The sequence below is a fragment of the Apus apus genome, chromosome 1 (assembly GCF_020740795.1).
Source record: "Apus apus isolate bApuApu2 chromosome 1, bApuApu2.pri.cur, whole genome shotgun sequence".
NCBI classification, from domain to species: Eukaryota; Metazoa; Chordata; class Aves; order Apodiformes; family Apodidae; genus Apus; species Apus apus.
Window position 1 is genome coordinate 95,549,426 of NC_067282.1, and position 64,379 is coordinate 95,613,804.

At 45.5% G+C, this 64,379-nt stretch overlaps 3 protein-coding genes across 7 annotated transcripts; all 3 read left to right on the forward strand.

Annotated features, from left to right (window-relative positions):
• Window positions 1-38,715: 38,715 nt before the first annotated feature.
• Window positions 38,716-39,845, forward strand: KCNE2 (potassium voltage-gated channel subfamily E regulatory subunit 2). Its single transcript, XM_051628478.1, has 2 exons — window positions 38,716-39,114; window positions 39,274-39,845. Exon 2 carries the CDS (start codon window positions 39,292-39,294, stop codon window positions 39,667-39,669), a length of 378 nt encoding a protein of 125 aa, XP_051484438.1. The 5' UTR covers window positions 38,716-39,114; window positions 39,274-39,291; the 3' UTR covers window positions 39,670-39,845.
• A 7,798-nt stretch (window positions 39,846-47,643) lies between these two features.
• Window positions 47,644-60,663, forward strand: SMIM11 (small integral membrane protein 11). 5 transcript variants are annotated; one of them, XR_007890442.1, is made up of 4 exons: window positions 47,644-47,892; window positions 49,437-49,616; window positions 60,268-60,361; window positions 60,487-60,663. XR_007890442.1 is itself a non-coding variant. In XM_051628498.1 (3 exons), exons 1-2 carry the CDS (start codon window positions 47,872-47,874, stop codon window positions 49,602-49,604), a joined length of 189 nt encoding a protein of 62 aa, XP_051484458.1. In that variant the 5' UTR covers window positions 47,644-47,871; the 3' UTR covers window positions 49,605-49,616; window positions 60,268-60,663. The 5 variants fall into 5 exon arrangements, 4 of the variants coding, with proteins under 4 accessions (XP_051484458.1, XP_051484466.1, XP_051484449.1 ...); XM_051628498.1 differs by having other exon boundaries at window positions 60,268-60,663; XM_051628506.1 differs by having other exon boundaries at window positions 60,273-60,663.
• Window positions 51,668-60,259, forward strand: C1H21orf140 (chromosome 1 C21orf140 homolog). Its single transcript, XM_051628466.1, has one exon. It carries the CDS (start codon window positions 55,828-55,830, stop codon window positions 56,587-56,589), a length of 762 nt encoding a protein of 253 aa, XP_051484426.1. The 5' UTR covers window positions 51,668-55,827; the 3' UTR covers window positions 56,590-60,259.
• Window positions 60,664-64,379: the final 3,716 nt, after the last annotated feature.

The following is a 64,379-nucleotide window of genomic DNA, read 5'->3' on the forward strand; positions in this document are numbered from 1 at the left end:
GACACATAAGCCAAAGATTAAAAAAAACATATTGATGCCAAAAATAAGGGTCCTAAATCTATACTTAGACAAATAAACAAACACCTGATTTTCAAGCTGCTGAGCACCCAGTGGCTTGGCCTCAGGTTTGAATACTTTGGCTTACGTGACTTGTCCAAAGCCACACAGGAAATCTGCTGCAATTCCAGGAATAGAGCAAAGATCCTGTGCTTTAACCACAAGCTGGCTATGTTTTATTTGTCAGCAGTCATTCCCACAAGGAAGCTAAACCAGGGATCTCACTGCATTTAAAGTCAGCAGGGTTACCTACTGGCAATGAAGCTAAAAGATGTTCCTTGTTCTCTGAGCAAATGAGTTATGTATGAGACCCCAGAGCAGCAGCTGGATGCTTTGAAGAGCCCCTCTCCTTAGAACACACAGGATCAGACATCAGAGCTAAATGACAGTCTGCCCACTTCTGTGCCTTCTGCATTTCAGGTAGCTACACCGATTGAAACTGTGCAGATTGGAAGAGCTGTTGTAGGTGCAGAGAGGAGAGGTGGGGCATGCCTGTTAGTTTCTTCATTGAGCTGCTTCTGGGGTACCCAGCAGGACAGAAGCTCCTCTGCCCACAGCTGATCTTTCTTCCACTGCCAGCTGTTAATGCGTTGCTTCTCAGCCACATGAGGTGGTCAACTTGTGCCAGACCTTGGAGACATCACTCCTGGTGCCTTCCTGCCACTGGCCACAAGGCTGTGCAGCCAGCATCAGCTTCTGTGTCACATTCTGGCTCTGAACCTGAAGTCTAGGCTTGTGCCCCCCTTCCCCACCCAGTTTGCATGCATGACCCAGATGACCGGTGGCCAGGAGGACTTTGGAGCCTCTAAAGCAGGGGAGTCTGAAGTTCAGTGGCCAGAGCTGGTGCTCAAGTTCTTCTGTTAGTGGGCTACATGCAGGAAGGGCAGATGAAGCCAGGTGTCCAATGGGCAGCCCAAGCAGGGTTCCTCCAAGGAGGACATGGATGTGTAGCCCATGTGGTGTGGATGAGAAGTGTGCTTCTCAGCTTCAATGCCCACCTTACTTTGCAGTGTAGGGTTGATCTTAGGCTGCTTTTAGGAGATGTCCACATAGACACAACTGTCCTCATGCTACCGGGCTGCATGTGCTGGATGACATTGAACATATTCTGACCAGTTGAATCTGAAGATGAGGCCTAAACAGATATAACTGTTCTTGATGCTATATTGCTTTATGCTATCAGGGAATTGAACTTTTATGAAAGAATTTGTTGCTGTCTCTCTAATTTCATTTAACTACACTTCCCATAAATACATGAAATATTTTATTTCACATTGGGGTTTATGCCTGTGAGCTTCAACTGTTTTATACAGAACTGTTGTGCAGGTAAGGAGGTGTCGAGGGAAAATAGGACTGAGCCACAGTTTTTGTAAGGAAAATGTTGAAACTCTCTTCAGGGTATATGCATTTGATGTTGTATGATGCCAGACAGTGGTTTCCAAATGACATCTTATGTAACTCTTAGTCAAATAAGATAACAAAAAGGTCTGTGTTTCAGCCAAATAACCATAACTAAAAACTCTCTGAACATTATACTTATATACTTATTGCTAAACCAGTAAGGACAATTACAAATTATGAAGTAGAGAATGTTTGAACATTCATTACCATATTTCTTCAATCAAGACAAACCGCACATTCCTCTGAGACACATGCCAAATGTGAGGCTTTAAAGAAAATGTTTTGCAAGTTATCCAAGTATAAGGAACATCTGAGTGATTTTCTTAATTGTTCAGTGCTAATCTGAACAGATTTTATTCTCACTTAATAGGAAATACATTGAACTTTGGACTAAGACCAAACAGAAAATTTCAGGCTATGCAGTAATATGAAAGGAGGTGCGGGAACTGTAAGTGACAAGTGGGTTATACTGGAAGTCCCATCTCGGTTTCAACAATAGGAATGGTATCTTGATACTTGATTTTAAAAATGTGGATTTCTACATACTAACCATCTTTCATGAATTACTGCAGATCTGACAAATTTGAGTTATTGTGCTCCTCCTGGGAGATTTTTAAAGCCAATTGTAACAACAGATTATATGAAACAGCTGGTCAAACAGAATGAGGAACCAGTTTATTGGCATTTGATGAATTAATAAAAACAGGCACAATACAAATTTCAGCAATAGCTAATGATTCTCCAAGAGAATAGGAATGAAAAAGAAAAGAACAGGAATCAAATTGCGGCAGCTGTTTGGCCAACAGGTAGGGTGTCACTATTTCTTCATGGCTAAGGCTTGGAAAACTCTTAAGAGATTCCCTGGAAAAATTGTGGTCCTTGCAACTTGTGCAGATGATAACAGAAGTACAGTGCTTAAATAAATTCGTCACTGTGTTTTGTTGAGGAAAAGGCAGTGAAAGAGAGACAGGTTGCACATCAATTTGTCTTCTAATGCAGGGAGAGAGAAAAGCAGGCTTGGGTGTCTTGCGGGGAACGTGTGGCTGCAGGGACAGCAATCCTTTTGCTGTTGTCTTTACAGTTCCAGTGACAAGAGGAGGGCTATAAGAACCAATCTGATAACATGAGGAGAGGTGCTTCACAACAGCTATAGCACCGAACTTTATAGTGATAGTGTTTTCTATAGCGGATCATGAAGAAGTTCCCATTTAGGAGACTATCTTTACCTGAGGAACTGTATGAAGGTGAAACATCAGATGAAGGAGCTGAAAAAATAGCTGATGAAATAATTAGTAATGAATTATCAGGACTAGATGGCTTAGACCCCAGAGTACAAAGGGAAACCAAGGGGATAAAGTTGAAGTGATGCTTATGGTGTGCTCCCTGTCAGCTACATCAGCCACCACTCCTGGTGGAATAGAGAGGCACGTGTGAAACAGTGATTTCTGAAAAGCTTTTGACAAGGCCACTCAGCAGAAGCTGCTAAATAAACAGATTAGGCATCGGATAAAATAGAAAAAGGGAAAAGTGGAGGGAATTCATCAGTGGGACCCCAATGGGATGTCTGAGGGGACCTGTGCTGCTCACCACACTTAGCAGTGACCGCTAGTGAAATTCCACAGCTATTCCTACACAATTAGTACAAAAATAATGTATGGCTTTACACAGTCTAAAGTAAACTGCAAAGAGTTTCAGAAGGCACTGAGACTACTGCATGACCAAGTGATAAAATGGCATATGAAGTACAACATACATACATGCAAGATAACACATAGAGGGAAAAACCCCCACCCTAGCGATGAACAGAGTGGGGATCTAACTACGCTGTTGCTATTAGAAAATTGGTCTGGGAGTCACTAGATAATTCCCTAAAAAGCCATCTCAGTGTTCACTGATGGTCCAAAAGAGAGGAAGACAGGTAGCAATGATTAGAAAAGAATCACAGAATCACAGAATCACAGAATCTTAGGAGTTGGAAGGGACCTCAAAAGATCATCTAGTCCAACCCTCCTGCCAGAGCAGGATCACCCAGAGCACATCACACAGGAACGTGGTCATCCTCCTGTCCACCAGGACCCCCAGGTCCCTTTCACCTACACTGCTCTCCAGCAGGTCAGCCTCCAGCCTGTACATGGGGTTGTTCTTCCCCAGATGCAAGACTCTGCACTTGCCCTTGTTGTATTTAATTAAGTTTCTCCCCACACAAGTCTCCAGCCTGTCCAGGTCTCACTGAATGGCAGCACAGCCTTCTGGTGTGTCAGCCACTCCTCCCAGTTTAGTGTCATCAGCAAACTTGCTGAGGGCACACTCTGTTCTCTTATCCAGGTCGTTCATGAAAATATTTAATAGTACTGGTCCCAGTACTGACCCCTGAGGGACTCCACTAGTCACAGATCAAGCTACAGATCTCCAACTAGATTCTGTCCCTCTGACCACAACTTTCTGACTTTCAACCAGTTCATGATCCACCTCACTATCCGATCATCTAGACCACCTAGGAACTAAAACAAAAAAACTAAATAGATTATGCCTCTGTCCAAATACATTATATGCTGTTCTGGTTACCACAACTAGAGGAAGATAGAAGAGAGGGAAATAAAGCTGATGAGAAATATAGTACGGTTTCTATAAGAGAAGAGACAAATAGATTGGAAAAGAGATGAATGGTAATATAGGTCCATAAAATCATGAAGAGTGAGGAACAGGGAAGGATTAGTCATAATTTCTGGTAATAAAAGAAGGAGAAGCTAATAAAAGTATCAGGCACAGGTTTTAAAACAAACCAAAGAAAGGCATTTTTAATTTAATGTGTAATCAAGTAATGAAACTCTTAATCACAACATACTGTGGAGGCCAAAGGTTTAAATCAGTTAGATGGCAGATTAGACAAATTAATGTAGGATAGCTTTGTTTCTAGTTAATAAACACTGGCTACAGCCTCCAGCCCAAATGGTACATCACTGACTGCCAGAAATGCAGAAGGTGTGTCAGGGGAAGAACTGTGTTATATGCTTTGTTTCTTATACTCTTTCATAGATGAACCTCTGACACCACTGGAGGTATGCAGCTGCTCAGATCCAGCAAAACATATATTGTGTTTGAATTCAACTCAGTGTAAAGAAGAGAAGTACTCAGAGGAAGGGAGTTTTAGGGGGTGATGTTTTTCTACTCCAGTTCTTGCAGACCTCTATGTGACCTTTTACATAAATTAGTTTGAGTATATGTGCAATTGAAGCAAGAAATCAATGATTGTTTCAGAAACTGCAAGTAGACCAGAACCTATTCTGGGTTATCGCTTGCTCCGTGCCACATCCCACCTTTTGGAAAGGGGACTATGAATAACGTGTGTTTTACAAAAAGTAATGAGCAAACACTTTCACCTTATTGGGAAGGGATACTTTCCCATGGCTATCTTCAGGCAGTGGATATCTTCTGGGGAGACGGATCTTGTGCCCTAGCTTCGGCAAACTGTGACATGGAAGCTTTGTAAGAGGGAGCAGGGTCTGCATTTGTAATGTAGGAGTTTGAAAGGAAGATTCAGGTCAATCCCTGAGGCAAACCTGTGATTCTTGATGACTTCACCATTATTTGAGCAGTTGGATATGTGCCTGCAGGTTTCTTGGGTTCCATTTTAGATCAGCTTTGAACAGGTAAACCTATATCCATAACCTCTGTCCTCAGCTGTGTAGCAGGGAAGCTCAGTGCTCCACTCTGTGGCTTGTGTGAGTGACCTGGAGCAATAATCACAATCTTTTACCAGTTCTGGTACTGGACAAGTTGAACATTAATTAGCGGTTTATCTACTTACTTCACAGGAAATACATCTGGAAGTCTTGCAAATGGAGAAGGGATTGTAACTCCTCTGTTAGGGGTAGCCCTCATGACAATGAAACTGGCATTAAGACCTCAACAGAGGTTTAACTGCAGTGTGTATCTTTATTACATACAAGATTTTCTGCCAACGCCTGCTCAAGCTGTCCTTTTTCTTTGCATGAAAGAAATGACTGTGTCCACAGGAACTCTGCATCAGCCTGGGGTAACTCAGATTATTAGCTGCTAGATGCTAGATTCCTTAAGAAAGCACAATAATGAGGCTGAATGATGACCGAAGCCTTAGAATTTCTTTCTTTGTCTATCTTCTACAGCACTGGGGAGATCTTACCCTAACTCTAGATGTACCCTCATTCTCTAGCAGTGGCTTTTTTTGCCATTACACTGAATGCTGTTACTATAATCTCCCAGGTTTAAGTGCATAAAGACTATGGAGAAACACCTTGGAATATCTGGTAATTTGTTAATTGGCATTTAAAGGTAAGAAGATGTGTTTCGCTGATAATATTGGAGACTTTTTTCAAACAAGCATGTTTTTGCAATGGCAATGCAGGCTTCTCCACAGCCCTTCAGTTTGTCAGCTCTGACCCAAAGCAATGCAGAGTAATGCATTGCCCATGACTTTGAAGCATGAGACTCTACCAGAAGAAATCATTAAAGACTCCAGTCGGGCTGCTGCAATAGGACACATTATCATTATTGCCTAGATGGTAACAGCATGTGAAGGAGTATGGAGAACTGTCTAGGAGCTGAAGCAATTAAACTTCCAACTCTTTTGAATTCAGTCCTTCAGGTTTTCTAGTCAAGAGTAATTTTCAGGAGTGACCTGGCATGGTTTTATTTGGTATCTCAGTGGAATCTCCCACCAGCAAACACTCTGAATAATTTAGATGTTCTGCACCCACACAACGAAGATTTTCAAGCCAAGTTTTCAATGGATCTTGTGCATATTACTTTTTTTGGGAAAATGTGCTTTTCTAAATTTTTCTCTAGATGTAATAGAGTCACATTTTTTTAACTCAAGACTTCCTTAGACAAATCTTTCCTCACCAAATGTAAATGTCCTATTGTGATCTATTTGAGGAGACTCCGTTGTCCAGTTCTCACTGTGGATTTATTTAGGATAGAAAACATTAGTTGTCCCTAGAGTCTGAACTTGGTTAACAATAAACGCTCCATTGAAATAGCCACAAGAATTTTTTTCAACAGAAAAAAGCCAAATAAATTCTCAGCTTCTCACAATGTGTAAGAATGTGTAAGAAAATGCTACATAAAGGTATTGGTTGAAACCCCAACTATTCAGATATCATGCAGAATGTCAAGCAAGGATTTTCCATGGGGGACTCTGCTAGGCTGTTTGGATGGTTTACTGAAAAGCAGTAAAATATTTCAGACCATGAGCCTTTTCTAAAGTTATTTTAACAGATTAAATCAGAATAAGGGAAGCTATTAATTTTTCAATCCTATGATCTTATGTTTACTCTTGTAATCAAGTCATATTCCCACCCCCTCCATTTTACTGGAGAAATGTGAATCTCATACTATGCCTACAGTTGAAAAAAAAATAAAATTACAGTGAGTTTACTTTATATGGACTTGCTTAATCAGAATGCGGAGTTCCACTAATCATATTTAAATATAGTCACTGTTAAGCCAAACACTGACCTTAGATTAAAAGATTTTTATGGCTTGCTTAATGGAGACCCATTTATAGAGCACCATAAAGAATTTTAAATCATGTAGATGGAGGGCAAAATGAGACAATTAGAAATGTGGCAATGAACTACCACAACCATTGTCATGCCTTGGAAATAGCATTTTGTTTTTAATGTGCCAGTTGTGAGCCACTATATGTATAATAAACATGGTGGGACAGAAAAAGGAAAGCAGTGACTTTGGGCTCCATAGAATGGTTAAGGTTGGAAGGGACTTTAAAGATCATCAGGATCCAATCTCCCTGCTATAAGCAGGAACACCTCCCACTAGACCAGCTTGTACAAAACCTTAAGGTCTTAAGGCCTTAAGGCCTTAAACACCTCCAGGGAAGGGGTATCCACAGCTTCCCTGGGCAACCTATTCCAGTGACTTACTACCCTCATGGTGACTAATTTCTTCCTTGATGTCTAACCTAAATCTGCCTTCTTTCAATTTAAAACCATTAACCCTTATTCTATCACTGCCCTCTCTGGTGAGAATTTTCTCCACAGCTTTCCTGTGGGCCCCTTCAGGTACTGTGTGGTCTCCCTGAAGCCTTCTCTTCTCCAGGCTGAACAGCCCCAAGGACAGTAGAGACTTCCAGAAGGTAAACATTCGGTGCATTCCATGCATACCTCAGACCTCTATATTTCCAACACGCTCTTCCAGCCATCAACACAAGGTAGATACATGAAGATAAAGATGCATGTGCAAAGCTGTCTGCCTGTCTTTATCTTCTTAATTTTTATTCTTGTGGTAGTAGCAGTGTTAGTGGTGATTCTCCAGTGCACACTCAGTGTTTTGCTGTGTAGCTATCAAAAAACTGAGGGGGAACTGAATGTTTCCCTGACAGTCATGGCACTGAAAAATCTCCCCAGAAGGTGCTCACATATAATGGCTACCATGATTTTACCTGCCTTTGCTCTTGGTAGGTGTAGTGTCAGTATAATTTTAACTCTGTGGTAGTGATAGTTGGTAATCACAAAGCTGTAGTAAAGAAGCATTCAGGTGAGATTCTGATCAGCACCTACAGTGTCTCTGGATATGATTGCAAGTGAGCAAACTTGAACTAGGTGGACCCAGTACTCTCACATGGTGGGTTTCTCGCAATGGCCCTGTTTCCACTGCTGTTCCTTATGATTACCTGTGCAAATATTTCCCTGGACTTCAACAACATGCAATTGGCACCATGAGTCACTAGCAGGGCCTACATTTTTTTCCTTATCTACAAGAAGGATACTTATTCTAATCCTGAAGCTCACACATTACCACATGTTGTAGTTTTTACAATAACTGTAGACACAAATAAAAAATCAAGCTGTTCTTGCCTTGTAGTCTCTTTGCAACAACAGACTCCTTTCCCTGCCCTGCTCTGTTTTCATTTTGCTCTCAGTTTAATGCTCTCTGAGTCTTGTTTAGCTAACATTTCTGAGAACTGGAGGCAGAGGTGGGTTGGCATTTTCCTGGGCTCAGAAATGGCTGAGCTAACCAGTGAGTGAACGTGGGCAGGATAGCCTCAGAAGAACTTTAGTGCTGACGGGCCAAAGTTGATGTGCTGCATCCCAGCAGTCCCCTGCAGCTGGGCTCACAGGAAACTAGCATTTAAATTCTCATCTGGGTTCAGTCAAATCATTAAAAGCCGTGTTAGTTCTTCACCGTTTTATCTTTCAGTGCAGTAGCCAACAACTCTTCTAGGTTCAGACAAGCTCCTTGGGGAAGCTCATGTTGCAGCACTGAAACTAAGCCGAAACCCTCTATCTGTCTGTCTGTCTTTCCAGTCCTAAACCAGGCAGAATTTGGCCTTGACCAACAAACTGTGAAGCTGAATCAGCCCTTTTTCCTTCCGGTCCTTCACAACTCTGTCCATGGGATGGCTTCTGCTGTTCTGCTCCTCATCCAGCCAGCATGGCTTTCCTGAGGCCTTGGGTTGTTATCCACTCATGGAAACAAGGGGACAGGTTCTGTGAGGGGCTTAGGGAATGCAAATGTGCAGTTGGCAGCTGGTCAGGACACTGAAGCTTATGTCCAAAAGAAGGAAAAGGTGAGAGACAAGCTATATATATAGCATCTGATCCTGGTTTCCCTTCTGTATCTCCTTGGCCTTTGCAAAGGAAAAGACACATCTTAAACCCAGGTGAAGACCAGAGCAGAAAACATCAGCTGCTCCTTGCCAGTATTACCCCCCTGCTGTGCCCTGGGAAGCAGGAGCAAAGGTCTTTCTGAAATGGCAGGCACCCTGTAGGAAGGAAGCAACAGCAACCTTGAAAGAAAATGCAGTGACTGTGGATGGGAAAGGTCATCCTGAACTAGACTTTGGTAAGTGAGAGCTATCTGTGCAGAGGAGTATGAATAGCCCAGAAAATGTCAGGGTGTGTACTTATGGGGTAAATATGTCAAAAAGGGAGCAGCCTAGAGACAGGGTCCTGTGTTCCCAGGAAATTAAAGAAGGAGTGAATGGAAATGGGCAATTGTAAATGCAGATGCTCAACTGACCCTTTTCCTGTGCCCTATGTCCCATCCTTCTGCTACAGTGGGACTCAGGCCAGCAGTGACCTGTGCCATCTTTGCACAGTGGAGTCCTTCTTGTACAGGTCACAAGAAAATCAGGTGTGCCAGGAAGAGAGGGCAGGACAGAATTAGTGAGAAGACAGAGACATGAAGAGATCTCCCAAGCTTCTTGCAGACTTCCACACCTCTCCTGGTTTCCCCAAACCTCATTGACCCCATCCCTAGGGTGGTGACACTCAGTTTGAACTGCTGCACTGATGTACACCCACCTCAAGGGGCTGCAACATGAGCTGAAAGCTTGAGAGTGTTGAACAGGAGAGATGACTGTGTTAGCAGATCTCTCACCACAGAAAGATGTGAAAATCAAAGGCAGAAGGGCAGCTGAAGAAGGGAACAGGACACATAAGGGTCTGTAATGACCTAGAAATAAACAGCTGTGACATTCATGTGAGAAAAAGGTACATTTTCATCCTTTATTGTCCAGGATCCTCAGATTATGGAGAGAGACTTCCTCTCTCACCCAGTTCTTTAGCAATGGGGGGCTCCTTAATTCTTGAGGACAGAGAGAAACAAGATTTGGTGGATGTACAGCACCTGTAAGCCTGATGCCCAGACCTGTGAGGGTGTAAAGAAACTGCCTGCCAGGGTGTGAAAGGAAGCATGGCCTTCCCTTCTGTCAGGGAAGGCAACGGGAGTGAAGCATTGTATAGGACAGAGGGACCTGCTGTAGAATCATAGAATCATAGGGGTTGGAAGGGACCTCGAAAGATCATCTAGTCCAACCCCCCTGCCAGAGCAGGGTCACCTAGAGTACATCACATAGGAACGCATCCAGGTGGGTTTTGAATGTCTCCAGTGAAGGAGACTCCACAACCTCCCTGGGCAGCCTGTTCCAGTGCTCTGTCACTCTTATAGTAAAATTTTTTTTTCTGATATTCACCTTAAACCTCCTATGCTCCAATTTACACCCATTACCCCTTGTCCTATCACTGGTCATCACTGAGAAGAGCCTAACTCCATCTCCCTGACACTCACCCCTTACATATTTGTAAATACTGATGAGGTCACCTCTCAGCCTCCTCTTCTCCAAGCTAAAGAGACCCAGCTCCCTCAACCTTTCCTCATAAGGGAGATGTTCCACTCCCTTAATCATCTTAGTAGCTCTGCGCTGGACTCTTTCCAGCAGTTGCCTGTCCTTCTTGAACTGAGGGGCCCAGAACTGGACACAATACTCCAGATGCGGCCTCACCAATGCAGAATAGAGGGGCAGGAGAACCTCTCTTGACCTACTAACCACACCCTTTCTCATGCACCCCAGGATGCCATTGGCCTTCTTGGCCACAAGGGCACATTGCTGGCTCATGGTCATCCTCCTGTCTACCAGGACCCCCAGGTCTCTTTCACCTACACTACTCTCCAGCAGGTCAGCCCCCAACCTATACTGGGACATCGTGTTGTTCTTCCCCAAATGCAAAACTCTACACTTCCCCTTGTTGAATTTCATCATGTTTCTCCCCGCCCAACTCTCCAGCCTGTCTAAGTCTCTCTGAATGGCAGCACAGCCTTCTGGTGTGTCAGCCACTCCTCCCAGCTTGGTGTCATCAGCAAACTTGCTGAGGGTACATTCTATACCCTCATCCAGGTCGTTGATGAAGATGTTGAACAACACCGGTCCCAGTACCGACCCCTGAGGGACTCCACTAGTCACACACCTCCAACCAGATTCTGCCCCATTGACTACAACTCTCTGACTCCTTCCCATCAACCAGTTCCTAATCCACCTCACTACCTGATCACCAAACCCATACCTGATCAACTTATCTACAAGGATGCTGTGGGAGACGGTGTCAAATGCCTTACTGAAATCAAGATAAACCACATCTACCGCTCTACCATCATCTATCCACCTAGTAATTTCCTCATAGAAGGCTATGAGGTTAGTCAAACATGATTTACCCTTGATAAAACCATGCTGACTGCTCTTGATGAGCCCCATGTCCTTGATATGCCTAGAGATAGAGACAAGAATAAGTTGTTCCATCACCTTTCCAGGGATGGAGGTGAGGCTGACCGGTCTATAGTTACCCGGGTCCTCCTTCTTGCCCTTCTTGTAGACTGGAGTGACATTTGCTATTCTCCAGTCCTCAGGCACCTCTCCTGTTACCCATGACTTACTGAAGATGATGGAGAGTGGACTAGCAATGACCTCCGCCAGCTCCCTCAGCACCCTTGGATGCATTCCATCTGGACCCATCGATTTATGGATGTCCAGATTACTCAACTGATCCCTAACCCAATCCTCATCTACTATGTCCTCACCTATCTTGACTACTTCTGGGGCTATATGAATCTGGGGCTCATGGGGAAAGCCTGCAGGAGTAAATCTGATGGCTTTTGGGATCCATGAAGTACAGAGGAAAATCGCAGAACCAGATAAAATAGGAAGAAAGACCTGTAAGGAACAGGGTGAAAAGGAGAGAAGACCGTCTGGATCTCAGCACAAACTGGAACATAGGAAATTCCATTTAAATAGGAGGAAAAAACTTCCTTACAGTGAGGGTGACAGAGCACTGGGACAGGCTGCCCAGGGAGGTTGTGGAGTCTCCTTCTCTGAAGATATTCAAGACCCACCTGGATGCAGGCCTGAGTAATGTGCTCTAGGGGATCCTGCTTTAGCAGGGCAGTTGGAGTAGGTGATCTCTAGAGGTCCCTTCCAACTCTGACAGTTCTGTGATTCCATGACATCCCCTGTGTTTGATAAAGACAGTGAGGACCAGTAGCAAATGGGGAGCCCTCCGATCTCTGATGACCTTGCTACATTTTAGTAGCATGTTTTCCTTATACATGCTGCGAGGTTACTCCTAGAAATAATAGATGTTTCAGGCCAGAGAAGGCCTGGGCAGAGATAGTCCTTTCATGTTTCTCTGTGGTTTTCTGTCTAATTCCTGCCTTTATTGATTTATTTGCTCCCATATATCTCTTCCTTCCTCCTCTCTTTTTCCTTTGTGGGCTTGGATTTTCCTGTCTTGCTCAAGGGTCAGAGCCCAGGTCCTGACAGCAGTGATTGCAATCATTTTAACAGGTTATGTTGATACTGGTCTTGCTGAAGAAATCATCAAGAAGCTATGATTTTTAAATGCCCGACAGTTTTATTTAGAAACCAGCAGATGTTACCCAGCCTTCCTTTGCTTCTAAGTTTTTCCATCATTTGAACAAGTCAGTAATGGTAACACACTGGTTGGTAACATTGACAATCAGGACATTGTTAGATGCAGTCAGTGTCCTGACTTCCACCAGAAAGCAGCACTAGGATCCATCTGGTCACATGCAGATATTGACAACACAGGCACTTCTGGCAGGACTAGTCACCTTGTGCACCTTTCATAGTCAATGAAGACAAATAAACAATTGCAGAGCACACTTCGTCTTATCCTAAATCAACCATTGAGTTTAGGCCAGATGAGTCACACCCTAAAAACTTATCTTGTTCTTGCCTGGTGTGAACAGTTTAATGCAGGTATCCATCCTGTGATTCCTAAAGCTGACAGGATCCATTTCCCCATGCCACAGTCTCAAGTACAAGCCTAGAGTGGTTGGCTCCAAGTATCTCTTTGACTACTGATCTGTGAAGTAAAAAATATTGCAAAATTGGAAAGGACAACTAACAGCAGAGTCAGGAGTGCTTAGCCCAAGGGAAGAAAAATTGTTCAGTTCAGCTGTGCAACTAAAAGGGATCTGTGATTTGACATAGCATTTTAGCCATTGTTTATGGATCTCTGCAGTCCTTCTCTATCCTTTCTCTCCCCTTCAGTGAAGGAGTGTGCAGGGAAGGGCAAATGAATAAATTGCAGAGAGCATGGTTTAAAAGAAAAGCCATCAAACGTACAGCTAACAAGAAGAAAGAGTTTGCTAGGAAGGTGGAACGGGGAGCACTGCTCCTCAACCCACACCTTTCTCTGGAAGTGCCATCTCCACGACTCTCATCAGGGACCTTGGCTCAGGGGTGCAGAAACCTTGCTTTTAAACTTTTCAGCTCTGCCTCAGATAGAAGGGTAATTTTATCTTAACATTGGCACTCTACAGAGTTCCCTATGGAGTATCTTGAAGCTACACAAACAAAAATCCTAGAGAAACAATATTTAGTTTTCGAAGACAATTGAAATATTTTTAAGACCAACCACTGTTTTGGCCCAGGATATGCACTTTCTGCATGGCAATCTCCAATTTGTACCAGATGCAAAGGCAAAGATATTTACTACACATACCCCAAACTGCACAAATTCCTTTGTGTTCACTTAACCTCAACTTCCATGCCACATAACTTACTTCACCTCAACTATGTTTCTTGGAATAACATTGAATTTTGGTCAGTTCATTATTGGCTTTGTTTGTCTTCGGTGCACTGTGCGTTACAGGGTTGGCTTGAAACATGAAACACTGTGGAGAAGGAATCCAATATGGTAATACAATCATTTGCCCACTATTGCAGGAATAGTTTCCATTATGGCCCCTATTTTTCACACTCTCCTAACTTTCCAAAACATTCACCTTTGGAGATGGAGTTTTCCATGGTTGGTGTTTGCCTGGAGGTTAAATTTGCCTGTGTGAGTGGAAGTTTTAGCAAAGATGTCTAGTCACTTCTAGATTATGGGAGAGTGGAAAAAAAAACATTTTTTCCGGCTTGGGAAGAAAAATGTCTAACCACATTTCTAAGAAGGGCGACAGCAAATCTGCTGAGAGTTGAAATTTGACAGGCACAATCAGTGGAGAGCACAGTCATATGTTACAGACCCTGCTTTTTGAACTCATCTTTGTGTCTTCTAGTGTCTAGAGGGGGCTATTTGAGTTCAACAGCCTGCAGGATGAGAGCACAACCAGCCAGTCACCCCAGCTGCCAGCCACTAACCCCATTCCCTTTTCTCCCACGTAAGCACAAAATTCGAAGCTGTATTAACAGCTCTGTCCCCAAGGGTCTGGAAGTGCTAAAGTTAAATTCTAATTGTGTTAACTCAGTCTCTCAGAACGTGTATAATAGGTTTGTGTGTAAAGGAGCTGTTCATCCAGTTAAACAAGGAGAACTGAGTGGTATTAAAAGAGTTGGTATCTTTCTTCTTGCCGTTACTTTTCTTTTTCCTGATTAAAACATCTACCTGATCTCTGTGAAGGGTTTGGAACTGGCCTGTAGTAGTTTATGAGTCCTACATGAAGTCTGGATATAGAGATAATTACTGTGTGACTACATCTAGTTATTGGACTATTACCTGCCTGAAGAAGTTGTCTTAGTTAAAGACAACCAGTGAAGCTAGTTGTCTTAGCTAAGCCATGAAGAAAAAAAAAAGGAGTAAAGAAATACCACAGTTCCACAAGAGCACTTCTTAGCTGACATATCAGGAACTCCTAAGAAATAATACCTGAGCTACAAGTTGTCAAGAGGCCACAACCACACAGTGTGAAAATCGAAAAAGATGAAGATCATTGTTGAAAGTGATGGCTGCAGTTTCAGAGATCTCACTGGCAGGCACCACACAGGATGCAGAGAAAGAAAGGCTTCCTCAGGACTAAGAGTGATTATAAGTTGTAGGTGAGATAAAGGTGCATCTTTTTACATGTTTTTGTGGAGGCAGATATGCATGGAGAATGTTTGAAACTTTAAAATAGAGTATCATGCTCCTACTGCTGTGAGACACTCTTAGGTGGCCTGCATTAATTAACAGTCATAAGCACTTAGTCAGAAATTAGTAGCTTCCAGCAGCAGCGGAAGTGCTAAGAAGTTGTGGCTAGGAGCTCTGATGGGAGGCTGGCACTAGGCAAGTGCTTGGTGAGATTGGAGAGGGGAATGGTCCTGCAGCCATGAAGCCACATGCTTTCAGTAAGGGCTAGTCATCCCAGCAGTAATTCCAGAGCAAGAACTGGAATGAACAAATGTAGGTATCCCTGGCTGTATCTGCATTGCTCTTTGAGGTACTTTGGTGAAGGTCTAGAGCACCCTATCTGTCCCCCTTTATGAGAATTCATAATGTATGGTAATTCTCCCAAAATTCCTACAGCACTTCATTCAAATTCCCCTTAATACTTATCCTTAGTCCTGACTGATCTGCCCCATGTGCACCCTTTTAGCTGACCATGCTTGATTAAAAGATTAGACAAGATGATGTCCTGAGGTCACCTCCAACTTGAATGATCCTGTGATCCCATGACCACTTTGCAGAACAAGCCTTCTGTCTGATTTTGCCATGCAGCTTGGTAAGGAGAGTGATGCTGCCATATCCATGTGGCTCAGCAGGTCCCTGCAGTGTGGCCAGTGTCACTGTGGAGGTCAGCACGGCCATACACTGGACATATTACTCTTCTGTTCCTGCTGTCCAGGATATGGCAAAGCATTTCCCCCTTTTTGAGCTCATAGGCCAGACATGTCTTGCCTAATAGTGTCCCCCAAATATAGCAATCACAAAAGGTTTTGTTGCACCCCAGCCTCCCTTGATCACCACATGTGGCCCTTGTGCACCCCAATCAGAAGTGCTGACTCTGTGTGCTGTGCCTGTGCTTCCTGGAAGACCTCTGCCCACCACCCGTGCCAGGTGTTGACTCTTTCAACTGTTGACACGAGGTATCAGTCTCCATTATGTGATTTTCTCCACTTTCATCTTTATCAGTGCTGTGTGACCCCCCACAGCCTCCACTCAAATGACCATGGGAAATTCATTCACATCCTGAGCTCCTGCCAGATGTGTCTTCAGGTGCCTGAGAGCTGCCTGGGACACCAGCTGAGCACAAGACCTGGGGCAGCTTCCTCCCCAGCCTGCCCCAGGGGTGAGCAGCTGGTCTCAATCAACCAGAGACAGGGACGGGGTGTGATGGAGATGCTTCGTCCATGGGGAGAGGCATCAAGGGACAGAGGTAAGGACCCTCCTATAGGTCAATGAGTCTAGAGGTAGGCATGGGTTGTAAAAATACTTTCTGGTTGACAAGTGTAAAGCCTTTTCCTGTGGTTAAGAGCCGGCAATCTGCATTGGCCTCACACAGAGAAGCTTCTGGTGAGAAGTCATCCCTGAAAGACAGCTCACATTATATTGCATGCCTGGGACCACTGGCTCCACAGAGGGAGCACAACCCCAGGGAAAAGGTGCAGCCCTCTCCCTCTTACACCTTCCCTTACACTGAGGACCAGCTTATAGCAGTGAGGAACTCTGCTGCAAGTACAATAGTCCAGGCTTGGTATGGGGAGGGAAAAGATGCAGAGAGGATGGATAGCAACCACAGGCTTGCTATAGAGATCTCCCCTGCCCCCCCCCCACCCCCACCATGCAGCCTTGTTTAACCAGAAGAGAAGGGAACAAGGCAGCTCACATGAGGCACCACACAGAAAAAAAATAAATAAATCTTCTCATTGATCACGGGGGCAATGTGCAATCCTGGAGGTCATTCATAGTCACTGTACCCAGAAAAGATGGGTCACAATGCTGGGAGAAAGGCTGGGAGCATTATCACAAGCCACATGCTGGCCTGGCCTTTTTATTTAAACAAGCTGTAAGTCAGACCTCAGATCCATCTGTCAGCTATTCATGGCAGAGACTCTGGACTAAGGGCTGTTTGCTCTTCAGCTTGCCAAAGTCTGTGGTTTCAGAGCCTGTAAAAGAAGATGCACGAGGCATCTCTCCCTAAAGATGATAAAAGTCAAGAGGACTGAGAAAAAATAGAGCTGAAACAGAGGCCCAGGGGCCTCAGTTACCCTGCCAGTCCCATTTCGAGGAGTTCCCTAACCTTGATGGCATGATTGCCTCTGGTTTAAGGGCTCAACCTTGGTGTTGAGGACATAGGGTTGAGCTTTCTACTGCTTTGCCTGGCTGACTTCCTGGAGTCATGGGCATGGGTGCTCAAGGACCAAGCTGTTGGACTGACCTGTTCAAAGCAGGAATAGGCTGATCTACAGGGGAGTGGGGTGACCTGAAAAAAATATCCCATTAGATTTGGTAGCTAGAGCCCACTCCTTGTCTTCTACCGGGAGGACTCAATCATGGAATCACAGAATTGTCATGGTTGGAAAGGATGTCTAAGATCACTGAGTCCAACCATCAACACAAAAAACCCCCCACAACCTTGGTCACTAGAGCATGTCCTGAAGTACCAAATCTACATTGCTCCTGAATACCTCCAGGGGTGGGTACTAAAACATTTCCTTGGGCAGGTTGTTCCAGTGCCTGACCACTCTTTCAGTATAGACATTCTTCCTAACATCCAATCTAAACCTCCCCTGGCACAGCTTCAGGCCATTTCCTCTGGCCTTATTGTTACTTACTTGGGAGAAGAGGCCAACATCCACCTCACTACAACCTCCTTTCAGGTAGTTGTAGAGGGTGATGAGGTCTCCCCTCAGCCTCCTTTTCTTCAGACTAAACAACCCCAGTTCCTTCAGACTAAACAACCCCAGTTCCTTCAGCTGCTCCTCAAATAACTTGTTCTCTAGATCCTTCACCAGTTTGGTTGCCCTTCTTTGTACACCTTCCAGCACCTCGATGTCCTTCTTATAGCGAGGGGCCCAGAACTGAACACAGTACTCAAGTGCTGAGTACAGGACAATCACTTCCTTATTCCTGATGGCCACACTATTCCAGGATGCTGTTGGCCTTCTTGGCCACCTGGGCACACTGCTGGCTCATATTCAGCTGGCTGTCAGCACCCCCAGGTCCTTTTCTGCTAGGCACCTCTCCAGCCACTCCTCACACAGCCTGTAGCATTGCATAGGGCTGTTATGACTCAAAATGCAGGACCCAGCACTTGGCCTTGTTGAACCTCATACAATTGGCCATGGCTCATCAATCCAACCTGTCCAGGTCCTTCTGTAGTGCCTTTCTACCCTCGAGCAGATCAACACTCACTCCTGCCCAATTTGGTGTCATCTGCAAACTTACTGAGGGTGCGCTTAAGATAACTGAGGGTGCACTCACACTTACTGAGGATGCACTCAATGCTGCTATTCAACTTCTGGCAGGCATTTTATGTGATATCTGTTCTCTGTCTCTATATGGTCATTGCTGCTGCATGAGGTGTAGTATCACTTGACCTCAGGACTGCTCGCTCCCCCTAATTTAGTCCATGGCTTCCTTAACACAGTTGTAGAGCTTCTGGCAGTCAGATTTTCACCTGTTGGTCTGCTGCAGGGGTAGAATGGAGGGTTCCTCCACAATTCAGGCCTGGATGAACATGTACTGCCCACAGTGCACAGACTGCACCATCGGTGGTAAAACTGTGTGAGGTAACTTACCTGCACTGGATGAGGGAGACTAGGGCAGCTATGATTTTCCTGAGTAAGATAAACTTTTCCACTAGGTTGCCATGTGCAAGGCAAAAGTCTATGTATTCCTGTGTCTTTAAGCCTGTGTGATAAAGGACGGAGTGAACATTTGTGTTTGGATCTGACCCCAGTAGCTTATCCTCTGGCTTTCCACTTGTGCAGCTAGGGCTGCAGGGCTCTGTCCCATGGCTCTCTCTTGGGCTCCTCCACCATGATCCATCAGCATAAAATTATGTAGCTCAAAACCAGGCTCGCTGGTTCCCTTCTTTTTGCCACACAGGGCATAGTTTTGGGGGTCATTCTGGGAAACAGAAGATGTCTCAGCAAGTTAGTCTGGAGCAACAAACATGGTAGTGTCACCATTAGGACACACACCCATCTGGTGACGCCTTAGCACAAGAGTCCTTGATGCTAAATGAACTAACTGGTGGAAGAGCTGGTGGTGTGATCTTCGGTTGGTTGGAGGCATGGCATGAGTGTCTAGATGAGCTAGGGCTGGTGTTCTGGCCCTAGGGGCAGACAGCTTGCTGCCAGGAACCAATGGTCCTAGCCAAAGAATGACTATCACTGCCAGGCTGGTGATGCAAGATGAGGCCCACTGTCACACAAATGTGCTGACATGCCACTGCCATCCTCTCTAATGAAAGCCATGAGTTTTCCTTCAAATTTGCTACAACCTGCTGGTGGGTGAGGAATTATCTTTCTCTTATCCAAGGGCTTTCCTGTCTGTGGACTTCCTGTAAGTCTTCATACTCAACACAGAAGTAGCTTTCCCCACCTCAGATGGTTGCTCCTGCTCTTGGTCTTGAAGGCAACCTTTAACTTCTTCCCATTTGCCCAGCACTGCCTTCCAATTTGCATTTCCCCCAGTGGCTGGCCAGGCCAGGGAACGCTGTGTATCCCATGGCCGCCGCAGCTCTGCTCTCTGAAACACCTCCTTTCTATTTAGCGAGGACTCTGTGGGCCTCATCTGGACCCAGAGCCCCACCCTTGGGTGTCAGGCGTTTGGTGCACCTGGACGAGGAGATATAGATGAGAGGACCACGTGTACTCCTCGCAGTGTCCAGCTTTTGAACAGGTATGCTGTGTTTGAAGGGACAAGGGAAAGGGGGAAGGTGTCATGGTCCACACCACTCTGCCCTTCCAGATATCTGCTGGCAAGCTCTGGTGATCCAGAAGTTCTGTTGCCTCTTGCACGATGGGTCACACGCATACGGATGTGTCCTGAAGGTTGCTGTCGTGGGCCGGGTGCTTCTGAAATGCTGACTTCTGTACATGCTGGGGTGGTCTCAGGTGTGTGCATGTGGGGAGGTCAGGGATGCTGCTCACTCCCAGGGCACAATGGCCACAGCTCAGTGGCTGGTTCACCTCCATCCCTCAGCCAGGGGGCTCACCCCTCCATCCCAGCTTAAGGGCAGAGGGAAACAAAACTCCGTCTTGTCACCTTATCACATGAATTTGGGAGTGTGGTCCAGCCGGGTGAGCCTAGACAGACGGGAATCTCATGGCCTTCAGGTCTGCTACGTGACCCTGCATGGGCCTGGCAATCGGCTTCCGTGCCTCCCTGTGAAACGGAGCTAGCGGCGCTTACCTTTGCTTTCGGGACGCTGCAGGACCCAGCACGAAATGTATTCTGCACACAAGGAAGGGTTTTGGTGTTATTTCTTAGTCGTGAGCAGCAGACCTTGAATTTTGACCTTTACCTGTTGCTGGGGGTTTTTTTGGTTTTGTTGTTTGGGGGGGGGAGGGTTGTTGTTAGTCTTTTAATGACTCCCCGTACTCGCCTCACCGGGCCTGAACCGAGTGGACTGGTGGCAATTGAAGGTCAGAATAATTTTCCTGCCAGCTCTAACCGCGCGAGTAGGGGTTAGAGAAGCGCTGGAGGGGGCTACGTTTGTAGGCATGCAGACGAGCTACCACCAGGGCACGTTTTCTGCCGGTAGGCGGAGGAGGGATGGAAGCGCAGCTCTGTGGGGACACGCTGCGGTCGCTCCCGCGAACGGCACCCGGCGTGGACCAGCCGAGCCTCTGGCTCGCCCGCTCCTTAGCTGGGTGTAGCCAGAGGGCAAGAGCGAAGACCCAGCTGCCTGTCACTGCGGGCGAGCAAATAAAAGCACCGGCTCGTAGGGTTATCTGGCCCTCAGGCTTTTGGGTGACCGGACTCCGACACTGACCAGCTTGTGAAGAGGAAAAATGTTGATGCGGTTTTCTGCACTTTGAAACCTGGTAATTCTGCCCTCAGTCTGCTCAGGCAGATTCAGAGGAGCAGCTAATAGTGTCTCAGGCAGCAAAAATCCTGCTTCCTTCTGCCTGGCTCCATTTGTACATGGCACCAGCCTCGGCTCAGTGTAACTCCACATGTGTAAGCATCTCTCCGTGAGTATTAACCTAGCTGGGAGAGTCATTCCCACACAAGCTGCTCCCTTCACACACCTCAGGGTTCCCAGCAGGCTTGTAGAGCTGCAGCTGCCCTTACAAGAGAACTTTTTTGACAGTCCATTGGACTCTCCTAGATTCAGGCCCCATCTTCAACAGATAACTCATACATAGATTATACATGCATCAGACCAGAAGTTGGACAACTGATTCCTTGTTCCCTATGGTTTATCATCTAGCTGCAGCGAGGCTTATGTGTTAATGGGTCAGCAAATAATTCTTCATTAACTCAACTGGGCCAAGTTCAGATGCAGCTATTCTGCTGCAGCTACTGCTATCCTGATTTCTGAATCAGAGCAAACCCTCAGGAGGGAAAAGGTTTTGATGTCCAAGGGCTAATTTCTGGATTACTCTGTCTCTGAAATTGTTTATTTGCAGTTTCAGAAGCTCCTGTTAAACCTCTTGCAGCAGCCAGTGGTAGGGACAGAGGGAGACTGCCATGCTGGAGCGTGCAGTGCTCTCCAGAATACAACAGCAGTACTTCATTAGCACCCTCTCTGTGAACAGGATCCATTGCCATGACAGCTGGCTGAAGAAGCAGTGACAAAACAAGGAGTTTTAGGTTTGGACAAGGTTTTGTCAGACCACTCTCACACCTCCTCAGTGGCCCAGGCACTGTGCAGACTGCACCTGGGCTTCCTCCTCCCCCTCTCCACACACCTGCCTGAGATTCCATTCTCTTTTCAAGAGGAAGATGAGATGTTTTAATTTTAGTCTGGGTGGAAGGCAGCTAGATTGCATAAGGGAATTATTGTTTTCTGCTTAGTTCTCATTGTGATGCTGGGCAGTCTGTGAATCTCAATATCTGTCTTACTCATGTGTTTCAGGTTGTTTCCCTCGTTAGAGCTGAATATACCATAAAGTTTGCTACTAACATTGTTCTGGGGTTCTGCTTAACCTAGGAAGAGCTGAGATACACAGTTATATGAATCAGGATCAGGTTTGATTGCAAAGATGGCTCTGAGCTCCTGAATTCCTCCTGTTAAAAGGGATAGTTGGTTTCAATCTATTATTAATGACTCCTGACACAGCATTTGATCTCCAGTTCCACAAAGTCCAGGACTGTTCAGTTGAGCCTTTGGTCTTTACTGATGTCATCACATGAGCTTCAGCCATTTATGATGTGATATTAATGACCAATTAGAAATACCACTAATCTATGAATTAATAATAGGGATCCTTGGGAAAAAGAGCAAATGCAATTCTAGGACAGTGTCAGATTTGTGGGAGCTCTCAAGCAGACTTTTATCATGGATGTTAGGTGTAAGGTAGGGCTTTGTATAAGAATGAGAATTCTGATGCAAGTTCTGTAGAGGACAGGGTTCATAAATCAGTCTCTACATCAAAGGTATCAAGGTCACAGAGACAGTCACAGGTGAGAAGACTGAGGTTCAGCCTCTTGTTCCATTACAGGGTCATTCAGTGACCAGACAAACCACACAGCTTCTTAAAGCTATTTTGGTTCCTAGCTCCCACTGATTTTAATTGAGAGTCATTGAATCAATGTTTTCATTGGAACTGCTCAAGTCCATGGTGGCCCTGTTACTAGAAAAAGGCCCACAGGTACTAGGACAGAGCACTGCATGCAGTCCTGCAAACACAGATCTATCCTGGGATGGCACATGTAGAGGTGGCTCTGTGCCACCAGCCAGGCTCTATCTCTGGATGTTATGTCTGTGTCCTTCAGAAACAATGTTCTTACCCTTCCTTAGACTCATATCAGCTGCAGGATGCTGCAGGATACGGCTCATGCTGTTCCAGCCTGGTGAGATAAAACTCCCTTCAAAGTTCCAACTTGTTAAAGAAAATCTCACACCACATGCAGTGCGTCTGGAAGCTTCCAGATTGTTTAAAGTTACATGAGCAAAACTATATCTGTATTTTCAGCAAATATCTTCTGAAAACGTTTAAGCTTTTAAATACATTGAGGTTGCCAAAAGACGCCAGCAGAAAGAGTGGTCATTGTAAGACTGAGCTGGTGTTGTGATTAAAGCACCTTTGAGACTTCCAGACAGAAGTTTATCTATTAGTACAAGATAAATAAGCAAAATGCCTGTAGCTTATCAGGTTAGAGCATCACTTCTTCCTGTTTGGCCATTTCTTCATGGCCTGCCTGTTTTTTTTCATAGTTTTCATTGGCATACATAAAAAAAAAATAAAAAAAAAATAGGAGGAACCCATTTTGGGTCATCATAGGGTACTGATCCAGACTTTGGTTACTGGACTGAGATCTGAAGGGAAATGTAAACATTTAACTCCTCTAATAAGACCTCAGTTGGCCCTTCAAATAGGAAATGGTATTTCAAACCACTATGCCCACTGGAGTTAGTGGGACCTGTACCCTCTTTGGTGTCCCATGTGCTCCAAGAGAAAATCCAGAGACGTCCCATTGTCCTGATTTATGTCTCTGGAAGAGATTAAATCTGCTTTTGCTTCCCTGGCAAAAGTGACCCAGATATTTTTATATCTAATTGGGTTCTTTTAATTTATCATGATGTTTAGCCAGAGTTGTAGGTCAAACAAACAGCTTTGTGCTGTGTGCCAAATGCAGACTGATAGGGAGCCTTTGAAGTAAGAAATGTGAAGTAAGAAATCTTCTCCCCACAGATTTGGTCCTCCAGATAAGTGGGTACACAACTGACACATCACTCTTCAACCCATTCTTGAGCACTCCACTGGTTTATTAGCTTTATGGTAATTCTCAGCAATAAGGGGAATACCTATCAAAAGTAAAATCTAAAAAATAGAGAAAGCAGAAAAAAAAAAAAAGATCACTTTGGAGAAGGTCCGTCTTTGCTGAGAGGTTCAAGACTTCCCTTCTGAGAAGATGTAGGTGAGCCCTGAACTATGGAAACTGTGTTTTTATTTTAATTACACACAAAATGATCATTCTGAGTGCAGGCTGGCAAAATCAAATCCCAGAGACTGGGATCCCTCAGTTCAAGCCTCTTTTTCTTCAGCCAGCACATCCACATTGTTACGTTTGGATTTTGAGTGTTTGAGGTCCTTCTAAAAAAGGATCAGCTTGCTGTAAAGAATCTCTGTTTTTCACTGCAGGCTAGAATCAGAGGTGCAGCACTGAGGCTGTAGATCAAATGTGAATGTATTAGCATGGAGAAATATGCACAGTTGAAGTTCAGCTTCTTATACAGGTATAGAGATGTATGAATGGTCTGCAGCATTTGAATCCAGGTCTGGATTCATACTCTGAACCCTGCCTGAGTTGAGGGAATGGAGGTCAGAAAGGTCAACTCTGTCAAGCAAGGCTCCTGAATTATGCCACTGGAGTAAATTTTTAATGAAGGAACACAGGAAACTTACTCAACATAGTGCCTTTTTGAGCTCACTGACCACTTCCTGGATAACATAGAGCACAGTATTTTTCACCTTCCCTTCAGATTGAAAAGCAAGGAAATTTTTAACCATTCAGTGTATCCATCGGGTGAAATTTCTTGTTTCTTCAACTTGTCTTGAAAGCTTGCAGGATACATTGCTCTAATCCATGTTTCTGAGCAGAAGGAAATCTCTGCTGAAAACCAAGACCTTCACAGACAAAGGAGAGACACACAGCCTTTGTAGCCTAAAGATAAGAAGCATCTCCTGCTGTCACTGAAGAAACACTTGTGGTACTCTGGAGGCAGTGAAAGGTCTCATATTGACTTTAGTGAGAGAAGGCTGAAAGCCTGGTCCTTTTCTAAACTTAAGAAACCTTTTTCTTCCATCAAAGCAAATACCTGCTTGTGAAACTTCTTAGCTAGGGGCTGGTGTAACACAGTGCCATGGGGGATTTGGTATAAAAAATCGATAAATATCACACTTAGGATTTGGATTAAGGCCGCAAAGATGCCTCTTAAGCATCTCTAACAGTCTTTGAGGTGGTTGTTTAAGCTGCTTTCACTGTAGACTTTCTCAGTAAAGCACTAGAATTGGTGTCCACCAGCAGATGGTGCTTCTGCCTGAGAATTGTTTTCTTTCATGACCATTGAAAGATACAGCCTCTCCCATCTTTACTGAAAAATACACTTCACAAGGCAAAACACTGTGCATTACATTGTATCGTTTCCATATTTTGTATAGGTCTATGTATGCCTTTCTGTCTTCTGCTCTTGCCTTGCTCCCAATGCTGCTCTTCTTTAAAGGGCCTTGGAGTAAATGGACAGATTCCTTCCACTTCAACAGTTTCCTGCCAGCTGAAGTTCATCAGCACTGAAAGCATCTGGAGCAGATGAGAAGACCAAGAGGCAAATAAACACCCACCTAATTCCAGACTGTTATCTTTAATGTTTGTGGGACCAAACTGCTAACTTTTAGCTGAAACCTGGTTGTGTCTATTGTAAGTCATTTGCATTAGGAAACTTGTACTGTTTTTTCTGCCGTTGTAATAGGATTAAGTCCTTTAAAATGAAGATCCAAAATCACCCCCAGTGAGTTAGATAATACCTAGACACACTGCACCCAAGTGTCTTAAGACTCCTCTCCTTCAATATATAGATTCCTTGATGGTTGATACATCTAGTCCTTTAGTTCACAGACCACTCTGTTGGCCTGGCACATTGGCTGAATATACCAGGGTCCATGCTCAGGTGCAGTGCTGCTTTGGGGCTGGATGGTTGCATTTCACACTGGGATTGTAGCCAGCTCTGGTGATGAAGAAGGAGTGGTGGTAAAGATAAATCTCTGCATTCCAAGTGCAAGAAGTATGTCAATCCCTGCAGAAGAGCACAAAACAGGAGTTTGATTCAACATGTTAGACTGGAATATGAAGCTACCCCTTATCTTAAAGAGCTGCTGGTATTGAGCCCAGACCTGCCCTCAGCAGGCTTCAGACTGACTGCTGCATTCTGGTGCCTTCCACGCTGCTCTGGGCAGCTTCATCCCCATCCAGGAGACATCAGCATGGAGCCTGTGGTTACCACACGGAGACAATGAGACCTCTGAATGATCTGAGCCAATGCAAAAGCAGGGTCAGGTATGAACATGAGATGGAAATGTTGTGAACATATTCTTACATGAACCACAACAATCACATACTTATACCCACAAAAAGGTGTGTGGGTACTCCAGTCATGTAGGTCTGCGGACATTGTTGGGCAACATGAAAAATGTTACTTATTTTTAAAGTTGCTGAATTTTTATGAAAAATGCTAATTTCTCCTCTTCCTTCCATCTCAGAAATGGTCAGTGACAGGTAGCAGAAGAAATGCTCAACTCAGCCTTCTCAAAGAAGGTGCTTTGAGGAACCACACATTATATAGTCCTGGAACAAAAATGAAAGAGGACCAAAATGCACTTCCATGGCTTTGGTGGAAAAAATGTACATGTCATGACACAATTGCTTGCAGCATATGTTCCTGGCCACCACATTCACAGTATTTTTTAAATCTAAGGTGAATCAACAGTCCATGGCTCTTTACTGTAGCTTTTACTGGAGCCTTCAATGGAGGTGCAAGAATGTGGTTTCTATAATGCTGGATGTTAGCAGATCCAGGAAGGTAACTAATGAGATGGAATCCAATTAAAAGATTACTCTTGCGTTCTCCAGATAGGGTGCTATATAGATGCACAAAATTATCTGTTGAAATCCCTCAGGCAGATTACCGAGAATAACCTTCTTTTGGATCCACTCCATCTCCCGGCAGAGGCTCTAGTTTGGGAAATCATCTTTATTCAGAACAGCACTTAAGCATTTGCTTAAAGTTAGGCATGTAATTAAGAGTCACTTCCAACAAGGCTGTACTTAATTGCACCCTAGCTGTCTTCCTAAATTGAGATTAATGTCAACAGGAAGGTTCCAGCTGACTTTGGAAAGCTGGGAGGAGGCCACTGACATCTCCACGAAGTCACTGCATGTCTTGACCATGGAAATACTCACAGAGTTGTGTAGTGCATAGTATATCTAAAATCACACATTCTTTTTTATTTTTTTGGAGTGGGGGTGTGAAGGTGTGTGTCCCAACAGATCAGCACAAGGAGCTTGCCTTGGCTCCCAGCACCTTCTGCATGGAGGTGGTGCTGGATGCAGGATGTCAGGGAGCCAGCCCTGCTCAGAGGGGGTCAGCACCAGGTCCAGAGGAGGGTAGTGCCAGCAGTACCAGGTGTCCCTTCTGGGCACCAGCCCTGAAGCCAGGTCTGAGGGAAGGCAAAGGAAAGACACTGCCACAGGGAAAGTGCCCACACCTGAGTGGCCTCTGTCTGCTGCTCCAGACAGAGGAGGCTTTCTGCTGGAAGTGGGAGCTCAATGCAGGCAGATCTCAAAGCTAGTTTGTGCAACTGGATTATGGCCATTTAAACAAATGGGTCCAAGGTCAAGAAAGGCTGAGGAAAAAAGAAATATGCTGCGCTCACACAACATATGTCAGGTTGAATAAGCAATTATTTCTTAACTCATGCACTGACACACTTGCTTTCCTTCCTTGTCAGTAGGCTTGAAATGGTCAATTGTCTCTACTTTTTAGAGCTCTAAGGGTGATGCAGGGCCTTGGGCCTCTGTTTTGGCCTCAATGATCTCTACAGATTGTTGTGTCTAAAGCAGATTTTTTCTGCCAAAATAAATATCAGTGTAATATAATTTCTCTGACAGTGGAGTTGGTCTCAGAAGATGTCATTGCATGAGGCTGTGAAGGGTGCTTGCTCTGGTTTTCTATTTCAAGAAAATGTCCTGACCTCGCCTTTGCTTCCCCTTTCATTATCACCATGTGAGCAGTATCAACCAGTTCCACAATCACAAGACTCCATTAGAGTCCCAAGTAGGAGCAATGAGCATCTCTACTAGGCTGTATCCAGGTCAATAGGTTGGGAAAAACAAGCAGCACTTTTTTTAAAAAAAGTGCAACAATGAAGTGCATTGAATCCAAAATACATAGCAGCTCCAGACTTAACCTGACATTTCTGCAAAATGCTGAGCTCATCAGCAGGTTGCATGCAGCCACAGTGACCATGTGCTCACACCAGCTAACACTGGTATTACAGCCGGTGCTGGGCGCTCTCCTCCTCTTGCCACCTGCGCAGCGTAGCATGACACAGGCGCTCTGCACAGGCTGCCGGTGCCTGGACCCCACCAGTAACAAAGCTTCTCAAGTGCCATGGAACAAGAAGAGCAGCTCTCTGATCTCTTCTTTCCCAACACGGGGAGCAGAGCCACGTGGGATTGTGTGGCTGAGGGGTGCTGCAGCGCTCAAGCAATCTGTTTGCTCACTAGCAGCAAGGTGTTGAACATGGAGCCCTACCAGACAGCACACTGCTGACTAGCAGCCTTCCTCCAGTGTGAGACCCAGGGCTAGTGGCAGCTCCAGCAGACTGGCAGCATTTGCCCACCAGGTAGCTGGGGTGGGCCTTCGTGCACCCCTGGAAGAAGTGCAGTGAAAGCTGAGCTTGCACTGAGGGCTGTGCCTGCACAGGCACAGATGAAGCAGTGAGTTAAGCTCTGTTCTGCTCCTGTGTTAAATATCATAGATTTGCACCCTGACTTGCTCTTTTATCAGACTTCCCAGCTTAAGCCCGCAGGCCTCAGGCACTACTTTGGGGCCTCCAGTCCTTCTCACCTCCCTGACTCCTTAGTAAAGCATTCATAAAGCCTTTACAATTATAAGACATTAAAATATATAAATGTGCATGCTTGTATGCTGGCACATATTCACATGTAGGCATTTGGACAAAGGTGGAGTTTTAAACACGAAGTTGCTTAACGTGAGGCTGCTGTTAGCGGGCACTTTCATTTGGCTCCTGTGCAAAAGGGACTGGTTTGCACTGGGCTCTGGATAGGGGCAGGCAGGAATGCTATTTGGCAAGCACTTTAATTCTGCCAGTCACCGACTCCCGAGGGTACCTGCTGGGAAGGCATGCTGCTCTCAAAGTGTTTCCTCTCAGGGCCCCCGAGAAATGGGACAGTGGTACCTAGCTACCTGCCAGACTTTCAAAGGGTGCCTGGCCTGAGCAGAAGCATCTTGTGGCCATGCAGAAGGCAGGTCTTGATCACTGGCTAAATGAGTCTGGTAGGGGAGAGATTGAGTGTGAGGTAATGCGGAGTCTTTTACATGTGGCTGCAAGTGGTTTGATAGCACGGCCTGTTGTTCTGGAGTAGGAGAAATTGTCTGTATACATCTATCTATTGGACAAGTAAGAGATCTGCTGTCAGGACCTGCAGTGCTAGGTAATATGAGGAAATGCTCCCAACACAAGTTGGAAGGCCCAGAGCATCTTGTAATTCTGCAGAGACCAGAGGGAATAGAATTTAATCCCCGTCTTCAGTCTTTCGTCTTCTAAACAGCATTGCTTTAAAATGTGTCTTGAAATGTATCCTTGCTAAGGAGTCGCAGCAATCCTCCTGGAGAAACGGCTGACCTCTCCTGCCTTTGTGAATCAGACCATTTGTTTTGCTGACGAGTTACAAAAACAGATGATTCACTTATACGTGTCACTTTTCAGCAACAAGTCCCTAAGTCTGCAGACACGAGCTAATAACATCAAACCCTGCAAAAGTGGGTATTGGCAGTAACTCCAGCTCCAGTCTAGGCTCTTGTTGCTCTGTTCCATCCAAATTCCTCACTGGCTTTTGTGGGCTTCACTTGAGCCAGAAGCATGGAAATAGCTCGTTTACAATCTGGGCCATGCCAGAGGGGACTCCATAGGAGGGCTGGTACCAAAGCTGGCCTAAGTGCCCCTGCACCTCTGTCCTGATCCACCTCTAAGCTATGACTCTACACTAGTGTCTTCAAACTGAGGCTGCAGTCCACTCGGATGCACCAGAGGGCTACAACAACATAAGGATGGCTATGCTGGGTGAGCCACGAGTCTAGCCTTCTGTGGCAAGAGGGACACCCTGGCACACAAGCACCCAGAGGGTGGCAGGTTGTGATCTCTCTTCTGACCTCTGCAGAGCCTCCAAGCACGGCCGGGCTGCTCCTCTGCCCTTTTCCATTTTTTTACCTTGTTCCCTCTGAAGCTCCATCAAGTCATGGCATCCTTGCGCCCAGAAGGGGAGGTTTGATGGGAGTATCCTGGGAGCCTTTATATCCTTCCCTTTGTATCCTCTGCTGTCCACTGGACAGGTTGATTCCTACATGCTTTTTTTCTTTTCCCACCATTCTCTTTCTTGCCTCTCCCTCCCCTCTATCAGACAGGGTGGGGAGGTTTTGCTAAGGGAATAAATCAATCACAGAAAGGAACAACCTGGAAGCCTAAGAAGGAACCTAAAAGTGGGGCAAGCATGTGGTCACGTTTCCCCAGACAGGGTGTGATTTCTTTTTACTCAAATAGTCTTGATGAATTTTTCTTCTCTGAATCAATCTAGTAGCTTTTAAATGCTTGCCAGCTACTAGTATCTAAAGTGTCCTGCAGCAAAAAGGTCCACAGCTTAGCAGTGCAGTGTGTGAAGAAAAAAGTGGAGAAGATCCTTTTGTAAAGACTCCAAGACTCAGTCAGAATTTGGATCCAGCTTACAGGCCACCCTCTGCGGTTAGGACATGAAAACAGAAGGAACAAGACTTGACGTCAGGCATCATAACTGTGGACACTCAGCCCATCAGAAGCTGTGAGCTGCCCCTGACCAGAGGAGCTGTTGCAATCAGTGACCTTTGTCAACAATCAGTGCAACAATCATCAGTGCAACAATCACCTGCCAAACCCATGCGTGGCCTGTTGCTGTAACTACTACTCTCCCTTCCCTCTGCTTTATGAGGATGGGACTTCACAATAAAATGTGATTTCAGCAAGGGTGCCTCTCCCAGTTTCCATTCCCCAGAAAACTCCTTGACACTAGCAGCTCACTCCTAAGAAGACCTCAGGGTCAAGTGAGCTTGGTTGTGAAAAATGGCTTTTTGCCATAGAGCAGGTACAGCATTATGCCTGCTACCATTGCACCTCTGTGCTACAGTTTCTATGAACTGCTACCTGGTGCTACCCCAAAAACCCACTCAGATCAGCTTGGAACAAAAGCACATACCTTTGGCCCTCTCACACTCTCTAGGGTCTGCCTTGCCTCTCTCTGGATGCCTTGCAGGGAAGTGGAGAGAACATGTAAAGAGCTGTTTCATTTCCCCAGCCCAGGCACCTAGGGAGTCAATGCATGTAGAAGTAAGGAACTTCAATCTGTCATCATGTTCAGCTGTGGACAAAGTCAAATGGAGGTGCAGGTATAGATGATATCTGAGACTTGGGCTGAGCTGGCTCTGCACAGGGCAAGCATTTCTATGTGAAAACAGCACTCACTACCCTGAATGTCCCAGAGCATCTTACTCTGTCTGTTCATTGAAGTGCAAAGCACACAATTTTTTAGTCAGTCTTTATCTACACAGACAGTGTTTATCAGAGCAAATGCCAGGACAAAAAAACCCACACTATTTGAAGCTGATGGATCATGATGCAATTTTATCTCCAGGACCAGGAATGCAGCTGCCATATATGTGAGCGTCAGAGCATATAGAGGCTACCAGGGCAGAGGGTTCAGACCCCAGCCCCTGGGGGCTTGAAGGACAGTGGTAGGTTCATGCTACTATTACTGCTAGTTCAAACCACTGATGGCAAATGACGTGGTTTTCAGAGATACCCCATGAAAGAAGAGGATAGATGGGCACAGCTCACTGTCTCTCTATGTATGCTGCCCTTGGTGACACTAATACTCCCCATCCAACTCTTTACTGCCACCTCTCCAACTTTGTAACAGCTTTGACTGATCTACTGACCATGTTCCTCCATGAGGACCTGGGGAGTGTGAGTGAGGAGCAAAGGGCAGGGATGTTGGGTGGTATTGAGTGAGCCAGTGCATGCAGGAAGTGTGCATGTGTCTGCAGAGCTTTGTGGTTCCTACCTACAAGCCAGCAAGCAACCACCCTGCAGCTTCCCTTCCAAAGGACAGGTGTGATGTAGACTGTTAGCAACAAACGGGCTGCTGCCGGTTACTGCCATTAACTTTGCCTTTCGCTACTCTGGCCTTGCGCAGGACCTTGCCTTCAGATAACTGTGGGTGGTGTGCTGCAATTTAGCTGCAGGCGATATTTTAATGACAGCTGGAAGTATGGTGAAAATCCACTTGATATCTAGGGATGAAGTTGTGTGAGCACTTAAGGTTTCTTTTCTTCTCTGTGGCACACACATACATGCATTTGAGATGTCACGTCTTATCTTCCCAGTCCTCAGGCTGTGGCAGCGTGAAGAGGTCAAGCTGGGAGCTGACAGCCCAATGGGCATTTCAGGACTCCTTTGGCTGCCTGGCCTGCAGTGAGGATCGGGTTTCCACATGAGAGGTGGTCAGCCTGTGTGCTGGCACACACACTGCTAATACACACTGGCCATAACAGGTAGCCCTTGTTACTCTTACCAGCTGCTGCACAGTTTATCAGCGGTGCTTTCAGGCACCATCCCCATTTTCTGTGCTGGGAGTGGAGGTCACTCAGCAGCTCATGTTCTTCAGGAAATTACATGGGGATGCCCTTTATCTGCAGCATATTGGACAATGCTTCCTTCACCAATATCTGTTCACAGCAAAAGCTGTCCCTGTGGTCATTGTTTGGAAAGATTTATTTTCTGTCTTGCTTTCAGAAAGGTGACCTTAAAGAGGCTGAGGAGTGAATTTCCTTATGTCACTAGAAGCTAAGCATCATACATGGTGAAATATTAGTGTTTGCTTTTTCATTTAAATGCTATTTCTAGGCAACACCCTTATTTATCCTCTAAAGCCTTTGCAACAGTAACACGTAAAACCATAGCAACAAAGCTGAATTACTGTAGTGTCTGCCTGGCCACGATTTCTCCATCCCTGCGTCCTGGGCTGAGGGGAGCAGTGCATGTCTTGTCAGAGTGGCAAGTGCCAGTACCTCAGCTGCAGTGCAATTCTGGCACCAGACACAGTCAAAGTTCAGGACCTGGCTTGTTCTGCCTATTTTGTTTTTGGTTTTGCTTTTGTGTTTTATTTCAGGCATTTAAGGTTGAGAAACTGGCTAGGCTGAAGTCTCTTGCCATCAAATGCATCCTGATGAGATACACTTTTCTCATAGACCCAAAGGCTTTCTCTCACAACATTGCTTATACTGGTACTGCTTAACAAAATACGGCTAAAAGTCACCTTCCTTCTGAATGCTTTTCTCTTGTTTCAGTGATGACTGGAAAATGTTGCTTTGTCAAACATATTTTTATTACAGGTCCATTCCAGGTGTCACCCTCTACTGTCTGCACTCTTTCATTGTGTTAACACAAGGTATTAAGGACAATGCACCCTGATGTGGGAGTGATCTTCAGACATGGAGTTACTCTAATATTTAGAGAGAGGTTTTTACCAGCTATGAATATTTTGGGGACAACCTGTCAAGATACCTCTGCATAGCAGCTAACCTTCCAGAAGATCAGCTGTTCCTCTCAGCTGTCACCCATACCAGATCCTGTGTGAAAGGATGGGAGTTAATACTTTTGCATGTGTACCCTAAGTGTTACAATAGGTGATCAAACTGTGTAACATGCAATTAAGATCCATGGTCTCTCAGAAAACAGAGTAGCCCAACTGTTGAACCACCAAATGTATTTACCATCGAGCAGACAAAGGCCCAAGAAAATAGGCTAAGGATGAAACCTCTGAATGCTGCTCCCTGAAATATGGAAGAACAGTTGCATAAGAAATAAACAATTGTAAAAGGATTTCCTCACTGAAAAAGAATACCCAACCTGTATAGGGCAAGACATCAAACTCCCACTTGTGTGAAACACCATACCCTTGAGAGGATAAGATGTATCAATACTAGCTACCTTATCCTGGGAAAGAAAATAACATCCATCATGCATGGTGTGAATGCAGAGAGAAAATAAAACCATAATTATTTGCTTAGAGGAATGTCAAACAGAGGCAGAGCAGTTAAACACTTGAGAGGTAGAAGTCAAAGCTCCTGGAGAGGTGGTAGCTTACACATGCTGACCCACTGCAGAGGCTCAGAACAAGAATGCAAGGAACAGGCAAGAGACCTAGAAGCACAGCTGCAAAACAAAAAAATAAAGCAGCAGTATCTTTAACAACCGACACTGTTACAAGAGACATAACATTTCCAGTGAGCAGGATGTCCTGAGATGTAGCAAAATTTGAATTAAAAAAAATAATTAAAAATTTCAACATAAAAAAAGAGTTCAAACTTAATTAATAGATGCAATCTTGAGCAATCTTATGATGAAGTGTTTCAGCAGTCACAGTTAAAGCCAAACTATAAAAACTTAGTGGCCTTGGAACATCTTTTGGTTTTACAAGGTGATCCACCAACAGACAACAACTTGAAAAGCAGCAGCCAGACCCAGGGACAGAACTCTCGATTTCACTAATATTCTTTTAAACAACTGTGTAAATACACAAAAGTAACTAGGACGGCTATCAAGAAGGTAAAAATTTTAAAGCAGTGGGGAAAGTAATGAAATGCTATCAACAATCTAAGTATCAGTAGTTATGAGTATAGCATATCAGTAGCTAAAGGCTGAGAAGATTGGGGGTTAATTCTGTGTATACAAAGGTTTGAGGTTTGAAAGGCACAGTGAATAGTACAGTATTTTGATTTAACCAGACCAAAAGAAATACCAAAGGAAAATTACATAGGTACATATGAGAATATACTCATACCTCCCCATTAATCACACTTAATGGTTATGTTCTTTTCTTTCTAAGAAATAACCCTATAAAATTAATAATCCTAAGTAATGAACTCTATAATTCATTGATTATGTATGGTTAATTCCCTTACTTCAAAGAAAAGGAAGGAAAAAGATGGCAAAAGCTGGGTATAAACATATCAGCTGCTGCTTTAAAACGAAGTGTAAAGTTTGCCTATTATTGAAGACTATACCAGAAAGCAACTGATGCAGGAGTGGAAAAAAGTGACTGAGTATACTGGAAGCTCCTACAAAGAGAAATGTGTGGGGAACTAAGATCACTATCAGTTACAATTTTCTGTTAAACTTATCTTCTACAGAAAACAGAGAAAATTGAGCACCCCATTCCAGTCCTGCAGATACTAATCTACATATGTTCCCTGTATGCATAGTGTTTATTTATGAGTATCCTTTTATGCATTTACAGTAAATATTGCAAAATGTTGGGAGAGATAAATTGCCAATGAACTCACATAAACCCTTCTATGAGATCTGGGTCTAATCACAAGATCTTCAATATGTCTACTACTTCCTTCACCATCTCACAAGTAAGACTAACAAAGGATTTGTAAAATAGCCAACACATGAATATGTTGCTGAATATTTACTGAAGGATTATCAATCATGACAGTTATGAACAATTGAGTACCATTTGGTTCTGAGCCTACTGTACACCTAAAAAGAAAATGTTTTCCTCAGATGATACCTTCAAGACCATGGGACTGCTACATGTGAAAATACACCCAATTGTAATGTTGTTTATGATAATTGTTAACTATTGTGCATGTTTACACTTGGTGTACCTCCTGTTGATGACAAAGCCCTGTCACTGGATGGACCCATCTGCTCCACAATACCTGGGAGGCAAGAGCAGGTGTTGCCACAGTAATGCCTGATCAGTGAATGGTCAGTGACTGCAATGAAACTGGCAGATGTGTGTAAAAGCACTAATCTTCTCAATTCTCACATAAAGCCAAGCATCCGGATCTACTATGGGTTGCCGTTTACTCTATCTTGTCCATGACAGTGATACAGCTATTTCTGATCTGGTCCATATCTCTCCAGTCTGGCTACAAGGATATCATGAGAGACCATGCTGAAACCTTGCTAACACAAAGGTAAATCAGCACTACCACTCTGCCTTCACCCACAGAAAGAGTCTTCCCACTATCTCACAACAGAAAATAATTGGCTTGATCAAGCACAATTTGCTCTTCGAAAATCTATGCTGGCACTTTCCAATTACCTTTGGTTCTTCACATGCCTGATGATGGCTTCCAGAGGATTTGTCCTTTAATCGTCACATGGTTTGAGGTGTGGTTCATCATCCTCCTGCTCCCTGCATCATCATTGCCCTTCTCAAGGATGAGCATGGCATTTGCCTTTTTCCAGTCACTAGGGACTCTTTCTGATTTCCATGACCTAGCTATTCTCGGGGTAGAGACAGGAGGCTTAACAAGCTGTTCCTTCCTTTCTCCATCACAAGTAGGAGCATTATGCCTAGTATTAGTCTCCATTTGGGAGACTAATATTAAGGTCACTTTTCCTGCCCAAGACATTTGGCTGCCCCTCCTTTTCAGACAGTTTTGTGCCTTCTGTCCTTGTTTGCCTCTGCTTTAGAGACTAAGCAAACCCTGAGGAAATGTGACCTTCAGGGGTACACACAGAAGAGCCAGATTATTCAAGGACTCTTGGTGTGGTTGAGAACAGAGCTGGCAGTTAAGTTTCATGTCTGCTTGGTAATGCATGCATCTTATATATATGTAGGTATGCCTGTGTGGGGGCGTGAGCATATGCCTGCAAGTGTTGGCCAAACAGGATTGGCCAGAACAGATGGTAGAAGAAGCTGCTTGAAGGAGAGTTAAGTCCTTTCACCTGGTTATTGGCAGTCCAGGCTAGCAGTTCCCCAAGCTACTCTGCTTGGGAACCTACAGGGCTATCGCTTCTCTCTTATTTCCATACCCAGGCTCACAGCCCTGCATTTGGGTGCTCTTCAATAGCATGCTGGTGGCTCCAAGTGACTTTATTCAGCCAAGACCAAGAAGAACAGACTGGACTTACAGCAGTCCCTCAAGCTTATGGGTTTCATTAAACAGAATTAGCTTGCCAGCTATGACTCTGAGAGGCCAAGCTGAGGACACGTGGGAAACTGCCAGAGAGAAAAGGGGGATCAGAAAGGAAATGCTGCCTGCAGCTCGCCCCCGTGCTGGGAGGTGTTTGTGCAGAGATCATCCAGAAGAAATGATAGCAGTAACCATGACAATGTCAGCAGCATGGCACTAGCAGGGCTTCCTCAGGGATTAACATTTCTCCGTACCAAGAACGTACCTCCCTTTTTCTGATGTGTGCTCCTGATTCAGTGCTGGTCAATGTTTGCTTTATCTTCCTCAAAGCGCAGCTACCTGAGAAATTGCTTTCTTTGAAAATTGCCTAGGCAGAATATCACGTAAAATGAATATATTTTTTTACAGAAAATCTGTCCTAGACTGTGTGCTTGTGGAGCACTTTGCACCGCAATCCCATCCTAATATGCCTCCCCATCATGTCCAGGAACTGCTGTTGACTAAAATCAAAGTTGCCTCATTTCACTGAATATACTGCTGTTTTCAAAGGTGTGACTCAGAGCCTTTCACTTAGGCGTCAGCATGTGCTATTTGCTAGAAATAAAATCAACACTAATTAATTCTGCCTTTTCTTTTTTTTTTTAGAGTTTTTGTCTTTTCCTACTCCGGTTCACAAGTGAGGTGCACAGAGAGCAGAACTGACAGAGGCTAGTCTCGGTTGTGCCTGAAGACCTGCTTCTCACAGCAAGGGCTCTCAGAAGGGTTGGTGACTAACAAGCGTGATCCCAGTAGAAGAAGAAGAAAGGCAAACCACGTGGGAAATCCAGGGGAAAGGGAAAGAAAGCCTGAGCTTATGGCAAAGGACAGGGGAAGCATGAAACACAGGAAGAACAGAGAAAGAGACAGAAAGCGTGTATCACTGACCTCCCAAGGGGAGTGAAGGAGCAGAAAATCCTTCCCTTTGGGTGCTAAGCAGCCTGGCACCTTCCACAGTGCCTGCTCCGCCTCTTCTGCCCATATCAGCCAAGGGCATCTTTACTCTTTTTCTGTCTGGGTCAACAAAGATTGAGCTGCATCAATGTTTACCCCTAGAAAGCACAACAGTGCTCTTATACGATACATGAAGTCAGAGTAACAAGTGTACTCAGCATCTGACAGGATGACTGATGTAAGCTGTCAGCCAATATTTGACTTTCTAGGTGAGATTAGATTTAGCATTAAATTTAATATAAAGCATGCAGTACCAGGAACTTATTTAACAGACATTTGCTTATAGACTTGTGCAGGCTAGAGGCTACTTAAAGTTTAAGATATCTCAGCTCATTTCAAGAGTAGCATCGTATTATCCAGTGGAGTTTTAAAAACCTGATTTTTACTGTGATTCTTATCACACAACACAGGAAAGGTAAGTTTCTGTTGGTAATTCTTTATTTCCTATGGAGAAAGCACAGCAAATTTTTGCTCTGAATCAAAGAAAAAGCAGGGATTTTACAATTTTAAAAAGTCAGCGTAGTTTGTATTTGGATTTTCTTATAGCTTTCTTGCTTTTATTAGATTACCCTTGTCCCCTGTTTTTGAGTGTGTATGAGTGTAGAACTGCAGAGACCTACATGCACGTGTACTTGCATCCTGCTGTGTGTGCATGCCTGTTCTGTGCATGCCTGTTCTGTGCAGGCAGATATCACAAGGCTAGTCCAACAAGCAGAGGAAGGGAGATTGTGGAACTCAAGTTCTAAAGACACCATAATTTCTCATTAGTGATGAAAATTCACCACCCCTCACCATAGGCTCATCATTGATCTAAGAGTGCACTGAGATTGAGTGACTTTTTGCAGAAGCTTTGCCACATCTTGTAGGGCTTGGCTGGCATGAAGCACTGAAGGACAGGTGCCTCACAGGAGCATCAGACTGAAATCCTGCCCCAGATCCCTTGTTTTTTGCAGGCTAGGAGGCTGCAACGCAGTCACACCCTCCTCTTTATACAGGAAAAGCAGGAAAGGACAGTGGCTTTTCTAAGCACCTCTACAGCATGGAAAGACCCTGTAATATGGGTCACGGGGGCCCACGCTGGATTTCACCGAAGCGTATTTGGCTTCCCAAGGACCAAAAGTGACCTTGATGAGGGGAAAAGTAAAACCTCCCTTTGGGTCTCTGAACATATGGAACTACTCAATGGGGATTCTCAGCTCATCTAAAATTAGTACTATATTTTCACTGGTAAGTGGCAGGTGTTATTATTTTAATTGTCATAATGTGGACAAAAGAAACTAACTGTACATGTATGTACAGTTATATATGTGCAGTTACATATGTATGTACAGTCTATGAATGGAATAATACATATTTGATTAAAAATCAGTATCATGTTGTCTTTAGTAACTGTAACTTGCAAGGATGGCTCAAATACGAAACTTCACTTGGGCAGTGGAAGATATTTTCAAGGAAACTTTTCTCACTTACATGAATGGCTGGAGGAAAAACATGACGGAAGCAGCAGATAAATTGCAAGCCACGGTTGAAGCTGAAAACTTTGACTATGTTATCCTTTATTTGATGGTGATGATTGGGATGTTCTCCTTCATTATAGTGGCAATCTTGGTGAGTACTGTGAAATCAAAGAGGCGAGAGCACTCTCATGACCCCTATCATCAGTACATCGTTGAGGACTGGGGCAAGAAGTATAAAAACCAGGTTCTGAATCGAGAAGACCTGAAGTGTATGATCCATGAAAACTTCGGTGCAAGGGACAAAACAAGCCCTGAATCACCTTGACCTTTTGGAAACACCATCAGTGAGGAAAACATAAAGCCAGGAACTCACTGGAATTACAAATAGATGTGAAAGTGTTCTTTCATTACATTAACAGACAGGTCAATGTGGAACAGATTGCTGAGGAAATCAACATTACTGTTTCCCAAGAGGACTTTGGAATAGCTGGTTGGGGAAAATCCAAGAGATATGCATGATTTTGCTTTGCTTTGATATTCTGTTCATCAGGAAAATAAAACCAAGATAATTAATAATGTTATTTTCTTAGCATTTTTTAAATCCAGAAGCAAATCTGGAAGTTCCCACCTCAGAATAATTGAATTAGTTGTCACAAGTACTGATTTAGATCCAAACTGTATGAATTAAGCCCATCTTAAAAATAACTTGAAAACATACAGTAAAATATCAAAGTCTCCATCTATCGACTGAATATTGTGTTATGGTATGAATCATAGGAGGTAACATATACCTACACACATTAATTCCAAACTATTTTTTTCATGATCTGGCTCCCATTTTGATTTAATTATTCATTGGCAGCAAAGATTGACTCATGGCCTTCTGACAAGGCCTGTTTTATAGCAGAAGCTGTTAAACTAGCAGTCTCATCCAGGAGCATGTTGTGGTTGTCCAGGGTAGCTTCCAGAGGTTCATCATCTGTCCTCGAGTCCATAGCTGGCCAAGCTGCCTCTTCTGCTGCTCCTTAGTTCTCCAGAGCAACCTGTCTGCCTTTGGGTGCAAATTGAGTGACGGAGGTACTGGTTACATCCCATCAGCCAGGGCTTGGTGTAAACCACTGAAATCCTGCTTTGTGGCTTTCAGAGGAGGGATTTCTATATCCACGTACCAAGGCTGTCCCATTGCAGTCCTTCCTGTTTCCCATATTGGGTACTGGGGTGCTGGTTTTCACTGGCTGGGAATTTGGTTTCTCTTCTCATGTGCTGTTCTCCACAATGCTGGCTTTCAGGGAATAATAATAAGCAGAACTGGTGGCACTTCTAGTATTAAAACGTGCTTCCTTTTGGAGGACTCTGGGTTTAGTTCCCATTCATGTTGCCAGACAAATCACTTAAGCTAAAAGTTCCCATGCTGGCTGACTGTCGTGTGGGCTTGTTTGTTTTTAGAAAGTTTTGGCTGAAACACTTCAGCCATGTCTGAGGCTGCATTTCCGACAATTTTGTTTTGCTTGTGTTCAAAAGAAAGAGAAAAGTAAAGGACTTCTTTTGTTGGGAAGTTTTGGCTTGTTTTGGAGACTGGTCCTGAGATTTGGCAGAGCAGCTGTTGTCATGCTCCAGATGTTCCTTTTGCTGGCATAGTAATGAGCCTTTGGATAACCTCAGTCCATGAGCACTGGGGAAGGTTTGTCAGGTCCCAACACAGCCATCTGGTGAGTCTCTTAACCACCCAGCATGTCCCCTTTCCCCTCACCTCCCCCGGTGGCCTGTGGGTGTCTGCCAGCTCCCCTGCTCCTGTCAGGGGTGTGCTCCACACCCAGGATGTGGGACCTTCCTTACCCTCGGGGCCACCACGCAGGAAATGTGCCGCACCAAGCAGGTGGAGGCTGCCAGGTCTACGGCCATGCTGTGGTCATAGAATCAAAGAATGGTTTGAATTGGAAGTCTCCTTAAAAACCATCTAGCTTCAGCCCTCCCTTGCCATGGGTCCAATGTCTCATTTAACCTGGCCTTGAACACTCCTAAGAAGGGAGCATCCCCAGCCTCCCTGGGCAACCTCTTCCCAGTGTCTCACCACCATCACAGTAAAGAACTTCTTCCTGGTATCTAATCTAAAACTACATTTTTTTCCAGTTTAAAGCCATTACCCCATGTCCTACCACTATACACCCTGGTAACAAGCCCCTCCCCAGCTTTCCTGTAGCCCTTTCAGGTACTGGAAGGACACTATGAGGTCTCCCTGGAGCCTTCTCTTCTCCAGGCTGAACAGCCCCAACTCCCTCAGCCTGTCTCCAGAGGAGAGGGGCTCCAGCCCCCCACTCCGAGGGACTTGAGAGCCCCTTTAGGCAAGGAAGCGCCGGAGGAGCCCCGGGAGCCCTGCCCAGCCGCACCACCACCCCAGCAGCGCACCGACCCGCTCCGGCCCCGCTCCCGACACAGCCCGGCGACAGCTCCGGCCGCCGGCTCGGCCGGGCTGCTGGGGACCGGCAGACGGCTCTGAAGGCTGCCTTGCCCTCCGACCTACCCCTCTGCGACGTGTGGGATTGCACTGCCTGCAAATCACTCTGTTATTTTTAATTTTTTGTTTTGTTTTGTTGTTTTTTTTTTAGCAACCGGGGGCTACCTCCCGCAGCAGCCCCACGCGGCGGCTTTGCGGAACCAGTGCCCTAGGACAAGCGAAGGGGCGGACGGGCCCGGCCCGGCCCGGCCCGGCGCTGCCGCTCCTGGGAGATGTAGTTCCTGGCGCCTCCCGCCCGGAGCCATGGCCGCCCGGTGAGGTAGGAGACGCGTCTGCGGGCCCTTCCCCGCACGCCCCGCCGGGGCGGCCGCCCGCGGTGCCGCCGGCGCGGGCAGAGCGTGGGCTGGCGGGGCGAGACCTGGCGGGAGCGGCGCGCATCCCCCCCGCCCTTCCCCGGCCTGTCCTGCTGCCTGCCCTCCGGCCTGCTCCTCTGCCTGCCAGCCCCCCCAAGCCCTCGGCTCCCCTCAGCCTTCTTCCGCCCTCCTGCCTGCCTGTCCTCCAGTCCCCCTGCCTGCCCGCCCGCCCGCCCCCCCACAAACCCACTTCTGGCCAGCCTACCTTTCTTTGCCTGCCCTCCCGTCCCCCTGCCTGCCCTCCTGCCTGCCCTCCCCTTCCTCTCCCTGCCCTCCCGTCCCTCTCTGCCTGCCCTCCCGCCCCCCTGCCTGCCCTCCTGCCTGCCCTCCTGTCCCTCTCTACCTGCCCTCCCGTCCCTCTCCTGTCCTCCTATCCCTCTGCCTGCCCTCCCGTCCCTCTCCTGCCCTCCCGCCCCCCTGCCTGCCCTCGGGTCCCTCTCTACCTGCCCTCCCGTCCCTCTCCTGTCCTCCTATCCCTCTCCCTGCCCTCCCGTCCCTCTCCTGCCCTCCCGCCCCCCTGCCTGCCCTCGGGTCCCTCTCTACCTGCCCTCCCGTCCCTCTCCTGTCCTCCTATCCCTCTCCCTGCCCTCCCGCCCCCCTGCCTGCCCTCCTACCTGCCCTCCTACCTGCCCCACCCTCCTTGCCACTCTGTCTGCCTGCCACCCCCCGCCTGCCGCCCTGCCTTCCTGACCCCCGCACAGGCCCCTTTTCCCGCCCAGGTAGTGGCAGAATTTCCCTCTCCAGAACCCGCAGCCTCCCGGCCGCCTCTGGGATGAGGCAGGGTGAGGTTGGAAAGCGGCTGGAGTCACTCCCGCTGGCGACAAGCCGTGGGCAGGCCGGCCCCCGCCGTGCCCAGGCGGGCTGCCGCAGGGAGCGGTGCACGGCCGCCTGCAAGGGCGCTTGGCTGCGTGTGCATCTGCCGGGTTTTGTTGTTTGCTGGGGGGGGGGGGCAAAAAAAAGGCAGCAACTAAAGTAAGAAAGAGGGATGTGAAGTTATCGTTTGTGGAAAAAGCTTGGTTTCCTCAAGCACGTCTGTGGGTTGCTCTCTGTGCTGAGCACCGGTGCTGCGTGAACCAGGGAAGGTGACCAGGGGCCAGGACAGAGGTGGGGTCAGAATGGAGGCAGCAGAGGCTGCCAGCCCAGCAGACAGACCCTCCTAGGGCAGCATGGTGGCAGCAGACAAGGGCCTGCAGCTTGCAAGGATCCTGGGATGTGGCTTGGAATGATGCTCTGGAACCCAAGGTGAAACAGTCAGCTATGCCACTGATATTTTGGTTTTGATTTTATTTTAATTGAGCCACTGTGACTGATACGTCCCACCTGTTCTTATTTTCCAGAGTTTGGAGCATGTGAGGAGCTGCCAGAGGAACCACTAATATTTTCATTTTTGCTTCTTCAGGTATGAAGATGTTATTGTGACTCTATGTTCTCCGTGTTTCTTGAGTTGGTGTTAATTTAGGAATTTATCAGTGACACTAGTGTAAAGTGAGTGATTACAAAGGCATGTAGTGGTAGGACAAGGGGTAATGGTTTTAAACTAGAAGAAGGTAGATTTAGATTATAGTTTAGGAAGAAATTCTTCACTGTGAGGGCGGTGAAACACTGGCACAGATTGCCCAGGGAAGCTGTGGAAGTGTTCAAGGCCAAGCTGGATGGGGCTTGGGGCAGCCTGGTCCAGTGGGAGGTGTCCTTGCCCATGCAGGGGGGGTAGAATTAGATGATCTTTAAGGTCCCTTCCAACCCAAACCATTCTATGATTCTATGAATACACAGGTCTTTTTATGGATTGATGTCATGACCTACCTACACGTATAGGCTGTTTATGTGCACAGGTCTGAGTGCTTCTGACTTGATACAACCACTGCATCTTGTGGCAGTGGTTTGTGATGGAGTCTTAGTGCAACAGGCCTGGCTCATAGTTGCTTCCTCTGTGTTTCTCTTCAGCCTTTGGGCTTTGCCATATTACTCTGTTTTCCCATGACCCAGTAATTTTGTTGTTGGGGGTTTTTTTGGTGGTGTTTTGTTTTGGTTTTTTTTGAGGAGGAGGCTTGTCTTGCAGATGCTATGACTGTTGCATGATGCATCTAGTGGTGAGTCCTCCAGTGACTATCCAGGTGGGAAGCATGCCTTTTGCTTCCTGAAATAATGTGCGTTAAAGAAGACAGCAACAAGAGACAAATGGAATGAAACTCCTTTTCTAGCTCAGGACATACCTGGCCATCACTCCATTTCAAATGCAGTCATATAACCTTAGTAGCTTGCTGCTTTCTGAGACTGATGACTTTTTATAGTGTTTCACAAAGTGGATAAATTGGAGATGCTCAGAAATCCCCAGTAGACAAAAGAATATCTCGAGTCCCATTTTGTTGAGAAGATGGAGTTATTGGCAGGCTGAGTGAGTACCCAGATGCCTATGTGGATGTTTTCTGGTGTGTGCAGGCCAGTCAATACTCTGCTGCTGCATAAGCAAACAATGGTGTGAGTGGCTGGGCTGTGATGTGGTTGCTGTGGTGGATTGAAGCTGTAATTCAGTGGCTGAGAGTCCTGGATTCAATTCTGTGCTCCACCACAGACTTCCCATCTGACTGGGACCCAACTCCTTTGTCTGGGGTGGTCTATGTTGCAAAACACAGCATTGGGCAGAGATCCTGGGGCTGGTATCAGCTGAAGTCTAGCTCTGGGACTTGGTGCAGCCCTCCCTGAAAGCTCTTCAGTTCTGCTGACTACATGAGCCTTTAGGCCTGTGTTGGTGACTCCCTCCACCTGCTCTGGACCCAGAAGACCTCACAGCATTTTAAGCTAAGGGAGGATTGTTATTACAGCACTGCAGTGTGCAGTAGTCTGATCTTCACAGAGGAGGTCTGAGTGTAAATAGGCTAGTAATTGCGAGGTGCAATCATAGTGAAGAAGGCCACCAATAGGTGTGAGAAAGATATAATTTTATCCCCACCCTGCACGGGAGTCTACAAGTATGTGATGGATAGCTTACGGAGCATCTGTTGCAGAGTCTCTGGCAGGGCTTCAGGCAGAGCCTAGTGCTCCTGTTTCTTTCTCACGTGGCTCAACACGAGACCTCCTTGTTGAAAGTGAAGGTAATTGTGACCTTCTGTGGGGCCCAGTCTCCATTCCCAGTAGCTCTGTGTTTGTTAAGGGAGCTTGCATTTTCCTGAGGAACGAACAATGTCTGACTGTAGATGTGTTCTGAACTCGTATCTGTGCCTTATCTGCCTCTGAAAAGGCAAACATCAGCTGTTTAGTTGCCTGCATGCTTTTAAGATACCACAACCTTGAAAGTACAGTGTCTGAGCTTTTTGCTTTTGAATTGATGACCTCAGTGCTAACAAACTGTTTTTTTTCAAATGTGAAGTCAGTCCTGCCTTTTTCTCTCATTTTCCCACTTTGTTCTCCCTGGCCCATGCCCAACTCAACCAATTTTTTTCAGTCCTGGAGTTTCAGCTGTATTTAATCAGGTCTGGATCAAAATGGAGACTGAAAGAGTCAAGAGGTGAAATGGGGAGAAGTGCTTGGCCACCAGAGGCTGGTGGCATAGGATGTGGGAATGCCATATGGAGAGAGTAGTGCCTTCCCCATTCAGTTCCAACTGCAGAAGACACTGTGAGGAAAGACTATCAAAGGTGTCAACTCTCAGAGGAAACATTTTGAATCAAAACACCACTCTTTAGAACAAAGGGAGAATTTTTTTACTTCCTGTCCTTTGTGGCTTCAGTGCAGCTACTCCTGGTGGACACACAATTGAGGCAGATTCAGGCTCGTGTCTCAGCAAAGCGGAATTACTACAAAAGTGTTGTGCTGAATGCTTAAATAATCGACTCGTAACCATGAGCATTTGCAGGAGTGTGCACTGTGTTACACATCATATGCTGCTTCTTGCTGGTGGGACAGTACCCTGTAATCATACTCCACAGATGGGCTTGCATAATGTTTGCTGAGTCTAAAACTTTTTCTGTATGTAAAAAATCACTAAAATCCCATTTTCAGCATCATACACTAGATGTAGCCTGTCTGTGAATGGCTGCATTCTTCCCTTTTTATAATGTTGCAAAACTGATTCTGACCAAAGCACAAAATTTACAGCAATTTAGGAGACGTGTGAAGACTGTGTCTGATGAAGCCCCCACCCAAATCAGCATTTTGAGATGAGGACACCCCAGCTGGGCAGTGCAGTCTCTTCAGGTCAGGCCAGGCTTGTGTAACTTGGGTTTCACTGAGAAACATGTAGCGATATGAATTGTGCACTGAGACCCAGATTCTGCTGTGATGTGGGGTTTTTGCTGTGTCTATCTGGCAGGAGACTGCAAATCTTAGTGGTTGCTGAAATTCTAGAGGAACCATTAGAAGTTAAAATGCCACTTTTTTGGAGGTGAACTGCAACCAACTCATTAGTTGACAGCTGCTCTGACATTTTATCAACAGGAGAAGGGAGCTGCACAACTCAGGATCAGCACAGTAAATACTGAATGACAAATGAGTTGGCCACACCACTGCTTTGCTGTACTTCGATCTTGGTAACAGAGATCTCCAGTTGTGTCTCTCTGTGGGGCCATTTCCAGGGTGGTCTCTGCAGGATGAGGATTTTGCAGCTAGGGAAGAGGACACCCTAGCTGGAGAAACAAGGGCATCTGTGAAGAAGCTGGCTGAGCAGCACAGGAGATGCAGGGACATTTACTTGACTCCCTGTTTCTGAAGAAAGGTCAGCAGCTACTGTGGTGGTGTGGTGGTGATTTATTCAGCCCAGCTGCTGGTGAAGGTTTGGACTAAACTGTAGGGCTTCCTCCTGCTTTTTGACAGTGACTCTGTTGTTACACATACAGGAAATACCTCGAGGGGTTCAGGCATCAAAATGTGCTTTCTTTGAAATCCAGCAACTGAAACAATGTCAGTGCTGGTGGAGCAGCAAGCGGAGTCTGGAGGGCAGTGTTGTGGCTGTGTGCTGCAGCCTTCAGCATCCCCTCAGGCACTCCTCAGCACCGGGGTTCAGCTCTGAAACATATATTGACCACTCAAAGGATCCAGTCAGTGGCTGGTTCGCTTCTATGTTAAGGGCTGTATAGAGAATTCCATTTATCGGTAAATCAGAGAATTGGTAAAATATATTAGATACTAGGATTCATCAGGCATTTGGGCTCTGAACGGAGCAGGTGGGCTTCAAACCCACAAGACAGCTCTTCTAGGTGTGCTGTCTGCTACATCTCAGACATCAGTGAGGTGGTGTGATGTGCGTGTGTCAAGCTTTTGAAAGCAGCCAGCATTGTGTTTTCAGTTGAGCAGCTGCTGGGGTGTGCTGCCTGTGGTGGAAGTGCAGCCTCCACTCTGCGCAAGCGTGGCACCTGCCTGGGGCCTGTCAAATCCCTGTCCTTCATCAGCACAGACGTTGTTCCTGTCACTCAGCTCCAGAAAGGCCAGTGTAGGTCATTCCTGAACCGTGTGGCACCAATATTGCTGCCAGGCTCTGTGCAGCAGATGAGCTTTTGAGAGAGCTGCAGGGTGGATGTGCCGAGTAGAAAGAGATTGGCTAATTCTTTTTTAATTTCCATTTTTTCAAGATGCTTCTGCCCAGGTCTGTGCCTTTGGAAGTGTGACGCTTGTCGGTGCTGGGAGCAGCCTGCTGTGGGACAGCCAGTGTAACCACGCAACCAAGATGGTGGCATTTAACTGGAAGGTGAGAGTGTTTCACATTCATAAGGCAGCAAATTTCTGCTCTTTGAAGCAGAACTTCAAGCTCTTTCAAGCGTGTAAGGTGTCGTTGCGTGGGTCCTGTGTTTAAAGATGGTTTCCTTGCCTAGGTGAACCACTACACTCTCTGCACCTCAGGGACAGAGGACTCGTTGTTGTCTTTTCTTGCCATACATGCATGCACTTGGTGGGCAGTCATTGCTGTTGGGACGTCACACTTTAGACCTGGGCACAGGTCTGCTCACCTCTGCTTCTTCTGGCTTTCTTCTTTCAAGGCTTTTCTCTGTCTGCTCTTTCCTCAGCTCCTTTTGCTACTGGAGGGTGTTTTCTCCACTATGTCTTCTAGTGTATGGGGGCCATAAACATTCTGCAGGACACGTGTGTAGGGCACAAAAATGTTTGAGCAAGCACCTCATGCATTAACAGTTTTAACATGTTAACTTATCTAGAAAGCAATTATAACCCCAAGCCTTTGCTTTACTTTTCTGGTGTTGCAGAGCTGTGGTTTAAAGAGATTGCCACTTATAGTATGTGGGGAGATTGACAGGGGATGATGGTTTTTGGCAAAATTAAAGGGAAGTGGCCTGATGTCAAAGGTAATGTGCAGCTTGCAGAGGTCAGCATTATAAAAACCCTTACTAGAGCCTTTTTCTATATTCAGTAGTTTGACAATGGCCAAACAGCTTTATGGGATGCTAAGGGTACAGGGGGTACTTGGAGGCTTGCTAAGGGGGAGCTGGCACTGTGAACCTACAGTGCACCAGTGGACTGATCCTGCTGCCCAGAAGGCTCTTTGAAACAGTGCTATCGTGTACCTTCAGTATTCTTCTGCAATTCACATTTTTCACTGAGTGCCTCTGCTACTCTTGTAGTTGTATTCTGAGTTCACAGTACTGAGTTCACCCATTTGCAGTTTATTTTCTACTCTGTGTACACTTACAGTAGGATGCTTTTATAACATCGAAATATGTTGTGCAGTTTCAGTGGTTCCAGGCATTAAAAACTCCTGAAACGGAATCTTTGGAAGCTGTGGGGTTTTTTTACTTTTCTTCCAGTTTAAAGGCCTTTATCTATACCTTCTAGATGTAGGCAAGTTAATTGCAGAACTACCATGGATTAAAATTTCTAGTAGCACAAAAGTGTCTTTAGGGATCACATCTATAAGCTGATATGCATAGATTCATCTCTTATTTGAGAATTCCTCAGAAACTGTTCCACTTTTATAATTAAGCTAAGATACTCAATTCTTCCCCTTTTTCAGCTCTAGATTGTGCCAATATTCCATTTGCTGTAAAGCAAGCAAAAGACCTATTAAAATGGGCTTTGTGTTCAAACTTCAGTGAACTTGGTTTTGTCCTTTCCCATGGATGCTGATCTGCCTAGTTTAAAGTTTCCTACAGATAGAAAAACATGAACAGAGGAGCATTAGTATTGCTTTGAATAATGCTGTTGCTGTAGGAAGCTGTACATTCATTTTTAATTGTCCAAGTGTTCCAGTAACTGCTTAAATACATTGTTTTTGCATTTCAGGCTTTGGAGAATTTCCCATTGCTGATGTACATTTTGGCAGCTAAGACATTGATTCTTTGCTTAGCATTTGCTGGAGTGAAAATGTACCAGAGCAAAAAAATTGAAGAAAAACTGAAGAGGGAACGTGAAGAGAAATTTAAAACAGAAGTAGAAAAGAAGGATGATTGAAGAGTCTCTCAGGTATAGAATTCATGTGACATCCCATTGTTCAGTAATGGCACTGACATATTAATTCCATTATGTTTTGGCTTGGATACATTGGGATTGTGCAATTAGAACTATCACCATTATCTGAGTTCTTGTAATATTTGTCTCCTGCCATGCTTCAGCATATTTGCACACCCATATCATGCCCATTCTTTGTAAGAGCTGCAGTTGTCACCAGAAAACTTGCCAGCCATGTTTCATTATTTAGGAGATCTTAGCATAGTATTCCTACTCTGCACTTAATCTCCCTGAAATTTTACGCCCAGCCAATTGCACAGGAAATCCTGATATATAAAGAGATAGTTATATTGGCAAAAAATGCACAAGGGGCACAACAGACAGTATGATGCAGTCAGACCCCTTGGACTTAAATCACAAAGTTCAGATAGAAAAGAATCAGTCATTCCATGTTAGTTAAATACATGACAAGTTCTAGATAGTTTAGCTGTAAGTGCTAAATCTCATGCCATGGAGCTTCCCAAGGTAGCAGAAATTATTCAGATCATGCTGTGTAACATCCACTGTATATTCTTCACTGGGACAAATGGGCATCTTTCTGCATAAAAGAGCAAAATGAACAATACAAAATTTCTTAAAATTTTGGGTTTTCATTCCCTGTGTGCTGAATTCCTTCCCACTGTTCTCAAAGTTTAAGCAATCATTGCCTTATTGGATCAAGGCCATAAACAAAGTGAGTGCTGACTAATGCTAATTATATTCCCTGACTTGTTTGGTATGTGATTTTTGTATCAGTTCATTTCACATCTATCTGTTCTGCATCAAAATGGGAATGCTATTCCTGCCTGCTCTTTGTAAGGTTAGTGGGAGTTTGATGTAATGTTACTCTTTAATAAACTTACTTTCCCCTTTTGAGGTCATCACCTCACATATAGAGAGAGCTTTGGTTTTTAGAAATGTTAACTAATTTTGATTTCAAACCTTATCACTGTTTTATTTCATGGAACAGTGTTTGGAAATTCTGACTAGAAAATGGGGTTCTGGAAGTAAACATGGGGATGAAGTGGTTCATTCATGTAGGAAAAACAACAAAAACAAAGGTGTTTTGGAGCCTTCTGTTTAGATCAGATTAAAGACCTGTCTCTAGGCAGACTTGTTCCAATTTAAACTCTTATTTTGAATCGGTTTAGCTGGCCACTGGAAAATGCTGTGAGAACTCTTTCCACGTTCGCAGAATAAGTCAGAGTAAATTATATGGAGTTTTGTTGCTAAACAAGTGAGAGAAGTGCTGCCCTGCAAGGGAGCAAGCCTGCTACTTGTAATGAGCAGACCCATTCCACGCTGTGTGGGCACTGTTGGGTCCCAAGGAGTTCTGCCTTGCCAGAGTCCTTAGCCCAAGGGATTGCTGTGCTAGGGTAATGAGATTTTCCCACAAGGCCTCTGCGTCCAGCATGTGATGTTGACCTTGTTGAATGATTGAATGATGTGGAATGATTTGCATTAAAAGCATTTCTCATTTTGCAGAAAATATCCTAGTTTCCAGTCACCCAGAGGCCCCAGTCCTTCCTAAATTCTACCATCCTTCAGACTGTCTTCCTGTAATGGGATTGCGAGACAGGGTGATTATCCTACCCTGAAAATGGTTCTCCTGTGTCAGCACCGCAGTGATTAGCTCCGATTGCAGTGTGCCACATGGGCAGGCAGATTTAGCCCATGCTGCCAGCATATAATGCCTGCTGTTCTCACTGCTGTTTCCCCACCCTGCAGATTTTCTGACACTTGGCAGCTTGCATTGGATTCCTTCCTGGGAGAGTGAAGCCTTCCTGTAGATGAAGAACAAGTCAAAGGAATAAAACTCAAGAGTAACATCCGCTTAAACTGTATCTCAGCTTTTTATACATACAGCAAAATATCAAAGCCTCTATTTATGCAATAAAAAATCCTTTGTAAAAAAAAACCAAAACACAACGTAATGGCCTTGGTTGCTGCTTACTCAAATGCTACAGTTAGAGCTGCAGTGGAGGCAGTTTTTAAAGATTAGCTGCTAGGAGGTGGCTGTTTTTAAAGAGAAAAACGCTCTGAATCCTTCATGAGTACGTACAGGGTACATGGACAGACAGAAGCGAATGTGGGAGAGCTCTGTGCCACATCTTCCGAGCAGCTGCTTCCTGCAGGGGTGTAAATCTGAGACTTGTGGGCTAATGAATCCAGATGAACAAACATAGGAGAGGAGCTTTTCCTAGCAGGTCTTTCTCAAGCCACTTTCCATACCCAGGACTTCCTTAGAGTAATGGAAATTGCTGTGTCAGTATGAAAACCTTTGAGGAAGTTTCATGCTAGAGGGTTTCTTATATTATTTTGCTCTGTACAGTATCTGAGGGCTGTGTATGGTTCTGTTGTTTACTACTCAGCCTGTGAAGCAGGGAGGGGGTGTTTAATTACCATTACTAGCTGTTCCTGCATGTGCAGTAACACCAAATCTTGGAGGATAAGCTAACTCAGTCACAATAGGTTAATCAAAGGAGCAGTATTTTTTTTTTTTCACAGAAACAAAGGCTTAGGCACGTGTAGTGGTGCCAACAGGTATATTTGCCTTCACATTTCCATTATAAAGCACTTCCTAGATCTGTGTATCTTTTCTAAGTTAAGGTGAAGATGAAACCTGACAGTGGAGAGAGGGGGAGGAGGGGAGGAGGAGGGCTCTGGGGTGGAAAAGCTTAGGGAGCCCAGCAGGATGTGGGAGACTTCAGGGATGGCTCGCTCCTGCCCTCTCCCTGCGGCTGCGGGCTGACGTGCCTGTGCTGTGGTCACACCAGCACTGGGTGCTGCAGTGTCCCACTTTCAGGCCTTACCTGACCGAGTTTGTGTGCAGCTGATATGGCTGATGCTCAGAGAGCTCTCGCTGTGGTGGAGTTACCAGTGATTTTTAAAATCTCACTGTTCATGCTGTCACCTTGGTGACTGGGGAATATGTCTTGCAGAAACCCATTCCTGGGATAGAGCGATGTCCTGACTATGAGAACATCAGGACTGCCAGCCTCAGGAATTCGTGGAGCCACTGTAAACAAGCAGTTTCCCTCTCAGCAGTCATTTGTCTGTGCAAAGGTGAAATCGAATGGTAATGTAATTAAATGAAGCTGTGGTGTTCAGTGAGAACAGACGCTGCTAACCACCTCCATTAAACAGCTATTGAGGCAACACACCAAGGTACTTAGCTAAGCCACACACCCAAACCTTAAAAGGAAATTGTCAGGCCTGAGAAGTGTCCACCATCTTCAAAGGTAATCAGTTTCTTGCCTCCATGTGGTCACCGGTTGCCTTTGAGGATTGTCCCCGATCTAGAGTTTTTTAGACTCTTGACCAATTATAGTTTTTTCTAAACCAATAGTAATAATGAGGGGCTTGTTTGTTTGTTTGTTTTAAAACTTGGCAGAGATTCTCCAACACAATTGCTCTGTAAGCGGAATAAAAAGTACACAATCTCCCTTTAAAGCAAGTAATTTAGCATCAAAGCAATAGGGCATCAGCTGGGCCCCATTTAGCACCCAAAGCAATCAAGACTGTTGTTAAAATCTGGGAGCCCTACTTTGCCAAACATGTGCAAGAAGGGAATTAACACAAGGAGCCTCTTTTTTGTCCCTGGCTTCAACAAGGGAGAAAGCAGCTGTGAGGAGTGTCCTCAGAAGTTCACCTCAATACCACATGTGCCTCCACAGCCAAATCAGAAAGCCTCTTTGTACATGTAAGACTTTGAATCTGGTCCAACCTGGCTGTTTTTCTCCTTAACTTTGGAGTACCCCTACAGCATAGTAGTACCCCTAGTGCTTCTGGTGAGTGTAGCAGCAGGTTGATAACCTACAGTTTCCAAAATAAGAAGAGATCTTATCCATATTCCCAAACTTGAACCAGTATCTGTTCTCTGACATACCAAGGTAGAGTTTTGATCTGTGCTATCACTGAGTTAGTTACAGCAGTTTTTTCTACCCTTGGGCACCCTATTTGCTGAAGTTGCAGCCTCCAACAAGAAAATATGCTGACACTGGGGGGAGACAGCAGCTCAGAATTGTTTCCTTTTCTTGTTTAGAAACCAGATGGGGATGTCGAAGTGTAGTTTCGTACTGAGAGAAGTATTATGCGATTAGTCCTGGCAAGTTTGAAAGAGGGATAGGGAATTCAATTCAATTGTGTTTCTGCAAGTGAGAGGAGGCAGAAAGGATGGAGAGCCTTGAAATGCTGAGTGTGTAAAGGTGTGCAGCTTGTTAGACAGCAGGGCATCTACACTGGATCCTTTTTGTAGATGTTCCCATCTCAGAAAGCGAGCCAAGTCACACTCTTCTGGTGGCTACAGAACTACAGAGTCTCTCCTTCTCCCCTGTTCTGTGAAATTACTCTTCAGCATTCATGTTGTAGAGATGGGCAGCTTAACCTTACAGAGTACCTCACTGGCACAGGTCTTGCATTATTGGATGTTGTTTTTTGTCACCAGGGCCAAGTGTTGAAGACTAAGAAAATAAAAGGATTACTGGCTTTTAAACTTCTAGTGTGTACAACCTTAAGCTTGCTTTTACTAACACAAAGGCCATGTGTTCTTAAACAAATGCTGAAATCTTTTATAGTAATAAAGAAAGGAATTGTTGGGATTTTAAGGGGAAAAAAACCAACTCTTCCAGATTGTTAAATTACTGAAGTGGCTGCTGGAATAGGCCTTTTCTAACCTAAAGAAGCTTAGTGGCTGTCAGGTATCTGTGGTCCTTAAAGTGAAAAATTAGTGAAACAGCATTCAATGGGACTGTTTTCATAGAATCATAGAACCATATAACGGTTTGAGTTGGAAGGGACCTTAAAGATAATCTAGACCTCCCACTAGATCAGGTTGCTCAAGACCCCATCCAGCCTGGCCTTGAACACTTCTAGGGAGGGGGCATCCACAGCTTCCCTGGGCAACCTGTGCCAGTGTCCCACCAACTTTCTCATAATCCATTTTAGACTTCAGCTGAAATGACCTCAGCTTGATTTTAGTACCACTGAATGCTTTTAGTCTGAAGGCCACAAGACTTTTACCAGAGATGGAGCAGCACTGGTGATGGAGGAAGGCAGAGCTTCCTGAGCAGTGCCCCAGGGCAGGAGCGATTGCTCTTGAGTGATTGTGCTGCAAGTCAGGTAGATAAATATTTTTCAGCTCTTCGAAGAGCCTCCATACAAACAACTATTTCTAACATTCCCTTCCTCTGTTTTCCTCTTGGTGATTATCAGTTCCAGGTCTTTTGTCTTGCTCTTCTCAGTAAACACACTGCAAATATTCTGTCTGGGGCAGAGTCCTTCATGGTTCTCCTTGATCCCAGCTCTAACCTGGGACACTCAGCATCTCTGCCTACCTGCTGACTGTCAATACCCTGGCCTCAATTCTGTCCAATGCAGAGCACTGTGGCAAACTTTCGTAGTCCTCTTTCCAGCTCAGTCATGGGAGAAACCAGTAGACTAAGCTGAAACAAATCTCCCTTGTTTCAGCCTTCACCAGTTCTTCACAGTCTTTCAAAATTGCTTCCAAAGATGCATCAGCTTGCTGCGTCATCTCCCTGTTGACTGGAGCCCACAAGAAGAACATGGACCTGTTTGAGCAAGTCCAGCGGAGGGCCACAAAGGCCTGGAGCGCCTCTCCTACAAAGACAGGCTTGAGAGAGTTGGGGTTGTTTAGCCTGGAGAAGAGAAGGCTTCAGAGAGACCTGTAGCCTTCCAGTACCTGAAGGGACTACAGGAAAGCTTGGGAGGACTTGTTACAAGGGCATTTAGTGATAGGACAAGGGTAAATGGTTTTAAACTGGAAGAGGGTAGACTTAGGTTACACATTAGGAAGAAATTTTGTATTTGGGATGGGGCTTTGAGCAACCTGGTCTAGTGGAAGGTATCCCTGCCATGGAGGGGGCTAGAACAAGATGATCTTTACAGACCCTTCCAACCCAAACCATTCTGTGATTCTATGATTCTATGAGTCTGTGATTCTGTAATTCTATGTTCAAGACCAGTGTCCTGACTAGAAGCTGCCAGCTGTACGGTTGCAGCCTCCCCAGCCTGGTGGGACCATTGCTTTCCAAAATGCCTTTTGACCAGCCACCTGGAAGCCCCTGCTGACACTGAAGCTGGTTGGGTGTGACACCACAGGGTAACGCCAGGCAACGAGTGCATTGTGAGCTCTGGCAGCATTCTTCAGGAACCTCAAGATGCCAGCATGCAGCGCTTCACTAATCCACTTCTCAAGCACATAATTCACAGGGACTACTTTGATGCTGCTTCAAAGAGGCAGTGCCTGCAGTACTTGAGAGCCCTGAGGACACTGCAGCTTAACGGTTTCAACACCATTTTTTTAGGAGAAACAGATATTCCAGAAACTCTCATAACAGGAGAAAAAAAAGCCAAATTGGACAGCCTGCGCTGGCCAATATGGACACTTATTCATGCTGGCAGCAGCCAAGGGTGGGTGCCCTGGAAGTATAAACTGCTATTAAGAGGTGATCTGCCCATCCATCAGCAGAACAGTATCTTTCAGGAGTTGTGTGATTCTCTGACCGTCTCCTATGGGAACTGTGTAATTGTGACAAGGGATAAAACGCAGCTGATGCATGTGGGGGCAACAGATGGCCGGGAGCTGGAGAAAGGAACTCTGCCACCAGTGCCAACAGCAATCTACGTGTCCAGCATTAAGTGTTGTCCTGAAGTTGCCAGAGCAAATGGCCATGAGCTTCTTGTTGTGCCTTCGTCTTACAACTATCTCTATCCTATGGATGTCGCCTGGTCTTCTTTGAAATGGTTTATTATAAACAACAGGAAGGACTTTGCCCTAAGGTCTTTTGACAGCACCCACTCCTACAGGTGTATCCTCTTCAGTGACTTGATTTTTAAAGGAATAGAGAATATGACCCCAAACAAATGGAGGGTAGCGTTTAACAGAGTGAAGAGATGGGAGAACTACTACCTTGACACACTTTCTTAAGTGGTTCTTCTCGCAGTCAGGCCTCAAATGTGTTTTGGTTGGTGTTGAATGAGTTACCTTGCTCCAGCCCTCCTGAGCCCTTTCCTTCAAAGGGCATAAACCTGAAGAAACAGGTGAATAGCACTAATAAAAGATATAATTTTTAATCCAAATGTTTCATTTCAGGTTTACTCCAGTACTATGTTGATAGGTGCTACGCTTGCACTGCCAAGGGACAGTTAATTTGCCTTATCACAAAAATGGGCCAAAGCATGCCTGAGATGCAGTTTAGCCAGCCTTCTGCATAAATTCCGGTGATGGGAGTCATGAGACTGTGCCACAGATGTGAATGCCCTCAATTTTGAGGAAGATTGGGCTGCAGAATGAATTCTGCCTTTGAACCAAATGGGAGATCTGCTCCTGAGCGGGGAATATGCTGAACTGTGATTGTCACCAGAGTCCACAGCTTAAAGCAGTCTAAAGAATTTAATACGACTTTGCCATAATATGCACCTTAACATCTGATAGCAGCTCAGTAGTTCATTATGCCAAGTATGATGCTTCCAACAGTGGGCTGTGATAAACATTTCAGTGACAGGTAGAAGAAATCTTTCTAAAAGTGAAGTTCCTTTCTGAAGCCTAACCATTAGTAGTAATTGGTTCAGGCTTTAGAGCATGAAGAGTTCAGTCTCTGGCACTCATCAGTGGAGATTTTCTTTATCTGTGACATCAATTACTGCAATGTAATGATTTCTCATGGAATTGAGCTCAAAAGATTATTTGTGAGTGATGCAAAGTAGTATTTCTTAACAGCAGCTTTTTAAAGTTCATTGAACACTTCCTTGGCTTTTTGAAAGTAGCTTCCAATTTTCATTCTCAGTTCCTTATTACTTGGGTATGTGTTTATTGTGTACTTCTAAGAGAACAAAGACCATAAAAATTTAAAAGGAATAAGTTAGGAGATGATTCATGGGTTCACAAAAAAAATTCTACTACACTGAGGCAAAACTGTGCAGTTTTTCTCCTGTGTGTGGAAACAATCTAAACAGACATTGTTATTTGGTGTGGGAAAAGAGATATGTAGAAGAGGGAGTCTCATCTACCTTCAGAAGTATCGACACATGCAGCTCTCTCGAGCTGAGATGTGAATATACAGAGAAAAATAACCATCTTTTCTCAACTTCATATTCATCAGCAAAAACATCTGCTCAATTTTTACAAATATGGATGTAGCAGAGAATGGAAAATTAGGTGCTTCAGATGCAAGGAGGAAAGAGTGGGGGGGAAAGAGGAGACACTGGAGAGGGGCAGGAATGTTTTTATTGCCCTGCTATCATGAACATAATGTCCCATTGGCTTGAAGCAGCAATTGCTCCATTAAATATCTATCAATACGAAGTGGTGTGAAATCAGCATGAGGAAAGAAAGAGGCCCGGTGCCTCTTTACCGCAAGGACAGGCAGTAATTGCACAGTAGCTTGGTTTTCTTAAGAAACAAATGATGCACACCCCATTTTCCCAATGACTGTTTACCTTCAGCCCATGACATTGCACTACACTGCTGGGGAGAAGTAACAGGCTCTCCACAGCTCAGCCTCACCGGTCCCTGCTGCCATGGCTCCTGCAGCTGAGGGTTTAGGGCCCCACTGCAACACTTCTTCATTGGTCAGGTCTGTCTTCTGCCATCCCTAGGTTTGCAGTGGAGTCCATGGGACCAGGTACAGAATAACCTGGTTTCATCCATTTTAACAATGAGGAAGTATGAAAAAGGAAGTAATTTGTGTCATGGGAATTTATTGGTCTTTCCTGTTCTGTATTCTTTGGTAAAAGAAGGGTGAAGCCTTCATGAAGGGTTTCATGAGAACAAGCATGAGGAAAGAGGAAGTACCACGTCTCCCAGAAGGTGAGGGGAAAAACATCCTTTCCCTGCAAAGGGCTGGGAAAGCCTCTCTAAACACCTTCACTCTTCTAGGCTTCCACTGGGAGGTTGTGGGCTGGCAAAACTTTTTTACCTAGTCCTACTTAATGTGTATGGAAACCTGAGGACAGGAAAAACTGAGTCTGAAATCAAATGAACTTTAGCATTTTATATAAAATCCTCTGAGATGAGTCCTCTTTGTTCTTCCTCCCTCCCCCTTCGCTGCTGCAGAATGGTAATTGCAACCCATGTTTTCCACAAAATGTTGTAAACCTTTGTACCAAAGAAAAATATTGTGGCTCATACAGTTCTGACTCAACTGGTAATTTGGGATGACAAGCAATTCCTTTAACATATGACTAAACAAGCTAATAGGAGGATGTTACCTAATAGCATGCACCTTATTCAAGAGCACTTGAAATAGCATGCATGAGTCTAATAGCTTCTTGGTAGGATTTTAAATACCTATTATTTTTATTAGGTTTGTGAGCAATAGCTCTTGTAGTGAGGCTCAGTACACTTGACCACTGCAGGATACCAAAGAAAACCTCTTTGTTTCCACTCATGGCTCTCTCTGGGTGACTGAAATGCACCACGAGAATAGAATGAATGTCTTCACATAAAGAGAAGAGGCAGATGCAAACGCATATGTTGATGAAGAAGCTATAACAGATGTCTTTCTGCTCTAAGCTAGCTGGAATGCAAATCACCTGAATTTTCATGATGTCTCAATGACTAATTGCTTCTGAATACATTTCCAAGTCTCGTCTTCATGGAAAAAACCCATTTCTTTTCCTCCAGCTCATGGAGCAGGCCTGTAATGACAGGCTAAACACAGATTTTTTCCTTAGTTTCAAGTCCTCTGTCCTGATAGCATGCTGCAACCCAGAGTACTGACAGAACAAATGCAGCTGGGGCAAGAGCCTACAGAGGCCCAAACCAGGGATGTAACAATGGGACACAAGGTGCGAGTTTCTGTGACAGAGCAGGCAGAGTGGTGCCCATTTTGTACCATGCCTGGGAACTAGGGGAAGGCCAGCCAAGTAGAAAAGTGACCAACATCTCTCGAAGCCCAGCCTCTGTCTCTGTGAACTTGTTCCTTGAAATTTCCTTCTGCAGGAACCATGTGGAGGAGTGTAAAGATTATGCCCCTTACCACAAAAAAGATATATCTCCCATAGTATCACAGAATCACAGAATCTTAGGGGTTGGAAGGGACCTTGAAAGATCATCTAGTCCAACCCCTCTGCCAGAGCAGGGTCACCTAGAGCACATCACACAGGAACGTGTCCAGGCGGGTTTTGAATGTCTCCAGGGAAGGAGACTCCACAACCTCTCTGGGCAGCCTGTTCCAGGGCTCTGTCACTCTAAAACTATAAACTAAAAGTCATTAAACTATTTGAACATATAAGGGCAACTAAATGGACACCACTCCTGCACGGTGCCTCTGGCCAGTGGCACCTGGAACTGTCAAGACCTGAGATGCTGGCTCCTTGCTGAAGGAAGGGGTCTACCTCCCTGCCTGTGGGTGGTCTGTTCTGTCCCGGGACTCAAGATTGGCTGGCCCAGGGCTGGCATGCAGATGGCATAATATATTGTGGCACCTGAAACTCACCTTAACCTGAAGAGAAGTCACCAGACGGCACAGGCCAGAGGGGGTGGCTTCTGCCTCTGTGAAAAAGGAAACTGGAGCTGAGGGATACACTACTGTGCTGCAGCATGCCAGATCTTCATGGAATCCCAGGGGCGGAACAAAGGCTGCTATCTAACTGTTCTTTCAAGAACAGAGAGCTGAGACCCCTGCCTGCAGCCGAGGACAGCGCCAAGCCCAGCCAGAGCCGGGAACCGCTGCCCCGAGGGAGCTGCCACCCACATGGTGCGTGCCTGCTGCCCACACGGTGTGTGCCTGCTGCCCTCCAGCCCAGGAGTCGTCACTGCTGCTGCCTTCAACCTGTCAGAACCCCATCCGTGAATCTTCCCTGCTTTTCTCTCTCTCCACAGAATTCACTCCCCACACTCCCACGCACAACGGCGACCCCGATGGGGGGCAACTGCGACCTGTTCTAAATCTCCTCCCTTTACCATAACGATCTTCACCTTATCAGTGGCTTGTACTACAGTTATATCTTTGTACATGTCTGTTTTGTTTATAAAGTATCAGCACGTATAAACCCCCCACTCTGTGTCCTCATTCCCTTTTTGAGAAGCGCGTACTACCCGTGTTGGGGGGGGGGTTGGCAGGTATCAACTAAAGCCCAAGGGTGTTGGGGTGTTTCTCTCCCCACCCCGGTGCGGAGAGAAATGCAGAGTGGAAAGGAGGAGAGATAGGGGAACAATATTCTGTGTAAGAAATGGAAAGTAAGAAAACTGTTTTAGAAAACAAATACATGTGAAGGCCGTTCACACGACTTAAACGGCACTTAGCTGTCGGCGTCTGACATTTCTTGTTGGCTAGCTCTAAGCCTCCTCAAATTACTGAGAAACACTAAGACAGGAAATTAGCCTGAATCGAGGCCACAGGAATATGAGTCAGTGCAAATCAAAAGACCCACAGAACTGGGAAAGTGCCACACCATCAGAAGCTGAGGCATTGGAGAGCAAAACTAAATTATATGGGGAAGTCCAAGGGATAAAAAGACTAATAAGAAAGGGCAGTCACCCATGCTGTGTTTCTGGTGATGAACAGGAAGCAGCTATATACATTCTCTGCTCTGTGACAGCCATCTCAAGAGCCTTTGGATAGACTGGAAACAGTCTAACAGTGGGGCACAGGCTTTGATGCTGGTATCACAGAGTCACTGAGTTACCAAGGCTGGAAAAGACCTTTAAGATCATCAAGTCCAGCCTCTGACCTAACACTATTACATTGGCTAGACCATGGCACTAAGTGCCACATCCAGCCTTTCCTTCAACACATCCAGGAGCGGTGCCTCCACCATTTCCCTGGGAAGTCCATTCCAATGTCTAATCACCCACTTCATGGGGAAGTACTTCCTCATATCCAACCTAAACCTCACCTGGAGCAGCTTCAGACCCTGCTCTCTTGTCTTGTTGCTAGTTGCCTGGAAAAAAAGCCCAGCCCTCACCTGACTACAACATCCCTTCAGGTAGTTGAAGAGTGATAAGGTGCCCCCTGAGTCTCCTCTTCTCCAGGCTGAACAACTCCAGCTCCCTCAGCCTATCCCTATAAGACTTTCCCTCTAGTTCTTTCACGAGCCTTGTTGTTCTCCTCTGGACCTGCTCCAGGACTCCAATATACTTCTTGAAGTGAAGGGCCCAGAACTGAACACAGTACTTGAGGTGAGGCCTGGTACACACAGACCTTCTCAATAGCTCTCTCATCAGATTCAAAGGAGAAATTGATGTCATATGGAGATGCACATGAATACATCCCTTATCGCTTATTTGTGCTCGAGCAAACTTTTTCTCTGCAGAAACATATGAGGAGTCCATTGCTATGTGAATGACTGTTCTGGCAACTCCTGGATATTTCTGTTATCAGCTGGAGAAGGGCCAGTTGGCACTCTGATTACCCCCAAGATTGGTATACATATGCCAATCAAGGTCCAGCTGAGCCTAGATGATATGCTGGGCTTGCTCCAGTAGCAATGACAAAGCACCTTCAAAAGTCAGAGCCAAACTGAGGAGTGACATGGGTTGTGTGTAAACATCCAGCTACCTCTGACTTCCCAAAACAGGTAGTCATTTACAGTCAGCCTCTCTGAGAATGGCTTTTGGCACATGTCCATGGGGCAAACATAAACCCAGGTTTTAGAAATTTTACCTCATCTGTCTCCACACCTCTTGTGGGTTGTACATTTGTTTGTTTTCCATTTGATTGAGAGCATGTCAGACACAAGACTGTCACAGGGTGTTCAGCTCCTTCTTGTGAGGTCTCTCAGCTCCTTGCTAAACTCAACTTGAAGGCTGAAGCTAATACATAGTTAATCATAGAATAACAGGACGCTTTGGGTTGTAAGGGTCCTTAAAGATCAGACAGTTCCAACCCCCCTGCCATGGGCAGGGACACCTCCCACTAGGCCAGGTTGGTCAAAGCCCCATCCATCCTGGCCTTGAACACTTCCAGGGAGGAGCACCCACAACTTCCCTGGACAACTTGTGCCAGTGTCCCACCAATATTGTGGTTCCAGGTTGAAATGAAGGTCAGAGCGGAAGGCTGGACAGGTACCACCCTGCTGCTATGGCAAGTCAAACAGGGGCACCCAATCGGGTGGAAAATGAGCGCTGCATCTCACCTGAGGAGACAGAAACAGACAGGGGAAGATGTGAGTGTGCATGTGTGTGTGTGTGCACGCATGTCATATGTGCACACCTGTGTGCAAGCATGCATGTTGTGTGCAGGCGCTCTGAGGACAGCAAGGGAAGGTGGTGAAGCAGCAGAAAGTGACGACTATTTTGACCCATCTGGTTTCTTACCTGTCCCTCCTCCTCCCTGTCGATGCACAGACATAATTTTATCACAGAAACAAGATTGTCAGTAAAAGACTGTTAAATTGCTCACAGTTATCTGTGCCTACAAGGCAGGGGGAGAATAGTGGCAGCATCATCAGCCTGCCAGATCAGCCTAAACAGCACAAATGTGTCAGTCTCTGATGACAGCACACATTTTCTTGCCCACCTCTGAAACTGAGATACCCCGCATTACAAGTCATCCCCTACGGCACAGTTTTTCTTCTCCCAGCACTACACAGCACTGAACTGTGAAGTAAAAAAATGCCTGAAGACAAACATGGCCAGTGGGATCGAACTCAGCTGTCTGGATGCTTTCCCTGCTGAGGCAGAAGAGTGATGGGACACATCATGTTAGCACATTAGGCGGTGAGCAGAAGTCTGAACGTAAGAGGGAGGATACACCCCCAGAAAAAGGCCTATGTGGTTTGATAGCCAGATATAAAATTATGGCAAATTCAGATTGTACACATGTGAAGAAAGATCCTTGAATATGCAGTTCATATTTATATGGCAATACAGCATAAAATAATGTTGACTCCTCTGTATTAGCATTTCACACTATGGTATACTTTTCTCTTTCAGTGTTAGCTTTCAACCTTAATAAATGCATACGAGTAGCATAGCATGACATGAATACTCCTACTGGTGTTACTGGGTGCTTATTAGTTTTGAAAAGTGTGTCTTTAGAGGCCTGATTAGGTCCCCCAAAACACTGATTTAGGGACCTCATTGTTCAGAACTGGAGGTAAAGTGTAAAAGAGTACTACTACCTGTAAAGAAATATAACTCACTAATTCTTCCTGGTGCCTGCAACAAGCATGCCACCCACAGCACCCACTGGAACCACAAATCGTATTCCCTGTTACCTAAATTGGTGTCATTTCCTTGACTCCTTTCCAGAGAGCACTTACTTAACTGTGCATGAGTTGGAGCACGCCATCATTGAGAAAGACACAGAAAGGGCACATCACTTTTTAAACTCTTGCTTTCTAGCTACCTTCTGATTGTGAATGGACACCAGTAGGAAACAAGTCAAGGGAACTACTGTGGTAGTACCCAGGCAGTGTCCCCAGGTACAGAGCGAGGTAGGGTTACCCTTCTCCTTGCACATCTCTCCTTCCGCTCCAGGCTTCTCCCTAAGGCCTCCTGGCCATGCCAGGCTAAGGACAGCTCCAACACTGCCTGCCTGGTCCTTCTCAGCCCTGCTCCTGTCACCAGTGTCACCCAGCAGCTCTGTGCTACTGTCTCCCAGGGGCTGCCCACACCCAGACACCGTGTTGCCCCAGCCCCTTCATGTGCTCAGGGACTGCTCTGTGAGGCGATCAAAGCATGGCAGAAGCAGTCAGGAGATGCACTTCAAAAGCACGGTCTTCTTCTGAACTGGACCACACATGCAAGTACTACTAGGGCTGCCCAGGAAA

What these genes read in the sequence shown, in the direction of transcription:
- KCNE2 (XM_051628478.1), top strand. Translation starts at nt 39,292, where the DNA reads ATGGCTCAAATACGAAACTTCACTTGGGCAGTGGAAGATATTTTCAAG.
- SMIM11 (XM_051628498.1), top strand. Translation starts at nt 47,872, where the DNA reads ATGGTGGCATTTAACTGGAAG. An exon ending in TGGTGGCATTTAACTGGAAG is followed by an intron (nt 47,893 to 49,436) that starts GTGAGAGTGTTT and finishes TTTGCATTTCAG; the next exon opens with GCTTTGGAGAATTTCCCATT.
- C1H21orf140 (XM_051628466.1), top strand. Translation starts at nt 55,828, where the DNA reads ATGCAGCGCTTCACTAATCCACTTCTCAAGCACATAATTCACAGGGAC.